This window comes from Amblyomma maculatum, chromosome 11, assembly GCF_055883805.1.
Source record: "Amblyomma maculatum isolate TAMU_Amacu chromosome 11, ASM5588380v1, whole genome shotgun sequence".
NCBI lineage: Eukaryota > Metazoa > Arthropoda > Arachnida > Ixodida > Ixodidae > Amblyomma > Amblyomma maculatum.
Genome location: NC_139354.1, coordinates 140,466,373 through 140,538,461, shown reverse-complemented (window position 1 = coordinate 140,538,461; position 72,089 = coordinate 140,466,373). Strand labels below are relative to the sequence as shown.

The window sequence follows — 72,089 nt, the reverse complement described above, 5'->3', positions numbered from 1 at the left end:
GGGGGAAACTGGCCCCAATATTAGGACCAATAGTGGTGTTTCATTGGGGCGCTACTCGTGCCAAGATTTAATCCAGTCGTCTAGACTGTCTTTCCAACAATGGCCACCAATGGCAGACTAGGTTATTTATTGGCATGCAGCCTCTCTCAATGGCTACCCAATATCTTCCACCCAAACATACCCATTGGCTCCTATATAAGGTACATCTAACCATTCTCACTGGCCATCCAATACTTACAACCAAGTTTACTCACTGGCTTTTAATAACTGTTAACCAGCTAGGCTCATCGGCTGCCCAACATCGCCCACCCAAGCTTGTCCACTGGCCTTGCATAATTGGCATCCAAGCAATCCCATTCTTGTTTAATGTTGTTTTTGTTACTATTTTTGGCTTGATGGGTATTATGGCTCAGAGGCAGCTACGACCATCGTGCGCAAAACACAGGGTTGAGTTTGTTTTTTGTGCAGGCATTTTACATGCAGCTAATAATATATATACAGAATCCTGAATGTATACATGCATTTACAAAAAGAAACAGAACTGTTCGTTTCATGGATATTTATTAGGTGCGCATGTTGTACATAGTGAAAAAAAAAACTATTGGCATAATTCTTTCAGACTTACAGGACTTCAACTCTGGTTGGGTCCATTGACAAGGTGTCGGCAGATCCCAGGTTGTAGGAAGACGCCGCATTAAAGGTAGCTTCAGCTGTCTGCCAAGCCAGCATCTATAGCATGCGCCTTTTGCTCTCAGTTATAAGGACAGCAGCTTTCAGCAGCCTTTGCCAATGTATGCTCGAGCAGCTTGCATGTCACCATCTTCCTTTCGTACAAACATCTGCAAGCGAAAACAAAAATAAGAGACAATATTATGCAGAATTGTTTTCTTAGTACAACTTGGACAAACTGTTCACGAGCAGTAAAATTCAGTGACAGTGTGCTGAAATCGGAATTAATGAAAAATGCATATCTTCTGTTTGATGCAATAGAGTTAAAGCAAAAGCTTTTATTACTCTTACATAAACAGCAGGTAAGCACATTCTGTTAATCTTATCAGGTGCCAATGACTGACAAGATTATTATTTCCGTTTAATACGCCGCACTGTATAAAAAATGGATATCTTACCGCTCGTCCAGCACAGCCTTGCATGCAGCGTCAACCGATGCAGCCCAAGAGGAAATTGGCACGCAAATGTCCGTCCTAGTAGTCCCGAGTCTTTCCTACTGCAGGGAAGTGTAGCACAATGGGGGCAAATAAAGAAACAAAGGCTCCCATAAACCTTCTCTGTTTCGAAGATGTATCTTAAAATAAAGGGTCAGTGGTACTGACGCTGAGCTGCAGACTGTTCGGAGAGACGCGGCGAGGCATGTCCTGGTTCTACTGTTTATTCTCCGAGTGCGAACGGAGCTGCAGCAGATAGCCCGCGAGGCGCGCACTTGCGCTGCTAGAGAGGAGGGAAGAGCGTAGAGAGAGAGAGCGCGCCAGCGGCAGTCGTACGAGCGCGGTAGCGCTGTTCGCTTGGTTTCATATGACACCGAAAGTTTGAATTCCGCCGGGGTTCAATGGACGCTGCTCAGGCATGTGAACGAAGAATGCGTACACTGAAACGACGAAGGCTGGCGACTCTGCGTCGCAAACAGCCGCCTGTCTAACACTGCTAGAAAAAAACGTATCGGCTTTGCCTAAAGCAACCAGGCTGCCCGATTTGCTTCTTTGCCCTGTAGTTAAGCGTTTTACAGGACATGCCAAATTAGTGATCACCTGTTCGAAAAAAAGCCCATAACTTTTATCTGTAACGACCATTTTATCACTATTGAAATAGATCAAGGGCTCCAAACACGGTTGAAAAGGAAACCCTGCAGCCTGGTTACTTTTGGCAAAAGCGGTACGTTTTTTCTAGACGGTTAGAGCGAACTAACGTAATTTCTAGATTTAAATTCCCTCGCTCTGGTTGCAATGTCTTTTGATAATATTCCTCAAAAGCATGGAGAATCTTCCCTGAAGACTGCATAGGAACAAGCATTTAAACGCGTGATGTTAAGTCGATTTTGCAAAAATATTCGAAGGCATGTCATGAAAGTTATGCATGCGCTTATACAGCATTCGGATAAAAATAATTTCCTCGAAGAGTAGCATCACCAGGCAACAATAATTTTATGACAAATATTTCGGGTGTGAGCACGCATTCATGTTTTTTTATTTCTGTAAAACAAAAAAAAATATTGACGCTTATTTTCAGTCTCCAATTGTGAAGTTGCTTTGCTTCAAGCTTCTTGAATATTGTGAGCGCAGCGCGTGAAGTTTCACCTCTTTCATCTGTATAGTTCCACCATCATCATGATCATCATCGCTGACTGCTGCTCGTAGCATCGCGCGCTGTGTGATAGCTGGTTCTGAAGAAGAACAGACGTTTGCGCAAGTGCTGTCCTACAAGTGGCGGAGCTGCGATTCATATTCCCCACTTCTCGCTTAAGACCCAGCTACCTTTCTCCATGGAGCTCCGTCCAGGTCTTCGCTTGCGTCAACGGCCCTGTGCTATGGATGAGGGCAACGGTGCTTGCTCACCCCCGGTGTCTCCTACTCCTACTGCGGCTGCCCCTGCCTGGACAGTCACCAGCCGCCAGCGCGATCCCCAAATCTTTGCTGGCCTTCGCGGTGAAGATGTCGACGACTGGCTCGACAACTACAACAGGATCAGTACATTTAACCGCTGGGATGACGCTCATAAACTTCATAAACTGCTCAACGTCGTCTTCTACTTGGCTGACGTCGCCAAAACCTGGTTCCTCAATCATTAGGATGACATCGCTGACTGGCCTAAATTCACTGACCAGCTTAAGAAAATGTTCGGTACTCCGGCTGGTCGCCCAGAGCAGGCAAAGAAAAAACTTGAAGCTCCAGCAGCCCGGCGAGTCCTATACGTCGTATATCGAGGACGTTCTGGCCCTTTGTCGCCGTGTCGACGCTGCTATGCCTGAATCTGAGCGTGTTCGCCACTTAATTAAAGGCTTCACCACTGCTGCTTTCAATGCCTTCGTGGTTAAAAATCTGTCGTCCGTGTCTGACATCACATCCACATGTCAACGTCTGGACCAGCTACAGTCGTGCCGCCTCATGCAAGACCCCAGTGATGGCAGCTCCCTCATAGATGGAAATTACGGTCTCTAATAGCGTGGCGTGACATGGTCCATAGGGTCACGAAGAGTCGGACACGACTGAACGACTGAACTGAATACGCACCATGATCCGAGAGGAGCTCTACGGCCTCACCAACCCCTCTGCTGTGTCGCCAACTCTTCCGCCAGCAACGGTGAATTTGCGCAGCATCATCAAAGATGAACTGACGATTTTCAACTGCACTGTGGCACATGCCCCACCTCCCATTGCCTCCCATTGCCTCCGAACCTCCCTCGCCGCCTCCCATCGCCTCCCAGCAACCCTTGCCAACCTATGCCGAGATTACTTCAGATCAACCCACCCCGCCTTACCCGACTTGTTCGGCACCCTTGTGCGGTCACGTCGCTGCCATGGCACCATATCCTACAGTGCACCGTCCTGTTGTAGCCTGGCGCCCCTCCCGCCCTGTGTGCTACTATTGTGGGATACGTGGCCACATTGCCCGTGTCTGTCGCCGCCGCCAGCAAGACGAGCAACGGGGTTGCGCTCCCTTTGAACGTGCCCGCGTGCGCCAGCCTGATTATTCTACACTGCCCTACTCACACTTTTACCGGCGTTCTTCCACTCCTCCGAATTCCGCCGATGTTTCAAGGCCCTCGTGTCCTTCCCGACGCCGATCCCTTCGCCTTTTCGCCACACGTCACTTTTTCGTCCTGCCTCGCAACCCTTCCAACCTATAACGGAAAACTTATAACGGAAAACTAACCGAAACAGTTTTTGGAGGGAAAGCTGTTTCGAGTTCGAAATCTAGAATCCTGGGCGACCATCGAATATGGTAGTAGTCATTGTTGAAAGATTGTACGTTGAGGCCCTCATCGACACCGGCGCCGCTTATTCCGTCATGCATTTCTCTCTGTGTTCTCGTCTGCGCAAAGTTCTAACGCCATACATCGGTCCGCCACTTCGTGGAGCTAATGAACACTTATAAAGTCCACCGGCCAATGCACAGCACGTGTCCTCAACGATAACCAGCGGCATCATATTGAATTTATTGCGCTCCCCACATGCGTTCATCTCATGATCTTGGGGTGGGATTTCTTATCGTCGGCGTTCGCTCTCATCTCTTGCCGTGAGCGCCTTATTCATCTTGCGCACACCGATATATTACCGACTTCTGATTGTTCACCACCACACGTGTTCGCAGCAGTTGATTTCGTTTTGCCCCCAGGACGCGAGCAGCTGATCATGGTGGCATTGGACTACCCTTTCGATGGCGGGGCCTTCGTTATGCCCGCTCCTCGGTGGACCTCCGACGGCCCAGCTCTTGCCTCGTGCCTCACCTCCTTCACCCGTGGTTGCGCGGTGGTTGCGGCCCTCAATACAACTCTCCAGCCGTTTTTACTGTCCAGAGGAGCCACAGTTGGGTTTATTTTTTACTGCGATCCTGCTCCCCTCAACACACTTTCCAGCGCACCACCGCCTGCTGCCAAGCCTCCATTTCCGACATCGTCTGCGCTCGCAGCCGCCATCAGCCTGACCTTACATTCGAGCAGTCCACAGCTCTGCTAGACGTCCTATTGCGGCACCGAGAGTCTTTTGATGTGTGCGCCTCAGCGTTGGCGAAGGCCTCCGTCACCTCTCACCGCATAGAGACGCACGGCTCTTCTATTGTTCGACGACAGCCGTATCGCGTTTCGGCAGCAGAACGCAAAGTCATTGAGGAGCAAGTTGCTGACATGCTTGCTCGAAATGTCATCCGGCCATCCACGAACCCTTGATCCTCACATGTGGTTCTCGTTCGAAAAAAAGATGGCTCAGTCCGCTTCTGCTTGGATTACCGGGCACTTAACAAGATCACGCGCAAGGATGTTTACCCGTTGCCTCGTATTGATGACGCATTAGACTGTCTCCAAGGCTCTGAGTATTTCTCCAGTCTCGACCTCCGCTCGGGATACTGGCAAATTCCTATGCCCGATGCAGACAAGGACAAGACTGCCTTTCCTACCCCCGACGGTCTCTACGAATTTAACGTGATGCATTTCGGACTCTGCAATGCGCCGGCCACCTTTGAGCGCATGATACCGTGCTTCGCGGCATGAAATGGAAAACATGCCTATGTTATCTCAACGACATCATTGTCTTCTCGTCAAACTTCGCTCAGCCCTTACAGCGTCTCACTGAAGTCCTCACGTCCCTTGCCCAGGCGGGGCTTCAGCTGAATACCAAGAAATGCCACTTTGCCAGTAAGACCATCACAGTACTCGGCCATGTCATCAGTAAGGTAGGAATCCAGCCTGATCCCGAAAACATTGCTGCTGCCGTTAATTTTCCTTGGCCCCAACGTCAGAAAGATCTTCGCAGCTTCCATGGCTTAACTCCTACTTCCGCCGTTTTATTCTGAACTTTGCAACAATTGCTGCCCCGTTACACAAGCTCGTGTCTTCCCAAGTGTTTTACACCTGGTCCATTGAATGTGAAGACGCCTTCAAAGCTCTCAAGCAGGCACTCACTTCCACTCCTGTGCTTCGCCATTTTGACGCTGACGTGCCCACCATACTTAACACAGACGCCAGTGGCCACGGTATTGGCGCTGTTCTCTTGCAACGCAATGCTGTGTCTGAAGAGCAAGTCGTCGCATACGGCAGTCGTACGCTTACTGCAGCTAAGCGTAACTATACTATTACCGAGCAGGAGTGCCTCGCCGTTGTTTGGTCGGTTCAAAAATTTCGACCTTATTTGTATGACCGCCACTTCACCATTGTCACAGACCATCACGCACTCTGTTGGCTGTCATCGCTGAAGAACTTATCGGGTTGACTGGATCGCTGGGTACTACGTATTCAAGAATACACCTTCACCATCACTTATAAATCTGGGCGAAAACACCTCGACGCTGACGCCCTCTCTCGCTGCACATTGATACCCACTGACGCGGCCCCACATACGGCCTCCTCTCCCTCTTGCCATCCGAGTCAGCCTTCTGCTGGCCACGTGAATGTTGCACCCATCGCTATAGCTCCACTCGAGAACAATGCTGATTTCTCGTCCCTGCAGCTGACTGACCCTTACTGCAGCACAATCATCGCTCGCCTCCATGGAGAATCAGTTTCCCAAACAGTCGCTTGCGCCGTCAGCTTCGTCGGTTCCGATTTCAACATGGAACACTTTACCGCGACGTTTATCCCCCTACGGGTTAACGCTGGGTACCCGTTGCCCCTCGCTCCCTTTGTTTTAAATTTATGGAGGCTTACCACGACGCCACTGCTGGACACATAGGCCACTTTAAAACTTACGACCGTATCAAGAGCCGCTACTTCTTGCCTGGGCTTTCTGCCAGCGTCGCCAAATACATTTCATCATGTCCGTCTTGCCAGCATCGCAAGCATTCAACATCCCCTCCTGCTGGCCTACTGCAACCTCTACCTTGCCCATATGTGCCTTTTGACACATTTGCCATTGACTTGTTTGGTCCTCTCCCTTTGACGTCAGACGGCAACCATTTTGTTGTCACTGCCATCGACCATCTAACGCGGTACGCTGAAACCGCACCTCTTCGCTTCGGTGCCGCCTCTGAAGTCGCCGATTTTTTACTGCGTGCGATAGTTTTGCGTCAAGGTGCTCCTCGTATTCTCATTAGCAACCGTGGAAAGACATTTCTTTCTCAAGTCCTTGAGGAAGCACTGCGCGCAGCCAACACCGTCCATAAGACTTCTTCTAGCTACCACCCTCAGACCAACGGACTCATCGAGGGGTTTCATCGCACTTTGTCCGACATGATATCCATGTATATCGCTCCTGATCATCGGAACTGGGACAACGTTTTACCTTTCGTCACCTACGCCTACAATTCCGCTGTTCAGTGCACTACTGGTTATAGCCCTTTCTTTTTAGTTTATGGCCGACAGCCATCGACAGTATTCGACACTACTTTCTTCTCTGCTCCCTCTACGTCTGAATCTCTGGGTGAAGAGTTTGCCACTCGTATGGCCCAGTGTCGCCAACTTGCCCGTTTGAACACTGAAGATGCTCAAGAAGAGAGCAAAGCCCTGTATGATCAACGCCATCGAACTCCCTCCTTTTACCCCGGTGATGAAGTTCTCCTGTGGACACCAATCCGCATTCCTGGCCTGTGTGAGAAGTTCCTCCATATTTACATTGGCCCTTATACAGTACTGCAACAAACATCTCCGGTGAACTATCCCGTTATTTCCTCGCACACCGTCGCAGATCGACGTCGTCGCTCCGTAGAGATCGTCCACGTCTCGCGCATGAAGCCTTATGCCCGTCGTCCCTCATCTCTGTAATCAGCGACCAGGGTGGCCGCTCTCTTGTCGGGGCGATTTGTGTGGGCGCAGCGCGTGAACTTTCACCTCTTTCATCTGTATAGATCCATCATCATCATCGCTGACGGCTGCTCGGAGCGTCGCGCGCTATGTGCCAGCTGGTTCTGAAAAAGAACAGACGTTTGTGCAAGTGCTGTCTCACAATTTCTTCTCTTTTAAGTATTTACCAGGACATGTTATGTCCGAACTTGTTAACAGCTGCCACAGCAAGTACACAACTAGTAGTAAAGAGTTGGGAAGCGTGTAATGCTATTGAATTTAAATACACTTCATTCCAGAACATCTCAGAAAGCTAGATTTTTTTCTCTGCTAGGCGAAGGTAGAGAACGTATGGAAAATAATGCTTTTAATTTTTATGTGGGGGGATCTACCTTTTGACTGTGAGCTATGCTGCATCACAGCATAATGGGCTTGTTCATCATTCGTCCCTTGCTGAAGCACAAAAAGCAGAGCACGCTGGCATATAGGAATCAAGTGCAAGTTTATGACTGATTTAAATTACAACACAAAATATGCTTCAGCTAGCCCGTCTTCAGTGCTTACAAGACCAACTACGGCGCCATACAGTAGGTGCTGGCGCCTCGTTGAGGAATCAGCTAGCGTACATGATGAAACCGTGCAGTATTTGCCTAACTAGAACAATCTCTTCGACCTCTGTTTTTAAGAATTTCATCTTTTCTTTCACCATGCAAATGAAATAGTGCGTATATAAAGCATTTATGTGTCTATTTCTAGATATGAACAAACGTTTTCAGGATGCGGAGGTAAAACCTCATCGCACCAAATTAAGCCGGGCTATCCGCCTAAGTATATATGATTTTAAAGGTGCTACATCTTACTGGCCTACTGCAGATTGCAGAGGTGCATATGCTTGTATACTGCGCTGTATCTTGTTCCTGTACATAGGCAGCGACCGTTGTCAGCTTAAAAAAATATGCGCCTGTTTTTTGCGATTTTATCGGGGAGGGCGATGAAGTATTCTTAACATTTTGATGTATGAGTGGCCTAACGCGTCACGCTGAAGACGTATAGAAGGAATGGTAGGGCCTGTAACTGCTACGCGTTCCACCTCTGTACTAAACTTCTTTACAGTTGAGAAAAGCGCAACAGTCGGGCAATTCTAAACGCTTTCTGGACGGCATAAACCACGCGTCCGACTCGACGACAACATCGCACGAAGCATGACCTGCTTGCATGCGTAGTGTCCCTCAATCATTCATTTCGGGGCTTTCTAAATGTTTGGTTAAAGGTAAACCAAACCAAAGCCGTACCAGGTTCGTCTGGTCAGCTACCCCTTTGTAAATATCTGTAAATATATCCGTGTATCTACGTTACAATATGTTATCAAAGTTTGCGCGCGCATTTGAGCTCAGAGGACAATCGGGTAAAGTCCCCCTGGATGAATTAAAGATAATGGGACTGCAAAGCGTCTGTATTTGGCGCCAAACCTATATCTTGGCCTGGTGCATGGACTCTGAGGTGGAGGGTAGGTTAGAAGGGAATTGCGGTAGTATAAGGTATTTTCGTTGTAGGTGAGTAGGCATTCCCGCGCGCTGGGAAAGAAAGGTCAACCGTCCACAGCCCGGTTGACGGGAGGTGGGATAAGTTAGAGGATACGGTAAGCGGGTGTGCGGATTCGGCGCATAGCAGTTGCGAGTCGTCTGAGTGTGAGCAATTGCCAAAGCAATGGCGAATTCTGCCGCCTCGCTAGATTGAACTACATGGTGAAGGGCAGCGCAGCAAAGGAGCTTGTAGACATTATCCGAGACTGCCACGACGAAGGTAGGGCGGTGAGAGTATTCTGCTGCATCTACATAAGCGGTCGGGGTCGAAGGCGGGTAGTAATTATAATGCGCCCTGGCTTAGGTCACTCCACAGTCAGGTGTTTGGTGGAATGTGTATTTTACGGTAATCGTGAGTAGTAGACACTGTCGCTGATGCAGTTTAGGGGAGAAGTTGTGGAGTAGGGCGTCCTATGAGTTTATTTTGAGGCGTTGAAGGAGCTGCCTGCGCGGTTCTGACTGGACAAGACGGTTATACTGACTAATGAGGTGCACTTCTATCAGTTCATCAACTGTGTTGTGGACCCCCAGTTGGAGACGTTTGCCTTAATGATGCAGGCAGGCTCTGAAATTCTGGTAACTTAATGTTCCAGCTCATTTAGACATACTCAACGCTAGCATGTAATCATCATCATCAGCGCGACTGCAGAAATTGCAGGGCGAAGACCTCCCGGATTTTCCTCTAATTAGCCCGGCGCTGTGTTAGCAGCATCCACGTGACCCCCGTGAACGGCTCAAGCTTATGCATCCACTCAATCATCTGCCGCTCCCTGCTGTGCTTTCCTTCGCATGCAGTTCAAATGGTTACTCATAGATATCATCTGTTATCTTTTCTTCACACGACATGTCTTGCCCATGACCACTCGTTCTTGATTTCCACTGGAATGTCAGTAATTCGAGTTATTTCTCTACCCCAGTCTGTGCTCTTCCTATCTCTTAACGGTACACTATTTTCCGTCCCTTAGCCGTCTGCGTTGTCCTCATTTTAAAGGGGTAGGGACACCAAATTTGTGTGCTGTACATTTGCCTTGTACATAGCGCGTAGCTATTCTGTAAGCATAGAGCACGGTATTAGAAGCCTTAAATTGCATGAAATAATTTCTTATCGTATCAGTAATATGCAGCAGTTCCGGTTTCGGTTCATAGTTGCCAGGTTTTTACTTGACGTCAAGAAATAAAAGACATAACATTGAAATGTCACGTGGGCCAAAAAGACATAACATTGACGTCAAGGAGCAGGCACGTCGTCTGCTCTTTTTGCAGTGTGACTCAAACATATGCTCTCAAGGCGCAGTCGCACCGTAGAAAGAGTTGGTCAACTGTATCTAGTTCACTGACTCAAATGCTTTTTCGTATTCACTACTTAAGTTGAGGACTACTCAGAGGGCTGTGAAACCAAAAATAGTAGGGGTAACATTAAGAAATAGGAAGCGTGCAGAGTGGGTCAGAGAAATAACTCGTGTTGCTGACATTCTAGTGGAAATCAAAAGGAAAAAATAGGCACGGGCAGGACATGTAGTGCGAAGAGAGGATAACCGATGGTCACTTAGAGTAACGAATTGGATTTCAAGGGAAGGAAAGCGTAGCAGGGGGCAGCAGAAAGTTAGGTGGGCGGATGAGGTTAAGAAGTTCGCAGGGGTCAAGTGGATGCAGCCAGCACGGAACCGGGTTAATTTGAGAGATATGAGAGAGGCCTTCGCCCTGCAGTGGGTATAGTCAGGCTGTTGCTGCTGCTGATGATGATGATCTAGTTCACTAAATTCAACTTCATGCGTAAACATGTTTGAGTCGTTTGGAGATGCTGTCACGTTGCGTTAACGCGAAATATTCGGAAACATGCCGTTGTCGTCTGCAAACAGCTGTCGCCAACTCGCTCTCCGCAAACTTGCAGCTCGTAGCAGTGGGGATGTCGGCCTCTCGCTTCGCTACAATATTGCCCAAATTCCTATACTATGCGAGCGGCTGGGAAAAATTAAAAAGAGGGAGAGGCTCTGACTATGAAGCAGCGCGCTTTAATTCACGCGGGTATATAGTTGGAATCGCAGTGATAGAGGCACTCCTTACGTGCGCCGTTTCGAGCGTCGCTTCATGTGTGCAAATCTGGTGATCGTTTAGAGAAAATTCACAAATTTTATCGAATGAAAACAGTGATCGAGTATACTTTTGGCAACAGGGAACTGAAATCGACTATTGCTTACATCGCAGGACGCGAGTAAAATCACCACGAAGCGCCAGTGTGACCCTGGCGCGCAGAGCAATGCTGCAAGCGACCCGGAACAGTCACCGGCGCTACTTGTGGAAGTAAAATGAGGTCGATTGAGGATATTCGCATAAACGTTTTATCGAGCTAATTATATTATGAAATATGCTTCCTATAGTAAGACGGTGACGGAAGACGAACCCTTACTACAGCGTGGAGTGTCACTGACCCGATCCGAGCGCCGTCCAACGAAACAGACTAGGCCTAGCGATGAGTAGGGCAGCCAGAGAGCAGCGCCGTTTTTTTTTTGTAACAATATTTATTGCATCAGGGCATCAGTAAGGTATGAGATGAATAATGAGCTAATGATGAAATGAATGGAAAAGGTTTGGCTGATTTTATGCAGTCCAAGAGTGAGCGATGATGTCGTCCCTGAGTCCAAGCGAGATACGAGGCAGAATTGTTGGCTGAAAGGCCAGCTATCGTCAAGTGCCGGGTACGTGTTGGTTTCAAAGCTGGGAAGACCCACAGCAAATGGTGAATGTCGGCTTGAACATTTTCGTATTTACATGTCCGACACCCTGGCGGGGATACAAGTATCGAAAGTATCGAATACAGGTTCGTCGCCTCGGCAGGAGGCGCCGTTGCCGAAGGCTCCGCACTTGCGCAGACATGCTACTGTTTCACGAGTATAGCAGGCAGTCCTAATAGCATTTGTTTTTCTAGTACAAAGATAAGGAGGGCTACATTGCCTCCCTGCTGCACCGCCGGCCACTCATGACTTGGCTACGGCGACCGACAACAAAGCCGTTCGCCTCCCTGCTGCACCGGCGGCTGCAGCCTTCGAACATTTTAGTGAATGAATATTGCCATTAAGCATAATTTGTCAACGCGTTAGAACAGTTGAAACGCTACGGGTGAAAAAGAACAGCCGAAACGAACTGACCAGCAGCATCGTGTCTTACGTTATAAAACTGTGCAGTGACGTCACAAATACTTGATCACAATTTTTTTCAGTGAACGTGCGTCACAGTTAATGCGCTAGCGATAGGCCCGGAATGCAAAAGCGAGAATTTTACAGAAACTTTAAAAAGGAATTAAAATAAATTTTACTCTTCCCGTGAGTGTAACACTTGACTGTGATGGTCATTAAAGACAGAGCAAGCGCGTGACAAGCTTTGCACAGCCTTGTAATATGGCGTCTCTATCTAATCAAGTAGAACTCGTTTCGATAGCTTCCATCTTTAAGCCCCATAGGTGAGTACAGGTAAGATGCAACTGCTATATACTTTCCTTTTCAGTGATACTGGTAAGCTTCTAGTTATAATGTGCCAGTACGGGCCAAAAGTGCTCCACCCAAAACTTATCTTCCTAGTTGTTTACCTTTCGTGTTTCGGATCTGCATTTACTACGTATCCTAAGTAAATATATTCGACTACTACTTCCAGTACTTCGCTACCTATGTTAAACTGCCGTTGCTTTCCCAGGCTGTTCGACATTACCTTAGTCTTCTGCATATTAAACTTTCGGCCTTCCTTTCTGCTTCTCCTGTGTCTAAATATCTTATAAACACTTGAAACAAATTGGCAAAGCCGGCGAACAGCACTCCCAAGTGCTTGGCAGGCCACTTCTTGCCTCCCTCAAGATGGCAGCCGCAGGCTTCACCAATGCCCATTCGCCGGTATAGAGGACGTCCATTCCGGCAGTTTTTTTGTAACCTCCTTGCTTACTGTGAGTGACATACCCTTGCCAAGGCAGTTTGCGCGGTGATAGTAAGAGCAAATTGCCACACTTTCTGTCCTACACATCTATGCATCTACTGCGTGACATTATTTTCATCAACAAAATGACATATGAATGGCGGAACGATACCTTTGCAGGCAATGTCGGGAGGAAGGCTCGAGACGACATAGTAGTATCGTGTCGTCTCCGAGCTCATGCCGGCAAGAAAAAATTGCGCCTCTATCTGGTGGAACCAAACTTGCGGGTTCTGGGGCCAGAAATGTGAGAGACGAACCTGCAGTGACGACACGTCCTGCGGACGTGAGTCCTGTTCCGGGCATGCTGCGAGATTGAACATTTCTCGCCCTGTGTCACCAAATGAATGCCTAACGCCTCAGGAGCGAAAGAACAAGACCGCTGTTGATTGGCACTAGAACAGGACTGCCTGCAGAGGCTGCACGAGCCACGACCAGGCGCCATATTTATTTCCTTCACCGGGTGGCGCACAATATCCGGATTCCCGGCGCCACAAAAGAGGCCGCTACACCTTCATAAATCTGCAAGGGATTGAAGCAATGTCTGTTGTTGAAATGCCCGTTTAATGATTGGTCATCAGTGTTATTTTTGCGATCATGTTCTGCAAAAAATAATTGTTAACTGAAGTACCGAAACAAAAAGCGAAAGAAGGGTTCATTAGAAGAAAATAAGACTGTCGTGTGATCCGTTATGCAAAAAAAGTATATTGCATGCGGAGTGCAGGCTTGGAAACATTCACCTTTCGATAAAAATTATTCTGACCTGCCTTATAACTAAGTTCATGAAAGTTTGAGTTGAGGCATGACATCCGAAGAGCCAAGGTGCGTTGAACGAGATCTGTCTGAGGTCATAGAAACATTGTAATAGAATCAGAGGGCATTTTGTTCTCGAAATGCCTCTTAAGTAAATGTAAGACGCGACGACCTAAGGAAGCATCACAAATGCTATATATAATATATTATTTTGTTCTTTCTATATCGACCCGAGGGCAGTGCTTTATTTCGACAAATGTCTTTAGCCTTGCTCCACCACCCCATGTCCCAACAAGGGAGCGGTAATCCTTCACGAAGGTAATTTCTTTCAATGATCACAGTTTGTATTTCCAGTTATAAAAAAAGACAGGAAAATGAAAAGTAAAATGAAAAACTTCGCCTATATATTATAGTGTGAAGAACTTTATTCATAAGCGTTCAAACTGTGTGTGGTCTCAGTAGCAGGAGATATGCGGACTTTTTGGGTTTTGACTTTCGGCTTCCATGTGGGTGAGCGAAACAACATTACTATTTTCTGCTGATGCATACTGAGGATTTTTTGTGCAACTCTTTATGTTGAGAGCACTGCATTATGTAGTGAAACCTAGCCATAATTTTTGTGTGAATCCTTTGCCGAGATGATAGAAAGAACCCTTCGGAGAGGGAGGGATTCAAGTCCATGTTTTTCTCCCGGGAAGCGAATGTGATAACTCCTACCTATCACCATAGCTGTTTACTTTTCGCTATTGAAAACTAAAATGGGAAAATGGAGCTGAACTATGTTGAAAACGGACTTTGTCCATGTCCAAAACATGCTTGGGTTATTCCCAAAATTCTGAAGAAAGATAAAGGCCCTGCCTTCTAGAAAACGGGTTCGTGAGCCATTGCCTCGCAAGACCACTGACAAATCGCCAATGTTTTAAAAACACCGGTCTATACCGGACAAATGAAAGCGCACTCACGAAAAAACCAACACCATGCGCAACTTCCCTGGAAACACCGGGTGTATTTTGCGATAAAGTAGTACCATAAATAACACAGGACGAGAGTCAGGGCGTTAACGTGGCAAGACAAAACATGGTGCGAATAGTGCGATGCGACGTGGGCAGAGTTTCGAGTGGTATAACGAGCATTGCATGTCGCGTGTCAGCAACTCATCTCCGGTGGCGTCGCTTCAGTTTATGTCCGGGCAAGGTTTCGCTCCACCACACGTGTAACGATAGAAGCAATATTAAAGGGAATTTGGGAGCGCGTGCCCTCCACGCATTGCAAAGCGCTGCCATCGACACGTGATAATAATCAGTTTAAATGTGCATGAACATTAAGCTTGGTCAGCTGCTCTTTCGGAGCACGCGCCTGGGTGCCAACCATTCTCACCATCTGTTGGTGGCTGCACTTAGCGAAATCCGGAGGCCACGGGCTCACATGTTCCCTCTGATATTGCTACTAGCTGTACATCTGGCTGGAATGTGGCGCTTGAAAGCCGCGCAAATGACCCTCGCTTGGCTCCCGCCAGGCGAATGCCTTGAGCCTTACTTCCGACGCCCTAATCTACCCTGTTCTGCGCCGATAACATTCCGCCCCCCTGATTGGCTACTTCATCATGCAGACTCGCGCTGCACGGGAAACCACCGATACAAATAGAAAAAAAAATACACGCTGTAATACAGAGATGGGTCGCGGGGCCCCGCACTCCCCCATCTCCAGATGAGAGACACCCCAACGTCAAAGAACGAAAAAAAAGAGGGGGAAGGGGGGGGGGGGCAAAAACGATGCTACAAGTGTTAGCGGGGTGCTCGCTTAAAGGCATCCTCCAGGCTGGTGAAATTCCACTCAGACGACAGTCAAGAGGGCTCACATCTCGGAGACCGAGTGCCTCTGTGTATTTTCTGCTCGCTCGTAGTACGTTTTGAGATCGGCGACGTTGACTTGTCCAATCTTTCGACCACCCGGTAGATGACGAAATATGTAAGCGATGTGCATCACGCACGTTATTACCAGTAAAAGGCCCGTCCAACGAGGACTGAGAGATACGGCAAACCCTTTTGCTTCGCCATTTGGTGGGTGATAGTGGCGAAGTGCCTTATCCCCAACTGAGAATGACGCCTGCCGTTGTTGCATTGGCTACTGTGCTAAAGGCGGGCAAGGTCCAAATTCTTTCTGACCTCCTTTAAGGTTTCGCCAAGACAACTGGAAAGGGCCTGGGTGAACCTGGAATAACCGGGAGCCTGTAATTCAGAGGCATGTACTCAATACGAAACAGGAGCTCTCGACCGAGAAGAACAGCCGCCGGCGTAAAGTCAGTTGACCGGTTTACCGCACGCTGCATCCCAGTCTTTGTGACGCACCGTGAAAGCCACGAACATGTTTTTCAGGTTTTGGTTAACCCGCTCTGTATTGTTGGTTGGAGGGTAGTAGGGCGAAGTCTTTCTGTGCTGCACTCCAAGAGCTTTTCAGGTGTCAGGAAATACCTTCATCTTGAAATACCCGTATATACTCTGTAAATGTACTTATAAAACTTATAAACACCCAGCACAGGGGCTTGAACCTCGTCAAGTGAAGTGTTTTTCACTTTTGTTCGAGCCCCTGCCGCTTTGACGGAAATAAACTGAATTGAATTGAATTGAGTGCCCAGAGGTCTAGACGGCCGGTTGCGTTTTGTAGGTTTGACAGCAATGACCGTGTCTGAGGCTCAGTTTGAATAGCAAACTCAGCCTCGTCCAAGTACCTATGGAACTTTTTTAGCGCATATACAATCGGCAAACACCCTGTGTTAAAGTGTAGATTCTTTCCAGCGATGGTGATAGTGCGGCTTGCAAATGCCAAATGACACAGCATCCCTTGGTTCTGCTGAAGCGAAATAGTGCCGATGCCATACTCACTGCCTCATTTTGCACTCTGAAGGGATGGTTTAAGTCCGACTGCCGCAGACGAGCAGTATCTGTGATAGTTCTTGAGAGCGTGGAAAACTGTCTCTGCTGCGTGTCAGTCCAAGATAAAATGGCACCGTTGCAAAGAAGCTGATGAAAGGGTCGTGCTAGTTCTGCGCAGTTGGGAATTAGTGGCGGTAGAAGCCTATGCATGACAAAAATGACAGCAAGTCCTAGACGTTTTCTCGTGGTCGCAGCCGCATATAGCCCGTAGTTTCTGCTCGTTTGGCCGGAGTGTGCGCTATTCAAAAATGAAATCAAGCTGGTTGCTCTCCTTTGAAACAAAATGTACTTTTCGCGTGTTAGTTGTGATGCCTGCGTCCTGCAATTCCATCTTAATATCAGGATCTTGGGGCCCGGCTAGCTTAGTTGGTAAAGTCTGAGGCTCTTGATCTCAGGATCGGGGTTTTGAGTCCCACGTTGGACGCCAGATGAAGGTCCCGCATTCTTCGAAACGCGTCCGCGATACATTGTGCTCGCCCACTCTTTGTGCAAAGTCTGCGGGCCGACCACCTTCGACGTCTCCAGGCTCAACGAATAAACCGGCCAAAGCCGTGTTTCTTCTTTTCTCGAGACGTGCAGCGCACTCTTCATCCGTTTCTTCTGCACGCGGTCTCCTGAGTGCTTCGTTGCGCCTGCCATTTGTGGCTACGGCATACGAGTGTGGAGCGAAAGCTTTGGTTGCGGGCGACCGAGCGTGGCATCGAACACAACCATCGTCCCGTTGAACGCATAAAAATTCACCGTCATTTTAGGTGGTGGTTGTAAAGGCGTTTACTGCATCTAAATATGGGGGATACTTGAGCTCCGAATTTAAGGGTATGACGCGATAGCCTCGGCTAAAAGGCCACACATAAAACCACGCTTTAACCAAGTCAAATCAACGCGTCTTAGTGGCCTATAAGGATAACGTGAATGCCAGGGTCCTGGCAGGCTGATTCTGACATAACCGTCCCATGTGAAACGTGAGATCCAAGTTGGCAGCTCCTGGCCTTTGCGGCTGCGGCATACGAGCGACAAGCCTAGCTGGCTGGCGTAGTGTTAGTTTAGCAACAATAATGCAGAACGATGGTCAGGGCTTTAAAGTGGCTAAGCAAAACACACTTCGTCGTGAATAGATCCATTCGATGTGGCCAGAAGGTTCCGAGCGCTATAACCAATATTGCTTGTCGCATGGCAGCAACCCAGGAAAAACGCCTAACCCATCTGTAGAGGCGCCGCCTCAGTCTTCGCCATGACAAGGTGGCGCTCCATAATCAGTGTATGTAGTACATCCGACCGGCCCGTAGCGCTCGCCGGTCGCGACCCCGCCATTCACAGGGCTCCCATTGAACCCCTGTCAGGCAAAAGACTCGCGCCTTGCTTCCGACACCCTTATCTACTCTCGCTCCGCGCCGATAACATGCCACCTCCGCAAATGGTAGCTAGTAGATGCCTCCGGCGCTGCTGCAGGAAGCATCAATACAGACAGAAAATGCGGGTACCGTTTGATATACTAAGATATGCCGCGGGGCCCCCAAGCCTGCCGAAAAAATTAGTCCGAAAAGTACTTAAATGCGGGTGAGGAATGGAGTTTGAAGACGGTCGTATGAAATTAAGCTCTTGTTGGTGAATCAGACTGTTTATCAATTTTATTCCCGTGGATGTTTAAAAAGAAGAGCTGTTCTGCTCTCGAAATTTAGCACATTTGGTTCGAACTTTATTATTTGTGTAGTGCTTCCAACAACCATATTATAATGCATCATACACAGAACACACCGCAGAATGTTTTCAGAAACATAAAAAAGAAGAATTGAACATATTGCCAGGGGGCGCTCGGAGCGAAAAAGACGTTGAAGTGAGTCGGCTCCGCACTCGCAGGAGGTATCTAAAACTCGGACCGTAGAATTCCACCTGAACCGGCTCTGCTAAGCTAGCCCCAGTCAGCAAAACCGTTAAAATCTGGTGGAGGTGAAGTCTGATGTCTTGTACCTCTACGCTAAGCAGGAGTGCTAGTCATATATTCGAGGAAACGCCTGTTCACCGCACCAGCCGCAGGCAGCGAGGCCCACCACCTGAGTTTTCCCCATCGGGCATGAATATCGGCGCTGTCTCTACCGTCGACTAGGCATCGAAGGGTTTTCCGCTCATTTTCCGCGACCTCGCTACGGCGAACGGCCTCGCGCCGTTAAAGATTTCGTGAATGATTAGCGCCGGGTTGTTCCGTCTCGTCAGCGGCAGTCCCGATCATCATCACCTAGGGCTCGCCCATCGCCATCTGCTGCGAGTTCCTCATGGACAACGCAGGGCCGATCGCCCAGACCCCGGCGGGAAAACTAAAACCAGCGACCTTCGGGGTTAGGCTCGCTGGACATCACTGTGCGGGAGACCCCCCATCGACGCGGACATGGAAAGACTACGCATCGACATTATAAATGTCCGCGGTTGCCGATCATAACGCCACCTCGACGCCACCAGGACGCACCTGCAACCATGACGAATTGCCGGCGGAACCGACGACGCAACCACGCACCCGCAACGACGACGAATCGCCGGTGGAATGGAAGCCGCAATGACGCGCCTGCAAAGACGACGAATTGCAAGTGAAGCAGATCGCGCACACCGACGCAGAGCACTCAAAACCTCAGAATTCTGACATTCGCGAGCAGCTTTCGTTGGACATACCCGTAACACTGGATGGTCGCCATGTTCGAGCTTTCTTGGATATTGGCGCTGATTATTCTATTTTGAGCAGCCAGTTCGCGCAGTTCTCAAGAAGGTTTTGACTCAGTGGGCTGGCACACACGTTCACACTGCAAGTGGTCATCTGATTACTCTTCTGGACATGTGCACGGCCAGACTTCAAATTCAAGAATCGACATTTGGGGTAAGCTGCCTTGTTATGAAAAGCTGTTCGTGTGACCTGATTCTGGGCATGGATCTTCTGCGTGAATATGGCGCAATTATTGACCTCCACGATTTTAATGTCTCGTTTTCTACTGAGAAAGCAGTGGCCCTCAGCAGTGTAAAGCGACCACTCAATGTGCTTCCAGTTTATGCGGACAGTGTCACGCTCCCACCCCGAACCGGCACCTTCGTTAATGCCAAATGCAATTCACTTCACGATGATGACGCAATAGCCGAAGCTAACTTCTCGTTACTGTTGACGCAAGGAGTCTGCGTGGCCCGCAGCTTGATCCATCTTCACCGTGGTCAGTCAAAGGTACTTGTTACCAAATTTTCGCACGAGTATCGAAACCTTTTTCATGACACTTCCGTAGCTTTCGCCGAACTTATCTCTGATGTCTCGGAGTGCTTGTCCACAGAAACCGTGCCACCATCCCTCGAGAATCTTGATGTCAGCTCAGAGCTATCGGCCAGCGAGCGTGAACAGCCGTTTTCATTGTTACTCGAATTCAGAGAGTGTTTTGCATCGTCGTCAAAAGTGAATCAAACACCCATCGCCAAGCACCCGATCGTGACGTTCGATGAGGTGCGCCCAATCCGCCAGCACCCCTACCGAGTCTCTTCGACCGAGCGCGAAGTTGTTAAGTCACAAGTTAAGGAAATGCTCGAAGATGATGCTATCCAGCCTTTCAATAGCCCGTGGTCCTCCCCGGTCGTTCTAGTTAAAAAGAAAGGCGGCACGTTCCGTTTTTGTGTCGATTACCGCAAACTGAACGCCGTAACCAAGATGGGTGTTTACCCCTTGCCGCGGATTGACGACTCTCTCGACCACCTTCGGCGTGCAAAGTATTTTTCGTTCATCGATCTGAAAAGTGGCTACTGGCAGATTGAGGTAGATGAGCGAGATCGTGAGAAGACGGCCTTTGTCACACCCGACGGCCTTTACGAATTTGAAGTTCTACCTTCCGACCTGTGTTCCGCATCGGCCACATTTCAGCGGATGATGGACACTGTCCTCGCCGGCCTAAAATGGCGGTCAGTACTTGAAGCCCTTCGATACGCTAACCAAACACGTAAGCCACAAAAATGCCACTTTAGCTGCCGAGAGCCTAAATATTTCGGCCATGTCGTCAGCGCCGCCGACGTGAAACCCGACCCTGCCAAGCTTGCTGCTGTTGCGGAATATCCGATTGCAGGTTACAAGAAAGCTGTTCGCCGATTTCTCTTCTTGGGCAGTTACTACCGGCGTTTTATCGCTAACTTCGCTGATTTCACTGAACCGCTGACTCGGCTCACCCGGGGAGACACCCCTTTTGTTTGAACGCACGAGCAAGAAGCTGCTTTTGCCGAGCTTATTCTCAGTCTCCAATCGCCCCCTGTTCTAGCCCATTTCGATGAACAGGGTGAGACAGAAATACACACCGACGTCAGTAACATTATTCTTGGGGCGGTTCTGGTGCAACGTCATGAGGGCGTTGCACGAGTCATCGCTTATGCCAGCCGTACTTTATCCCGCGCCAAGACGAACTATTCAACTACTGAAAAAGAATGCCTCGCAATTATTTTGCGAAATTTCATCCCCGCCTTTATAGTTGCCCATTTAAAGTCATCACTGACCACCATTCCTTGTGCTGGCTGGCCAACCTACGTGACCCATGCGGCCGCCTGGCGCGATAGAGCCTTCGCCTACAGGCGTTTGGTCTCACTACAGTCTATAAGTCCGGACATAAACATGAAGATACTGACATGTTCTCTCGTGTGCCTGTCGCGCTCGCTTCATCAGACACGGATGACGCGGGCAGTTTACGCGGAGCTGTTAATGCTTCAGATATGTCTCATCAGCAGCATGCCGATCCAGAGTTACGACTCCTGATTAATTATTTAGAAGGTCCGCCAACAACCATACCTAAATGCTTTTCTCGGAGCCTCTAAACTTTCTGGCTGAAAGGTGATGTGCTCTATAAGCACAATTCTAGATCCGAGTCGAGAACCTACTTCCTCGTGGTACCCACAGATCTGAGAGAGGAAATCCTTTCCGCGTGGCACGATGAACCAACTTCTGGCCACTTGGGTTATTCTCGCACACTTGCTAGAATACGACAGACATTCTAATTGCCCAACCTTGCCACTGTTGTTAAGCGCTATGTCAAGAGCTGTCGGCATTGTCAGCGCTGGATGGTGCCGCAATCAAAGCCTCCAGGCCGCCTCATGCCCAATAATACCCCCACGCGCACCGTTTGATCAAGTCAGCATGGGCCTTCTCGGACTTTTTCCTCGGTCTTCTTTCGGCAACCGTTGGACAATCATCGCCACAGAATATCCGACTCGCTATGCTGAGACCAAAGCGTTACCAATGTGGTAAAGCATCTGCAGTTGCCCATTTCTTTGTACACCAGGTAATACTGCGGCACGGTTCTTCTACCTGTATCATTAATGATAGAAGGACTGCCTTTACTGCCCATATGATGGCCGACGTCTTTCATTTCAGTGGTACGGCGCATCGAAAAGCTACTACTTACCATCCGCAGACCAACGGGCTGACGGAAAGGCTTAATTAGACCATCGCGGACACGCTGGCGATGTATGTCGACGCCCCGCACAAGACTTGGGATGCGATCCTACCATATGTGACATTTGCGAACAATACGGCAGTCAAAGAGAGTACATGTTTCACGCCGGTTCGCCTCGTTTACGGCAGGGATGTTCGGACGATGCTGGCCGCAATGCTTCCTTGCGAAACAGATAGCGAGCTTTCTTCTGAAGCTGCACAGTTTGCCCAAGATGCAGAGCAAGCACGCCAACTAGCACGCTTCCACATCACCCAACAACAGCACAAGGATCCACGTCGGTACAACCTCCGCCACTGGCTAGCTTCCTGCAACGCCGGGGACCAGGTGTTGGTGTGGACTCGTGTTCGACGCCGCGGCCTATCAGAGAAGCTACTTTGCCGCTTCTTCGGACCATATAAAATCGTGCGGCGCCCCAGCAACGTCAACTACAAGGTGCTCCCAGATGGACCAGAGCACAGAGGCCGTCGGCTACCTTGTCCAGAGACAGATCATGTCTTGCGAATGAAGCCATACTTTGCGCGGTGGCTGACAAACTGCATCTGCAAACTTTTTGTATGTTTGCTTTTGTCCGCTTGTGTGCACGTGTGACTGTGTGCGTTACGCTTAAGGAGGGAGGAATGCCAGGGGGCGCGAGGAGCGAAAAACACGTTGACGTGAATCGGCTCCGCACTCGCAGAACATACCTAAAACTCGGAACGTGGATTTCCACCTGTACCGGCTCTGTTAACCTTGCCCCAGTCGCCAACATCGTGACAATATGTACAGATTAACTGTTCCGACAGTTTTATTATGACAATAAAAAAATCACAGCATCAGCTAACATTTCAACTCTACGTCAAACAGTGCCTCCGCGTTCCACACGACACACATAATACTGGCAAATACCTCGAACTAGAACGAACTATGGGCTTCAAATGCTTCGCCACAACTTGCCTAGACTCCTAAACGGTCTCGGAAACCAAGGCATAAGTATTTTTAACTTAACCCCTACAGAATTTAAATCCTTCCTACATTCCGATCTTTTCACTAACCTTCTTGTGTAAGAAATGATTGTTCCATGCTTTTTCACTCTATTAATTTCATCCTTGTGTGGAGAAATGGTCCGCAATGTTTTAAAACCACTGCTGTTGAACAATCTCTTTTTTTCTTCTTGGTACAAATGTCTAAGTGTAGTGAGTTATTATTATGTATTATTTTACCGTTTGTCTATGGTTAAAATAGCTATCATCAAAAAAAAAATTTGTCCATGCTTCGAAGATCGTGCGTGCAGCGGTCCTGCGCTGTTGCTTGTAAGGGGGTCAAGGGCCCTTCAAGCTGCTTCCGTGCAGCTTTTTTCCTTGGCCTCCTCCATATAATTTATGAAAAATAAACAATTGAATTGAATTGAGCACGAAGTATCCACTGGCAGGCCTGCTTGACGCATGAAGGGGCTGATGCGTGAGGAAGCCAGAAAGGGAGTATGCGGTGCAGGAATTTAGTTTATAATTTCATGCCTATTCTTTTTGCTAGAAGTGCTACTGAGAGAGTGATGCGAAAGCAGGAACGACGTGCGGCGAGCCTGGGCCAGCGTAATGAATCAGTAAAATGAGAAAGCATTGAGAACTTTGCGTCTGAGACCTGCGGTGCGCTGTGTAACCACGTCACTTAGTGGGTCTATCCTATATGTAGTTTCAACCATTCCCCAAGAAGAAATATGTAAGGCGTCAAGGTGCAAGAAGGCCGGAGTTGAAAACTTGTTGGGAGCGCGCACTGGCACTCCCTGTCGCGTAGGCTTGTGCACAGGGGTGCCTCGTTAAGCCCGCGGCATACATGAGGCATTTTTTCCCCACGATTTTCATGCGTCGAAAAGTGCCTCGCCGATGCGACGCCTAGCTTGAGATACATAGAACGACGAAGCGGCGCCAGTGCCGCCGCGGATCCCTCGATGCGAAAGCAAATCTATCAGCTAGCAGAAATGACCGCTGAGTGAGGTACGTGAGAGAAGCGATGCTGTCTCTTGCGTAAAAATTGCGAGAAGGCGTGTTCCAACGCTACTTTGCTAAATGTGTGAAGTATACAAAGGTCGCACAAACCCACTCGAACGAACGACGATACCTCGGGATGTCTGCTCGCATACAAGCGGCACAGCAGCACGGTTCTTTTACACATTCGCTTGAGGGAGAAAACACATACATTACGATCCGAGACTAGGTTGCATACCGACAAAAAGCGACATTCCGTGCTTGATAAAGTATTTATTTTTACGACAGTCACATTTCTGCGGCCAAACAGCCGCACACCTCGTCGGCTATGGCGGCCATGTTGACAGGGGCCGCTCAAACCGAAACTGCCAGCATTCCACGCTTCTATTGACTCGCGTTCGAAGAAGCTTCAGGTTCGGGAGGACGCCGCGCTTCCCGCGCGTCAACTATCTGGCCAGGTCAGATGGGCGGCGGCGCGCGTTTTATTGCGAAAGCAGTACAACTCTGGGTTCCCAGACTTCAGCGTGGCGCGGCCGCTCCCACGTGACGCTGTGACATCAAGCCCAACTTGACACTAGGGTGAGAGCTGAGCAACCAATAGCATTTGCTTTATGTTCTCTACGTTCTTTATTATGTTCCGGGTGTAAGTCTCGGCGGTAGTAAATAGGAATGGCGTGCCCATATTTGCGGCCTCGATACGCACTCGTGACACGAACACAGCTGAAGAGGTTGCAATAGCACTCGCTTGTGTTGGCACGCAGGCAAAAGTAGTCATTAGTGACAGCAAAACGGCTGTCTGGAATTTCGGAAGCCAAAAGGATCCTCCTTGCTAACCCCATTAATCGAACAATCTCCATCATATGGATACCTGCACATGAATCTGTCCCTGGCAACGAAGCTGCATACTTGCTAGCCCGAGATCTCTACCACCGGGCAGCAATTGAACAGCCCGACTGCAGGGGAATACAAGATTGTACCATAACATACAATGAATTCACTGAATTCTACACATTAAATCGAAAGAGCTACCCATGCCGGGATCGGTCTCTCTCTAACAATGAGGCGCGCATATAGAGGCGGTTACAAGCCGGAAACTACACCTGCCTGGTCTGGATATTCCTGACACAGACCAGGGAGGAAGAAGATTCGAAATGCAAAATTTGCGTCCAAAAAGGCACATTAGATTACATTATTTGGGAATGCGCCGACTCCCCAGGCTTTGGCATCAACAATATTAGTAAAGAAGCCTGGGAGGTTTGGCTGCGGAGTGGAAACCCCGCCGTTCAGAAGCAGGCCATCTGCCTGGCAGCTGAGGTCGTGAACAACTCCTGTACCTTCACTATAGTCCTTAGTCTGCGGGACTCCTCCCGATCCCTCCTCCGGGGTTTACTCTCGTTACCACGGTGCATGAGAGGGTGAGGGAGGGGAGGGGTAGACAGGCGGAAGGGAACATGCTGTGAGCATTACTGAACGCAAAGTGCCGAGGTCGATTCTTAGGATAACGGAAGCAATAAAAAAAATTGGAAGACACTTAAGTTTCGCCTTTAAGAATGTAACGCGATAGCGTTATCGCGCCCCGTTCGCACCGTCTAGTCATTTGCTTGTCGCGCTTTTTAGTGGCACAGCGACGTAGTTCACGTAATACAACACTCTTTAACTTGTCCAAAGCATGACTGTTTGGTAATTACTTGTTCTGAAACGTGATTCTGGGACGTAGAAGCGCTGCCAGCTACCTTGCCGAAACGCGCGGGCCTCAAGTTTCAATCGTAGAAAAGTCGCAGACACTCGCCATATGAAAGGAGAAGAAACAACGGTAAGACGACGCAGAAACCCCTATCTATAGCCGATCCAGAAGTTGTTGCTTGGGAGTTAGCTAGAAAGCAGCGAAGATATCTGAAAGCTAGATGAGCTTCTTTTCGCTTGGAGATATAAAGGATTAACCTTAGCTAAGCCACAGCTATTTTTTTTTCGTTCTTTTGCTTTCGTCGTCTTATTTTTGTAATGACACGCGCTGTAGAAAAGAGGGAGGGGAAAGCTGTCTGAGACAAAATTTCGCGGGAAGAAGAATAATGTATGCGTCCTGTCTGGATAGAAGTTTTCTTTTCTGGCTTTCAGTTCTCGCGTAAATGAGAGCTAGAAAGTAATATAAAAGTAATTGAATTACTCAGCGGAAGTAAATGCAATGTATTATTACTTTTGGGAGCACTAATTAGTAATGTAACCTAACTAAATTGCCGAAAATGTTAGCAGAGTAATTATTATTGTAATTTAATTTATTTTCAAAAGTAATTTTGCCATGTATGGATATATGTATAGTCGCAATCTCGCTTTAAGTAGACCGAATTTATAGAGCAAAAGTAGATATTTAAGATTTCGACGAACCTGAATCAATCAAACGTGATAAAGCTGTTGGTGAATCACGCAAGTCGTTTGGTGCTAGTCTAAAATGACGACGTAGTCGTGAACAAAGAGATTTTTGGCATTCAAGTACACAGCAACGAGTGGGAATCCTGATGATAACGTTGTATATAGATAAAGGGCGAAAATCAAAGATCCCGAAGATACAGGCCGCGAAACGTTTTTTGGTCGCAATGGGCGAAAAACGGTAGAGCCTCGGTGAGGGCTGCTAGTATAAAACATTTAACAGGTATTGAGGTCATAGTCCAGTGTCTGCGAATCGCGTTGATGCTTTGAAAGCGAGCCTAAGACAGTCGGGACTTCGTTAGCTGAGAGCGGCATCTCTTTAAACGGCAGCGCAATTAACTCAATAAGCTTTGTACGCCCTAAGTATCATACATTCTATAATGCTTTGATTTCTTTAGTCCTAAAAAAATTGAGCTATTATAGGCAAATTAGCCAAAGCTCTAAAAAGAAGATGATAATGATTTTAAACTCTTAGCTTTGGCTCACAAGCGGAATAAAATAGCGCCGCCGCCACGAAAACTGTGCAGGAGAAAATGCGATAAAACGTTTTAAACGAATTCAGGCTCCACATCTTCAAAACTTTGTTTGTGTGCTTTGGCTTCTCAGTAACATTGCGTAAGACACAAGTCTTGTTGAAGTTCTCGGAGTACTAGCGGCTACGTGCAAGTACGAATGGCGCACTGTGTATTTGTTATGGCTTCATAAGTTCAACTTTATTGGTTTCTTCAAACACCAGCCCATATTAAAAAAAGCCGTTTGCTTCCCGGATAGCTGAACAGTGGACAACACTTGCTGAACCGACAATTATTCGCTAGCTATCCTGAAAAAAGGCTGGTATTGAATTTTATTAATGGTATTTTATATCCTAACGTGTGCAGAATCTGGTAGTCCAACAAATGTTTCAACATTCTCTGCATTGCAGTGTTTTTACCATATGCTTGATCGCCGAACAGGTGCTGGTGCAAAGCCTATGCTGCATTTTTGGTCGAATACTCATACCTCCTTCACTTGCAATTTGGTTCTTTACCGATGACAAGCAAGAAGAATATTACAAGAAATGATGTCCGTGAAATAGCGAACCTTTCTTCATATCTTTTGCGGTTTAGTGGTCAGCAATGAATTGTGAAATCCATTTTCTTTTCTTAAGCATGGCTCCGAGGCCAAAAATCAAACTTGTTCGTTCGTCACAGAACTAATTTTGTTCACGATGGTTTTACACAGGATTCATGCTATCACAAAGTGAGGTCGGTAAAAGTAAGTACAATACACTCAGTAAATCTGGCACACTTATGCCACATATTTTTGCCCTAAATTTTTTGAATTTGATACATATTTGAGGAATATAATTAGTCTTGCTCATGTATATAAATAATGATCTTCATTCCATGCCTCTAACTTTAGGACATGTTTACAATAGTTGAAAAAGATGTGAGCACCGCTCTACAGTTTATTAACTGGACTTCTGAGAGTTTTCAGTGCTTGTATCCAGTGCTTTGTAACTGCTTACAGATAGTTATTCTAGATCCACTGAGGGATACTCCGTTTTGCTCATTGCAGGTAAACTTCATGGCAACGCTGACATAACATAGTTACATGACAGAGCAGATGCGATAAACAAGAAACATTTAAAATTAGCTGGTCAAATATTTCAGCTTAATTTTAGGAGCCGTCATTATTGTTGAAGAAATTAAACTGCTTTAAAATATCGCATTATTGGCAGCCTTATTCTTTAATCCACCTGCACAGAGAGCGCCAATGCGTCACTGGGAAGGTTTAAAATCACCATTTTTTAACAATTAAAAATACGGCATACAATAACTGCGATCAACGCTGCGCAGGTAGCAGCCGATCAGTGCGCAAGTTGTTGTTGCTCTTACCTACAATGGGAATTATGACCAGGCGGTGATTACGCATTCATAGACTGCATACGGCAGGAATTATAATGCCAGCAATATAAGCAACCCTGTTTCATTGACAGATATGGTTGAGGGTGAGGCTGAGCTTTTGTCTTGCAAACATGCCACTGTCGTGTTCGATAGGAACAGGAGCTATAGCGATAGCCGAAATGGGCCCATTCTTGCGCGTTCATTACCGGACAGGAGGTGTCGTCGTAGGTCAAGTATTGATGATCTGCAAAAAAAGAAAAAGACGGTGCAAAGTTGGATGGGATTTCAGAGGGGAACAAGAGTGATTGGTTTTATCGGGTTTAACTTTTGCAAGCGTCTCAATATTTGACGGACAGTAGAGCAGGGCTCCGGGCATTTTTGGCCACTTGGTTGATATTTAACGTGCACTGAAATAATACAGTTGCATCTTACCGGCGCTAGCCTATGAGGTAGAAATGTGCAGGGTGACTAAAAAACGTTGTGCTGAAGTTTAGGTCAAGGCCAGTGATCCAACATAAAGGATTTGACCAAGAAATTAAGTCGTGTTGACATTGTAGTAGAAATAAAAAAGAAATGCGCACTGGCAGGCCATATAATGCTGAGGGAGGATAAGCCTGTCAGCTAAAGGAAGCAAATGGAATTCCTACAGAAGACAATCGTATTGCAGAGTCGGCAGAAAGCTAAGAAGTTTGCGAAGGCCAAGGGGATGCAACGAAAGGGCTTAAACCCTGGTCTCCGGTTGAGTAGCCGAGGTATCTAAACTTTGAGAGTAATTTAGGTAAACGCCTTTATTGCTTCATCGTTGGCCACAGAAGGTTGTCAGCAGAGGTGTCACTTTTTTGAGAGCGAGAGTTAAATTAAATGAATAAACCTTGTCTCCGCCTGAAATCTAACCTCCATCCCTTCAATCTCCAGCCAGCTTAGATCGCAGTACTTTACCAACTGCGCCACGCCCCAAATCGTGAAAAGCTCTTCATAATTCCCATTGCCTAAAGTGAGAACGATAGAGGGATTCCGCCAGAGCCAGCTACTGCGCCTTCCCTTTTCTGTAGCGAAATATAGATCGCCGGTGAAATTTGACGCGTTCAATGAAATGCTGGTTGTGTTCGACAAGGGGCGCGCTGTACGGTCAAGACAGGTCATGTCGTCACCAGGCGATCTGTGCTGTCGTGACGCTGCGACTAAGTCGACCCGGCCTTCACTTGGTAACGTGCAGAGACCCCGGGTTGATGAAGTATTGAATCTTTGAAGTTGGTAAAATATATACAAGCAAGTTTAATGGCATTTTGAGAAAACTTATTTACATGAAAAAAAGGGTATATCAGCAAAATGGTAAGCGTTCAGAGTTCATAGCGACAAGCGTCTGGATGAGCCGTTTACCTAGGGCTGAGAGTGTCATTTCGTGCTCTGCAACTTCCCTAAAACCCCCCATGTCCAGCCCCTCTCTGAAGATGCTGACCAATCAGTTCCAAAGCGCACCCCTCACATATCGGCAACCAATCGATTACATCACTGCACTGATGGTCTGAGGCACTGACTGGTCCAGTATTGTTTCGTCGGGCGTGGTCACTTGTTGGCGGGTAGACCTTGGGAACGGCGAAGAGGTAAATTTCGATTCTTCTGCAAAGATTCGCAATGTTGGTTCCGGCAAGTGGATTCCCTTTTCAGAAACCCAAGTGTACGTGCGCGCCATGAATACTGCTCCCAGCATTGTCCCTTCCCGGCAATTGCAACTCTTTCCTGCATTCACGAGAAATCCTCTAATGGCCGTAATCCTCATGCTCCTTTCTTCTCCTGTACGTCAGCGGACGTGTCACTAGGGTAATCTCCTTTGGACAATAGGCATTCCTCACTTCACAATAGCGCCTCTCGACGGGAAGGGTGAACAGTTGAACAAAAGCATTTCCGGCTATTTCTCAGAGGGCGACGTTTCTTTGTATTTTTCTTGACGTCCCTTGACAGGGCCAACTTGGCAGTTGCAGGGTCACGACAAAGCAAAGCATGCTCACACAAAAAGATTCATGGAAACAGGCTCACTTACAGCCCTTGCACCAACAGCACATATCAATTCCATGCCCAAAGGCGAACAATTGTGCGCGAAAGCGCGGACCATGCACTGTCACAACAATGCATACACGAAACTGACCCCGGCGGGCGTCCGATCCAGGCGTCCGTGCGGCGCCTTTCATTTGCCGCTTCCTCAAACACTGAAGCACACAGCAAACAGACACAGACCCAGATGTCTAGGAGAAGTTAGTGCAGCAGGCATCAGCGGCGTTTGAAATTCATTTACAGGATAGAAAAGCACCGTATCTGTCAAAATTCTCCGTGAACACATGTACCATGCTCTAAAGGAACAACACCTCCTAGAAAAATCTAGGAGTTATTGAAAGGAAGAGAGGAAGGTGGCCCTGAAAGAACGGAGGGAGATAGAGGTGTCGTAGTGGAGGGCTACGATCCACCATGCTATAATGGCTTTCGCCTCATCGCGCTTTAGTGGTCCAGGTGCCCTCTATAATGTTTTTATGCCTCACGTTTACTTTCAAACAAGCTAGCATGTCTTCAGGCCGGGATTTCACAAATTTGAGTACCTGTACTTGCATATGAAACAGTAATGCGCGGAAGATAGCAAATGGGTGGCAACGCCAAAGAAACAGCAGAGTATTGCCGCAATAATTTCTTTTTTCTTGGTTTAAGAAAGAGTTTTCCAAACCTTTGTGCAGACGTTTTCGGGGCATGCTACCCACGAAAACGGCGCGTGCAAGATGTAGTTTTGGCGTGATGTGGAAGTGCTGTCATAAAAAAGTTAATATATCATTCAGAATAAATTTTAGAAACAGTTTTTTTAGGAACAACCTTTGAGGAAAATTCGCACATTGCTACATATGAAATGAGCCTCTTAGGATATCAGCCTAAGCCATCGCGATGGACGAGGTTCGCTGAATGTCACGGATGAAAGAGCCAAGAAAAAGAGATCAGAGAATAAAGAGATAGGGTGACGATGAGAGATAAAAACGACATTGGAGAAGAAAATGATGTGACCTTTATGATAACGTAGAAAGCTGCATAGTACTTAGAAGTTTCGGAGGACACCTTATTTCTCCTGCGTTGGAATGACGGTAGAAGAGACAAATGGGATTAGAGATCCATTGGAAATTTAAGGGGGCAAACAGAGATATCGAAGTATGAAAGATATAAGAGAAACGGCAATTTTGTTGATCCAAATTATCTCAAGCACCGTAGTAACTGAATGTATTACAGCGTTTGTCCAATGTTGTAATAGCAGAACATTATATACATCAGCGTTCACCCGAGCGCAGTCGTATGGCTACATAAGATTGCTATCCAGATTTCTTAGGAATTTCGTAGCTAGTGATCATGTTAGTCCGGCGTTCGATCTAGCGACCGCCGCCTCTCCGAGTCAGTCGCTATGCTATCGGACCTAAACAGAACGGGTAGCAGAGAAGGTAACGCAAGCACGAATTGATCGAAAACTATAGCAGTGAGAATGAGATGTTAACGCCAATCAGAAGTTACGCTCATATTATTGCATGATTCGTTTGCAAATTGTGTTTAGTTTAGAATTCAAAGAGTGCAATAATAACTACTGTTTCGAGAGAGCCTAGGGCGAGATCTTCTACATACAACATACTAGCACAGTGCGACGTTTCACTCTTTGAATCGAGCGATGCTGTGTAGAGACTAAAAGACTCGATTGTTCCTATCGCCATGCATTTGGATTAGAAAAAAAACTGTGTTCTAATTCTATCGAGAGTACTGAGAATTCTCATTAATCCGTGCAGGGCTGCGAAAAACAAAAAGAGAGCCACCATTGCACACATGTGGCCTACAGATATTTTCAGATATGCTAATGCGGAAATTGTCTGCTACAGCACATGTACAGTCATCCGCGGGCAGTGGAAATTATTTACTTGTGATAGAAGAGTGTTTGACGCTAGCTACAGTGCTATTGATTACGGAGTAAAATGTAGGGGTGGCACTTAAGATCTATTTTTAAGGGTATGAGGAGAGGGCGTAAAGGCTCCTTCCTGCGGTTCCGTTTGATGTTTCTCGTTCGCGTGCATGTAGCCTCAATTAGCTTAATTATCAATCTGTTATTTTTGTGCCTACACTAGCACATCTTTATTAGCATGTAGTCCTCACCTGCCACCATATTCAACTACCTGTAGCAGGCGGGCACTCGAGATAGTAAAAAGCGCTGTCTTCATGAAGCTTTAAGGCTGTGCCTGCGTGCCTGACTCGGTATTCAAGAACGCTGGAAGGTTGACGCCTGCAATGCCGTCCCACCTCAAATGCGGAAATCGAATTGGATCCCTTAAAACGTTCAGGAGGGAGCTGTAGTTTCCTTATGTCGCGCGGTCTCGTTAAGTGACAAAATCCATCGATGAATCAGTGATCGTCCACGTCATCTGTCAACAACACCTGCAAGAGCCAGCCCTTGATTTTTCACGGAAAACTAAAAAAAAAAAACAAATTTTCTGCTGAACGTATAAATAGTTATATATATATATATATATATATATATATATATATATATATATATATATATATATATATATATATATATATATATATATATATATGTTATATATATATATATAACATTGCTTCTGTATAAGGCGGATTGTTTGTATTTGAACATGAATGAGGAGCAAAACACTTTACTTGCACTTGGTTCTGTGGCCGTGTCAGAAATAGGGCTGCACCCCCTAAGGCTTGATGTTCATGTACCGATTCACCGATAAGCTGCGCAATCTAGAAAGAAGGGAAGAACGAGGCAAATAAGGAAAGCTAATGCGAGTGTTGCTTGAGTATACAATGTGCTCCTTATCTTTCCTGCTGCTGTCGCTATAGCTGAAAAACAGCAGTAGCTTTAATGAATGCCGATATCCGACAAGAGAATGTATCAAATTGGTTTTGTCTCTTAGACGTACCCGGATGCGGAGACACCGAAACCCTCGAAGGTAAGGTAAAAAATTAATGATGTCTATTCCGATCATGGGTTCCGACTAGAAATCTGATAGTCCCAGGTACCTAGCTAAAACAATTGGCAATTCTGATTATCGCTTTGAAGTGGCCTTTGCCCTTCTCTTTATTCTTTGATTTTGTTACTAGTGAATTAAAATGCTTTATTCGACAAGTAAATTATGCGTACAAACTTGGAACCATACCCAAAACTAGTTTGGGCCCACAGCTATTCACGCTTGCCGAAACAGTAATGAGCTTGTAATCGCAAATTAGGAAACGCTGTTATTGACTAGTGCTTTGAAAAAAAAAATCGTTTTAATTTACATTCATATTTAGACCTCAAGAGAATATGACTGCAAAGTTTTGCACCATAGAACTGCGGAAATCGCTGGTAATTAAGGTTGTGCGTAACTGCAATTCATTCGCTTGTATTTCGGATATTTCTGCTAGGCACAATAAGGTATGCAATTTGAGTGGATAGTTGTTGGATACAGTGCGGTCAGCTGTAATCGACCTCTGCTGTTAAGGACATGCTTCAATGAAAGTAATTTCTTGATAAAAAGAACGGCTTGGCTTGTATCTGTTAGAGAATGTCATAATAGATAATACTGCTGTCACACGGGAATTTCGTAAGCCCTCGAAACGATTGCCTATCAACTCGAAGGCCTTCGAACGCTGCCACATGTTCGTTTTAAATGGCCATTGAGTTGATAGTCTATCGAGTCAGCGGAACAGCTCAGAACTCTATCGAGATCTCGAAGGCCTTATAACGTCGCCCAAGGTTGCTATCGTTGACCCGAGGAGCGCCACGTGCACCTCGGGTCAACTATAAAAAGATATGATCAAGTGTTATTATTTCATATCTCTAATTCACGCGGTAAAATATTAGTGTCCGTGGTAATAAAATATAGCATCGATGTTTTTAAGGCGTATTATTTTTGTGCACTCTACCACTGTAACCTGCGCTGCCGAAAAAAACAAGCCCAATGAAAAGCACATCCATATGAACGTCAACGCATAAGAAAAAAACGTGATTCTTTAATAAGAACAGAAAATCTGCAGATGATAAAAAAGGGTAATAGTTATATTTTATTTTGCATTTATAGAAATAATTAAGTTCTTTAAGCAATACCGAAAGCAGTGGTTTTAGCGCCACAAAAGTTGTGCCCAACACCAGAGCTTTTTCAACAGCCTTCTAGTTTTGCCGTATTGCAGCGCCACAACTACTTCGAGTTCAATCGCGATAGAAAATCTCGAAGACTATCGACTCAATTGCCGTTGACAATGACCGTGTGACAGGGATGTAACTCTAGTTGGTGAAGGTGTATGATATAATTCAAAAGATACTTTAAGGTGGCGCTTCATGAGTTAATGCATCAGGGAGATGACAATAAAAATTGCGCAGCATATAATTTTCAAAACGAATATAACACAGGGCGCAGTGCTTCCAAGTAAAGCATACAATGAGGATGCTAATTTAGAATATACATGATGAATGTGTGGTTTGCAGCTACGCCTTAGTCCAATAGAATACAAAACTACAATTTTGTTATCTGCAATTCTTCCATCACACTGTTGTTGAAATAAATTTTATATATATGCGTACCGATATACTTCTAGAGGAGCAAAACATCATATACTTTATTCAGAGCTGCTAAGTGTTATGCTATTTTTTTTACCCCCTACGATACGATTACTACTTTATTGCTCACGACGTACCGTATTTCGTCCAGTGTGCTTCCAAAAAATTCGAGTGCAGAATCTTACGCCTACATGAAAATTTTAGATGTCCGCGAAATTGCCGGTAATTCATTACCTAAAAAGGAAACAAAATTGTACCTGCAATAGACCCCTGCGATACCCTTTTTAAACTATGAGAAGGCAGCATGAAAATAGGTTCAAACAAATTTATTGCTGATAGATATTCCTTCACTAAACCCGTGCTGTTGCACATAGGACAGCAAACTTAACTACGCGATAGTATTGAAAGCCATTTTAAAATTGCAAAAAAATATAATTGAAAGCCATATTAAAATTGGAAAATATAACTAATACTTTATTCGGCAGCGCACCCAAGAACAAATGTGCTGCGCTAGTTCACGACCGCAGTCACCGTAGACATTTGAAATCGCGCTTCGAAGATGTTTCGAAATTGCTTGTTCATTAAAATTTCTAACATTTAATTCTCGTGGCCAAAACAAACGGAAGGCTGCCATTACGACGTGCCTAATAGCCATCAGGGGTACTGAAGCGGAGATTTAAAAACTGCTTATAAGGTATGCTGGAAACGTTTTTGTGTTCAGATACGTACATTATCCTTTTGGACAGCATGGTGCTTGCCTTGCTTTGTTCTGTATTCACATCACTAATGAAAAAGTTTCCAGCTCAGAGCTATAAAGAAATATATTATTGGAATTCTGTGAAGCAGAAAAACATTGATGTAATAAATTTACAATAACTTGGACTTTTGATATAAAACAAATGAAAGAATATGTGGAACCATTGTGGTCTAATCATGTTACATCTGCTGCAGCGCTCTTAATGATTTGTATACGTACCTTATTAGAATAAATCGGGCCATATAGGATTTGTTACTGGCCGAGATGTTCAGATTGTTGAAGCGCTAGCGCAGGCCAGGATTTAGTGATTGTGAACCGTGAATCCGAAACGTAGTCTCATCTTTACTGTTGCTGTCGGCCGCTAGGCGCGTCCGTGCTGCGCCCTCTGCTTCCTAGCACGCTTGCCTTCTCTCACAATAAAAGAAAACCATCAGATTTCGCCGCCTTTTCAGCTGCGGTCAGAGAGCGGCTCGCGGCACGCGCATGTAGGTCTCTACAAGATCACTGTCATAGTAATATTTTAATGTACCCTTTCTTTTAAAGCACAACCCCAACAAAAGCCCCCATATTGTAAGTATCATTCACGGATTAACCTTTCACTCTGCACTAAAACACATTCTGAGAGGAATTGTTTGCAACCACTCCTTAATTCTTCGGCGTCTGAGGGAAACTGCTATTTTATTAGAGCAGCAAAGACACCACAAATAAATTGCTAGCTAGACTGCTCTATTTATTTTTGTTTACAGAATACTGCGGGCCTTATGTCGTCCAAGCAGGAAGAGCAGATAGCAAAACAATTTCAATACGCCACAAATTTGTACAGGAAATAAATATGTTAAGTCATCGCATAAAAAAGCCTACATTATATTTGTTTTTACAATACAGTGCTCAGCGACCTTTAAACATTTTCTCTGATGGCAATACATACAGGCAATAAACTCCACTCGTTTATTGTGCGCCGAAAGTATTAATATTTCAAGAAATTTTATTCCTCGAAGTATGGTGCAAAAGCATCGATGTGTTGGTGATGAGTCTTTCTTGTCTTTTGCGGTGTAACACAGCATGACATAGAAATGCCAAACTTTCCCTGAAGACGTGATTAGTGCCCATTAAATTTTCAACTAGGCGAGCAATTTTGTGCCTTATTTCAAGCGTTTTGATATTGTTCGCTCTCATTAAGGTAGATAGGAAATGATTTGGCATATTTTCAATTCTGTTGTACCTAACAAGTACACCTGCCACTGGAGTTTATGATAGCTACAACAGTCGGAGACAGAGCACGCAAACTCAAATGAGCTGCATTTGGAGCCAATACTGCCATTAGCCGTTACTGTGTTTTATTAGGCCTTTTCGTACGGCTAATTTGTGTTCACTTAGACCTTACATATCCTAAATAAGCTATTTCTGCGTCGTTGGCGACTTGAAAAATTAAAATTTTAAGCAAAGATCTACTGGAAACTGCAACCGTAACAGAGAGGAGATATGCCAGAACTTCATGGTGTAGTAATACCGAGACGGGAGACCCGCCCCCGCAGCCTTGGCTGCATAGCTAGAAAAAATTACCCGTCAGTAGAGTAAAATATTTAGGCTTTATTAGGAGGCTATGCAAGTGTCATGTTCGCTTCTTGATTGAAGGCGAAAAATAAGAAACTCAGGCAGGCAATGAGCTGAGCTTAGCAGCATTCTTCATGAAATGGGCATATAGTTCAGAATCCTGGTGGTACGCACCTGTGAAGCCGCCCGTTTCTAGCTAGCGAAAAGGCATGCAAAGACATTGAAGGAAGATAATAAGCTCAGCTGTAAAATATGGAATGCTAGCCATATAAGCGTAGTAATTGGACGATTATATAAGATACACAGCGGACGTATATTTAATGGTTCATTTCACTTCAGAATGCTAAATAGCGTTCAGCTGGTAAAAACATTGAAAGATGGCACGAGTCCTAGACAAGATAGTTTAGCGCGCATTTTATTGCCGCCTGCGGTTTGAGGCCGCTTTAGGCTTTTTGTATATGCACATCATTAGAAGACAGGTCGTGAGAGCAACACTCAGCCATGAAAAATGGCGACCTTGGAGAGGACTCGAAAATTCTTTCTCCGCATTCCGCGTGACATTTAGATGCGATTCATTTACAGTGCCGTGCAAGATGCGCAGGCAAGGCAATGAATATAGCAAGAACTAAAGAATGAGTCAAATAACCTCTATAGAATAGCCTGTCTGGTCCCTCTTGTGTGTTCTGTAAGCCTTGGCCAACTAATCCTGAAACAATGTTGCGGAGAAATATCTAAATCGAGATAATACTTCCAAATAATTTATCTTATTGCGAAAGCAACACTACACCAAGTTTCGGCCCGCCGTGGCCGCTGTCACGAATGACCTTAACCTGCCGCGAAGAAGTCGAAGACGAAGAAGAAAAAGAAATCTCGGTCACCCGCAGCTAATGCTTTTGCTCCTTATTCGGTTGAGTAGCGTTGAACCCTTCTCATTTTTCGCCAACCTTCTAAAGTGTAAGTGCAAACGTGACAGCAGACAGAACACACTGCTGACCGAATGGGATGTTACTAATAAACTAGCTGAAAACCGCCTAACTAAATGAACGCTAAGGCTCAAGTACAAGTGTTGTACCCCAATGCAGTTATATCTCTTTCAGCACACCGTTCAGATAGTACGCGTACGGACGCACACAGCCATACATGCACACGCACACAGGGAGATTATTTAATATAGACGCACGTGCGCACAAACATGCAGGCACGCATGAGTGGACACACATCCGGCCGCGCCGGGGTAGTACAGTGGTAAGACGCCCGACTACTGTCCGGAATACCTGGGCTCGAACCCGACCTCGGCGGCTGCGTTTCGATGGAGGCGAAACGAAGAGGCGTCCGTGAGCTGTACAATGTCAGCGCACGTTAAAGATTCCCAGGCGGTCGAAATTACTCCGTAGCCCTCCACTACGGCTCCTCTTTCTCTCCTTCCACTTTAACTTCTACCTTCCTCCCTTCCCTTACGGCGCGGTTCAGGTGTCCACAAAATCAAGTGTGATATGGACACACATCCGCATTCATACGTACGCACCGAGGCACGTAGGTGCGCGCATGCACACATATAAGCGCACGCCCCCATACGCATACACGCGCACGCACGCATACGTGGGCAGAGGCCCTCACGGACGCACACACACGTAGGTCAGCTGGGCATTCGCAAACTCGTGTCACTATATTTCAAGGAGAATGAACTAATGTATCGTAAAGCTCTGGACACCATCTCGAAAAATTACAGCGAATTAACGCAGCATAACCGAATATCGAGCAAAAGATTTGACTGTCGGCGACCGAGCGCTACACTGAACACAACTAGTGTTCTGTCGAACGTGCCAAAATGCACCGGCGTTTCATGCAGAACGCACTTTCTTGTTGTTGTTGTGGCTGTAGGAAGAAAGAAAAGAAAAATTAGGAGGACGCTTAAGCTTCGCCTTCAAGAGTGGAACACGATAGCGTTATTACATCGCAGGGGACGCTTTCCCAGCAGAAGCGCTACGGCGCAGCCATCACGTCAGAGGCGTCCGGCATCAGACGCTGCACCTAGCAATCGCAGTGAGCGGAAAGAGGAGCCGCGTCGCCTAAACACCACTGTTCGAGTGACGCACGCTGGATGTCGTAAGGGGAGAGAGCGAGAAAACTTATCGCAAGGGTATTGGGGCATCCTCGCACCGGTACCCGCGCGGGTCGAAGAAGCGGGTGAGCGAAGATAGTGATCTAAAGAAAGGAAAGACGCTTGATTCTACAACCCGTGAGGGTGCACGGCGAAACGTCAGGGGCGAGTGGCGCGCCACGTGTCGGGGCAGCGCCGCACATTGCGAGGAGGGGTTCTTCTGTGTTTGCCGCAAGATGGCTCTGCATGTGCGCAGAGCGCAGAAGAAATGTAGCGGAAACGTACTTCGCTACTCGCGTAACTGCTACTTCTGTAAGTAACATGCTGATAATTACCAATATACACCGCAGTATAACGTTCTACGGCACGTTTCTAAGGCAACACCGCATGTTGCCTTAGAAACGTGCCGTAGAACGTTATACTGCGGTGTATATTGGTAATTATCAGCATGTTACTTACAGAAGTCGCAGTTACACGAGTAGCGAAGTACGTTTCCGCTACATTTCTTCTTTTTTGTACCTTTTGTACCGTTCCAAGCATCGAACTCGTGCCTGAGTAGTAGCGTCTCCGTCTAACACTCCGGAGACCCTGGTTCGATTCCCACCCAGCCCATCTTGGAAGTTTCTTTTTATTTATGAAGTGCATGCCGGGATTTATCGCTCACGGCCAACGCCGCCGACGACACCGGCTTTTCTGTGACACGAGCTCCTTAACGCTACCGCATTAAAATGCACGGGCCTGCTACTGGCTCTGTAGCTGAGCCAACTTCAGGATTGATTGATTGATTGATAGGAAGGGAAAGGCGCGGTAACTGTCTAACTTGTTTGCTGTGGACACCTCAACCGCGCTTTTGCAGACAGAAGGGAAAATAGAGAAGAAAGAAAAGGAAGAGAGAATAAAAGACGCATGCCGCCACAACAGCCGTCGTCCCCCACCGAAACGGTGGCGGGTACAATGACGGCCTATAATAGATAAAGAGTCTGTGGCTGGCTAGCCCTCGCCGCAAGCGGCGGTGACCTACCGGTCCCAGCCACATCAGGGGAGTACAGTTGTTGTTGTGGGTGTAGGAAGAAGGAAAAGAAAATGCACGGGCCTGCTACTGGCTCGGTAGCTGAGCCACCTCCGCTGCCTCGTGCAGATAGAAGAGAATATAGAGAAGAAAGAAAAGGAAGAGGGAAAGAAAGACGCGCGCCGCAACAACAGCCGTCGTCCACCACCAGCGGTGGCGTGTGCAATGACGGCCTAAAACAGATAAAAATTCGGTGCCAGGCTAGCTTCCTGCCGCAAGCGGCGGTGACCCACCTGTACCAGTCCCATCAGGGGAAGTCACAAGCGCGACCATTTATATACACATCGGTTTCCTCATCCTCCTCTCAACTGCGAGAGAAGAGGTGACAGCAGCGCCTCCACTCGGTAGCAACGCGGCTCCAGCTGCAGCGCGCCGTGCCTACCGGCCGCCGCCAGCCGACGACTTGTCTTGGTAGCCCATCTCTCCAACTGGTATGCTCAGCGCATGCGATGCCGGCAGACGCTTCGGCGCCTAACTCTGTCAGCTCTCCGATTGAATTGTGCGGTGTAAAACCGCTCTTTCACTTCCTCATCCACGGCTTTTGGGGCCGTCACAGATTGAGCCAAAGCCTGCTTTTTTTTACACCTGTGGCCCCGGGGCCGGACTTCCGCTTTCCCTTCCACTGTCGCCAATGCCGCTTGACAAAAGAATTCGCAAGGTACGATCCTCCTGGGAGAGTAGCGATGTCAACCCCACGAGGATCAACATCCTACGGCAATCTTGGGCAAGGCCTCCCACAACCAAAGGGCGGGGTGAGGGCTTGTTTCAGGGAGCGGCTGTTACCCAGCAATGGGGTTCATTCAGATTGCATGGCTTTTTTTTCTGCCGGGAAGGCGTCGGAGTGCCAAGCAGCACGTCGACGGGTCGAAGCCTGATGTTAGCAAGCCTTCTAGTAGCTCACTTCTAATCTTAATTTTATATATTGAGGAGCGCCATGGGGTGTCCCCATTTTTCCTGGAATTTCTTGCGAACCAAGTGGCATCTCTCTGTACAGCTGGAGCCAAAGTTCCTTTCTGAATACGGCCTTAACTTCATGGAGGCTCGGAGTGTTGTTCAAGTAGGCCGCTCTGCAGTGGGCCAACTTGATAGTTGACTTCGGCCAGTGTCAACAGAAACTGCTTGCATCCTTCCGTGTTGAGGTAGAGAACGGTGGGGTGTGGGACCGCGGGATGCCGAACATATCCCGCAGACGTTATTCGAGCGCCGCGAGGGTGAACCAGCTCAGAAAGATGTGCTCCGCTGTCTCTCAGGCTAAACAGAAGAGATGGGTCAATCTTCCTATGCCGCATAGACGAATGCTATCCATCTGATTCGCAAAACACCTTTTGCGAACCGCCACATCAGGGAAGCTTGGCATGCATCGAGAAGGTGAGCACTGGTCAACTGACCATTTGGGGCTCTCTGCCCGCAGCATGTAGCCTGATAGGCGGGCAGGGTGTGGAATGGCAATCATACTGATGCCTTTCATGGGCACAGTGCGTGAGTCAACGCCAGACGAGGTTCCAATCCTACTGATGCCTTTCATGGGCACAGTGGGTGAGTCAACGCCAGACGAGGTTCCCTTCAGGTACTCTAAGTTCGCTGCCGCGGTTCAGTAAAAGGGGAGAGGTGAGCTTTCATGCGTGGTGCAGTGGTGCAGGGTCTCCTCAGTGAAGGTTCGCAGCCTTGTGGACAGGTGGTATGAGGCCATCGTTTTTTTTTTTTTGCAGCATGTCGCTTTCAATGGCTCTGAAGATGCCCTCAAAGTGCAGAGCCCTCGCGAAGATACCCAGATCGGCGTGTCCAATGCCGCCTCTAATTTTAGGAAGGAAGATAATGATTCGTCTTACCTTCCTGTGCCTCTCTGCTGCATAAAGCGGTATATGTTTCTGGAGCACGTTTTCTTGTTGGTGGAAATGCCAAGGAGGCTGGCCACAAAGATCAGGATGAAAATAAGCATTGGAGTTATGATGCAGACGTGAGAAGTCAGGGCATTTCAATGCACCAAGGTTGTGGGTCTGTGCTTGGTTGCCCTTCAGCCTTGCTCTAATTTCCGGGCACTGGTCCAGCGGAACAGAAATATCTAAGGACGCATATCTCACTGATGCTGGAAATCGATTGGATAGCGGTAGGAGTGGCGGCCGCATCCAATGCCATAATAATACATTATTGCTGCTGAGACGAGCCTTACGCACTTGGCAGTACCCCTTAGTTAGATCGTGTAATCTCTCCGCTGATGCTGCGTTAAGCAGCACCAAATAAATGTCATCGCGTAGGCGAACATTGGAGTGCATGAAGGGTTCGCTGGCAATCATGTTTTGCGGATGCCGCCATCTTTGACAATATTTTGCAGGAGGCTTTAACATAGAGCAATGGCGAAAGGGGACAACCCTGTCGGACACCCCATTTCTCAGAATGCTCCCCTGTCCAGTGACTGCTGCTTGTGATGCCGCATAAAGCGCCTTGCACATACTGATGTGTACTGTACAGGTATGCACGCGGACTCAAACGCACTATCCAGGGAGTAAAAGAAGCCATTGAGACTATGCAACTCCATCCATGTCAAACGTCCTCTCGTAACCATGTCGTGAAGTTCTACCGAGTGCCATGGGACACAGCAAGCTTGGTGTGAGCCTACTATTGACGCCAAGGCAGGTATCAGGCGCTAAGAGAGAGGCTTGGAAATTGTTTTGGACTCCTTATTCAGGAGGATTATTGGGCCCCATGTTTAAAAATCACTGCTCCTTGAAGTGTCCTTTCACATGAGTGTGGTGAGGCCTTCATTTTTAGCACATAAAAAGACCAGCCAGAAAACAGTGACAAAGGAACAAAAGAAAACGACAGGACGGGTGTTGCCTGCGTTTTGTGTTCCTTTCTTCCCATTTTTTGGGCTGGCGTTTTTATCTGCTCAGTATGAACCAACTGATCCAAACAGCTGTTTTGATATCCATTAATACTCGGAGTCCGTTCCCCTCCCTATAGGGCGTTGTTTTCTGAGTTGGTGAAAGCGGCCTTACTTTGATGTAAAATGCAGGCGGGAATTCATCCGTACCCGGGGTCTTTTCTAGCCTCATGGATTTTAGGGTTGCTTTTAGCTCTTCAGACGAAATTCAGATGTGCAGTCGAGGTTAGGTGCGTCAGTTTGTGTTTGCTGGAGAAACGATGTGGGGATGCAGAGCTCTGCACCACAGCTTTCTCTATAAAAAATCTCGTGCTTAGCTCAAGGCCTTCTCAGGGTCCGTGACAATACGCCCGGCGATTAGGTCCTCGACAGGAGAGTGGTTTTCGCTTTTTGTGGAAAAGCGGCGGCGTTGCAGATGTCAGGAACATAGTCCCTCATTTTGCCATCGTTCATCACCAGCTGTGTTGTGCCGTCTGTCCAAGCGCAGATTTAGAAGAGGATAGAGTTGTTTACGGAGCAGGGCGAGCGCTGCGGGAATGCTCGGTCTCTGTGACAACGGGGCCAAAAGCGAGATGATGGCATCCAGATTCTTCTTGCTCCTCCAGCGCCATCCTCTTCCCTCGTTTTGGAGGAAAACATTGATTGAGCTTGTCGTATTCCAGCTTTCTGCAGTCATGTTAGCGGAGGCATAATGCTTTATAATTTTGACAACCTCCTGCTTGCTGGAATCAGCTAACACAACTTCAGATTTTAACACTTCTTTCTAGACATGCCCGTATTACAGAAGGCACCTGTTTAATTTCCAGCAAATGTTTGCGTGAGAAATATCAGACGCACACAAGGGCGTGATAACGAGTCTGCTATCACATGGGCAGTGCGGAGTACCCACACAGCCTGCAAGAAATCATTAAATTAGCGGTGACATAGACACGGTCAATACGGCTTTCGACACTACAGACAAACCAGGTCATGCTAGCACGGCCGGGTTGGAGTGCGCGCAAAGCTTCGGTTGAGCCCACTCCCCCACCCAATTTCGCAAGGCCTGGACACCTTTACACTCTCGTCTGAACTGCCGCGTTTTGCCCTGAAGAGAACGGCGATTATTCTAGAAATCACCTATTCCAGCTGGGGTGATGAACATTTCTGGACCCTGAAAACATTTTCGTGATGCCAAATGGAACGGGGCATACCTGCATATTGCGCATGTCATTATTAAGATAAATTGAGACGGAGCGACACCCGTCTTCCTTGGTATGGCGTAGGAATGAGAGGACGGTATCTCTTAGGGAGGTGAACGTAACAGCTCCTGAACCCTTTCCTTCCAAAACTGCAGAACAATCTTGTGCTGAAATGGATGTCAAAATGTTCAATTTATTCTTGCCTCTGAATACAAGTCTCTTGAAGAGCAAGGATATCGATCCTTTTGCTGTGGGCTATGTCTATGGCGTCAGCTTGTTTTGAGGCTCTAGTAAAGCTGCTGATGTTTTAGGATTGTGAGAACGCGGGAAAATGTCAGGGTGTGCATAAGAGGAAGGTGCAAAGGGTGGAGCGAGTCTATTAAGAGGAGGGAGGGATGCCATGGGCAGTGGGAGAAGCGGGAGTTGATTCCAATGCGGAGTCGCCGCCTTAGATGTGATCGGAGATAGTCAAGTAGCAATCACAATTTATTGGTTTGCAAAGATGACAGGGAGTCTCCTCTCCATTTCCGTTTCGGTGTTAAAGATGCCTTCGCTTGATCGTGGTGGGGTGCACAGCGACTAAGGTGAATTGTAAGGCGAATGACTAGGTAGCAGGATGGGCAGCATGTGGCATCAGCATGCGTCATCGGCTGTATGAGGCCCGGGCGCGGCGGTTGAACAACTGCACTTATCGAGGGCATGAGTGCGTTCTGTACCTCCTCACGGATCATGAATCACACTGGCCAAGCATGTCGCGCCAGGGGAAAATGTTCCTAGAAGTTTTTGAAGCTCCTTGCGGACCACAGTACGAATTAGGTCGCGAAGGGAGGCTATATCTGCCCATGGATTGTAGTCAGTGCTTTCAGCCGGGGGTAGTGCGCAGAGTGAATTCAGGGGCCGAGCGCAATGGCTACATCTCAGCAGTAGCAGCTTCTCCATAACCACAGCGTCAGCCCGAAACGCTGCGGCGGTAGTAGGCGAGTTTCACACGAGGTCAGAAAAAGCTGGTCTTTTACGCCGCGTGCCAGGTTCCGCACCTTCCTGTCTGCACTGATGGTCGGGTCGGCGCGATGGCAAAGTTGCATGACGTCTTCAATGTACATTGCGATGCCTTCGTTCGGAAGCTGAACTCGAGAGCTATGGGCACGCTACGCGCACTACCGGTGGTCACTGTCGGCGTACGTAACGAGGAGCTGGCCTCGGAAAGCCGGCCACGTAGACAATGTGGCCTCGCGGTTCTCGAACCACGTCCGGACAGTGTTGAAGGCTAAATTAGACGCTCCGCATTTTTGCAGCGCTGGCCCAGCCGTTGAACGTCGCTACCCTTTCGTAGTGAGCTAGCCAGTCTTCGGCATCTTCGAACTGCTCACTGTGAAATGGCTTAGGCGTACGTGGGGTCGGAAGCTTGAGAAAGGAGGAAGGGATTGAAGGGACAGTCATGGTATGGGCAGGCGGGTCGTTTCCATAGCAAGGGTGCTGCAATCCAGGGGCTCTTCGTCAAGAGGGAAGGCCTCAGGTGGCAAGCCTCGGAGCCGCCGGCTTGCACGATGAAGAGGAGTGGTCACGAGAGGCGGCTACGTCTGGTCACCTGCAGGAAAAGGGATCATCGATGGCACCTCCACCAGGGTCACGACTCAAGCCCCAAGAAGGCGTGAAGGTACACGTAGCCGAGAACCCGACAATCTGGTCGGCTTCCAGCACCAGCGCGCCTCTCGATCCAAGAACCGCTACACACACACACACACACACACACACACACACACACACACACACACACACACACACACACACACACACACACACACACACACACACACACACACACACACACACACACACACACACACACACACACACACACACACACACACACACACACACATATATATATATATATCTGGTCGGCTTCCAGCACCAGCGCGCCTCTCGTGTGTGTGTGTGTGTGTGTGTGTGTGTGTGTGTGTGTGTGTGTGTGTGTGTGTGTGTGTGTGTGTGTGTGTGTGTGTGTGTGTGTGTGTGTGTGTGTGTGTGTGTGTGTGTGTGTGTGTGTGTGTGTGTGTGTGTGTGTGTGTGTGTGTGTGTGTGTGTGTGTGTGTGTGTGTGTGTGTGTGTGTGTGTGTGTGTGTGTGTGTGTGTGTGTGTGTGTGTGTGTGTGTGTGTGTGTGTGTGTGTGTGTGTGTGTGTGTGTGTGTGTGTGTGTGTGTGTGTGTGTGTGTGTGTGTGTGTGTGTGTGTGTGTGTGTGTGTGTGTGTGTGTGTGTGTGTGTGTGTGTGTGTGTGTGTGTGTGTGTGTGTGTGTGTGTGTGTGTGTGTGTGTGTGTGTGTGTGTGTGTGTGTGTGTGTGTGTGTGTGTGTGTGTGTGTGTGTGTGTGTGTGTGTGTGTGTGTGTGTGTGTGTGTGTGTGTGTGTGTGTGTGTGTGTGTGTGTGTGTGTGTGTGTGTGTGTGTGTGTGTGTGTGTGTGTGTGTGTGTGTGTGTGTGTGTGTGTGTGTGTGTGTGTGTGTGTGTGTGTGTGTGTGTGTGTGTGTGTGTGTGTGTGTGTGTGTGTGTGTGTGTGTGTGTGTGTGTGTGTGTGTGTGTGTGTGTGTGTGTGTGTGTGTGTGTGTGTGTGTGTGTGTGTGTGTGTGTGTGTGTGTGTGTGTGTGTGTGTGTGTGTGTGTGTGTGTGTGTGTGTGTGTGTGTGTGTGTGTGTGTGTGTGTGTGTGTGTGTGTGTGTGTGTGTGTGTGTGTGTGTGTGTGTGTGTGTGTGTGTGTGTGTAGCGGTTCTTGGATCGAGAGGCGCGCTGGTGCTGGAAGCCGACCAGATTGTCGGGTTCTCGGCTATATATATATATATATATATATATATATATATATATATATATATATATCAGACAACTGAAGGGGAACTGAAAGGCTAGTTAATATAGAATTTATAGGAGTCAATAGCCTACGAGTCCAAAGCAAGTGTTGGGGATATTTTTGTGTTTTGTTTTTGGTATTGACAAGAATTAGTCCTATAATGACTTTTAGGGATACATAATATAAAATGTAAAGCGGAAGGAAAAACACCACGCCTATGGTGAGAGTCAAACCCACGACCTCCTAATATCGCGCCCAGTGCTCTTCCAAGTGAGCTCCATTGACGGCTGTCCAACCTTCCGCTTTCTTGGGTATTTATGTTGACTGTAACCGAAGACTGGGAGCGTTCACCAGCGCCACACTTAAATATATATATATATATATATATATATATATATATATATATATATATATATATATATATATATATATATATATATATATATATATATATATATATATACAGTTGTGCTCGCTATGTTGACTTGTTCTGCTACGGTATAATCAATACAAGATGAATTCATTTCTTGTAGTGGCTGAAAACGCAGCCGTTAAATGCATTCCTGCGAGAAAGTAAGCAATACTCGAATTGTATCAGGACAATGTAACATGTATACCTTAATGACAGTAAGTGGATGAATCACGCCAGTGCTTACAGTGCCTTTGAAACCATCAAGCTGTTCCGAATGCCAGAAGAAACAAGTGCCTTCATTGTGCTCTAGATAATTTCAATACAATAAAGGTTTCTTAAACACACGCAGTAGAGCGATTTACATTGGTATAAAGATCAACGCGCCACACCCAAAAGCAAGAACGTGTAATTTAATATATCCTTAGGAAAAACATACAAGGGTAACAGCAACAGTTCATTGTCAAAGACACACTACCAGAGCGAACCCAGCCTAGATTCAGCGTCGTAGTTTTCACCGCACCACACCAGCACGTTGTCGTCCTCGCGTACTGCATACTGTAAATTACCCCCCGCGAGAGAGAAGCATAGTCCCGATACATGCTAGAGAACTTGAATGACACTTTCATACGGGCGATATGCAAGACACCTGGGTGAGGGCTTGTGCAGAGATACTTGGGGTGCAGAAGGGTGATCTCGTAGGTCACACCGCGGAGTTGCTGCAGGACGCGGTAAGGGCCCAAGCATCGCGGCAGAAATTTCTCGAATAGGCCCACATGGCGAACCGAGAGCCATAGGAGTGCAAGGGAGCCAGGAGAACAGTGGACGTCACGGCAAATAAGGTCGTAACGACGCTTTTGAGAGCGCTGAGGTGCACCAAGCGAGTATCGAGCAATGCTGCATGCAGCATCAGCGTCGGCGATGACAGCCAAAGCGTAACTGCAGGAAGAATCATTGAGAGGCAGAAAGGTGTCGATGGGAAATAACGGGTTGCGGCCGAAAAGTATATACAAGGAAGAGTATCCAAAGGTATCATGCTGTGAGTCGTTGTAGGCGAATGTTATGAAAGACAAGGATACGTCCCAGTCGCTACGGTGGTCGGACACATATATTGACAGCATGTCGGGCAGCGTGCGATTAAGGCGCTCACTAAGGCTGTTTGTTTTTTATTGTAGCCCGTCCTGAACTCATGACGAGTAGCGCATGAGCGGAGAAGGTCTTGCACCACCTGAGAAAGCAAGCAGCGGCTGCGATCTGTGAGCAGTTGACGGGGAGCTCCATGAAAATACCTTTTCTTATTTCTCCCGTTCTACACAGATTAAGTATACGCTTGTACAAGAAGAAAGGGACATTAATATAACATTAAAATGAGCGTAATGCTTATATTGAAGCCTCATTACCTAAATGTTATGTAATGTTTGCTTTATTACAACCATTATATTATTGTTAAGAATGAAAGTTGATGCAAGTTAAACATATGCTTGGACCATAAACCTAGAACAATATAACAAGCATATTTCAGGCATCGAGCACAATACATTTTTACTTTTCGTTTAGAGTAAAAATGTCTTCTAAATAACATTTCTTTGCTGCTAAATACCGTTGATATGTTGTCTGTCATGAAGAGCACGCACAAGACCATTACTGTGTTAGAAATAGTTGTTACTCCTTCGCCCCTGTCACTCAAAAAGCATCACTCAATAAGAGAGATAAAAGCTTCAATCTATGCTTTTATTGAAAGGGAAGTGCAGAAGCGGCTTGTGTGCTGTATTACAAAACTCAAAGGCCGCTCTCATCTTCAGCCTTTGCAAAGAGTCCAATCTGCGTACCATCAAGAGTAGTTTGCCCACGTGCTCGCTAGTGATTGCGTAACCATTTTCAGCAATGTTACATTAATGTTACTTATGTGACAAGTGAGTTGTTTAAATGTTTATAGAAATACTATTGCAATGTTTATTTGAAAAACTACTAGAATTGGGCATTTTTTCCGGGCTGTGCAAAAATGCTTAATGCCTATCAACTCGTCCAGTGTACGACAGAAATAAGAATTTAACATTACTTGAATGTTTCGGCATTCCTTGGAAAGGGGCAGACAAGAACAACGTTCAATAATTGTAAACAGGAAAATATGTATAGTATTACATGCTGTAAAATAGATTGATTGAGGTTTTAAATCTATGGATGCTCAATGGCTCTTACAGAGTCCGGTATTAAATGTTCATGCTCTTTCCTGTTTTCTTCAGACGAATACGAGGACGAAAAAGGATGCACACAAAACGTTTTGGAGTCATGGTTTCAAGTGGTAAACTTAATTTATGCGTTGAACAGGGCTCCAATGATGCATGTCGGATATTTTAATGTCGAAGCTGGCTCAAATAATGATGGGGATGTGCTTGAGTTGTTAATTAAAGAAAAATTAAAAGGATGCCTGTAACGCTAGCCTAACGGACTACAAACGATTTATAAGAAGAAAGACATATGTTAACAGCAGAAATGAGAAACATGAGTCTGGAGACGTTGTAACTGTGATAGAATTACCCAACGGTTTAAATTTGTATTTAGAAAGGAATTGTATTTAATTATCAATTTATTTACTGCATTCCTGCCATACAGTTCCCGGCATTATATAAAGTAAAACCTAATACCCGTAATGAGGAATAGAGAAAACGGGCATCAGTGAAGAATAGGAACAGTATACTGCTTTGTAATAATCCCGTTCTACATCATAGCCAGGGAATAGGAACCGCGACTTCAAACTGGACAGAGATGAGAACAAGGCCACTCGTCCTGTTCACTTCTTGTCTCTGTCCTGTTCGAAGTTGCGGTTTTAACCCCCTCACAACAATCTTTGACCAACTGCGCTAAAACATGCCTTTTTTGATCGATCCATCTAGTGCTTTTTCCAACAGTCAGTAACATCAGTTGTAGTGTGTAAGCATGGCCTGTGACTTGTGCACGCTCCGAGCTATCGATCTTAAACTCACTGCCATGCTGAGAACTAGAGAATTATTGTAAATAAAATGCATCATTTTAATAAACACGTCTAGCAATGCCTCATTTAAAATTCTAGCATCTAGTATAATGAATTTCTGCTGAGTTAGTGTTTCTTTCAAAGATTATCTTCTGCATTTAGAGAGTGTCGGTTCACCTTATAAAGAAGGCTGATGATTCATTTTGGTCTGAACTAGACATTAAATAAGGGGATGAATATTTTATTTCTATGCTTTCTAGCAACAATACGCTCTTTGAAAGGAAAAAAGAAATAGTTGATATCAGACAGGATTGGTCAATAAAAAGATATTGTATTCTCCTTATGCTACATATCTACAGGGTACTGAAAGTCTGTGCGGCCCCTGTGACAGCGGTTTATTTCCGTGAGCCTAATATACAGATTGCTCTGCGCTGCGAATAGGAATTGCACTCAGCAATGAAAGAAGAAAAAGCATGCAAATGCTATATTTTTCTCTTAGGGTGAGCGCTCCACTGGACGCAGCCAAAAAAAGCGCGGCCGTGGACGGCAACCTAGAAGAGTACTGGTAGGCAGCTCTCTTCTCCATCCGGGATTGGGCGCTGGCATGCAATCACTTTTGTGGGCGTGGCTATTCGACTGGGATTTTAATAATATTCCCATGTTCATATATTTCCTGATTCCTGATTCGTCTCTTTCAGAGCAGCTTTCGCTTTGCTGATGAGTTGTGTTGCGACCCACATTTGCGTTTCATATTTAGAAAAACAGTATGCAACTGGTATGAACTCACACTCTTTATTAGAAAGTACTGCTACCACAAAACACAAAAATAACTAGGGGCATTTTGAGAGTGCTCTCGCTTGAGGCTATTTGTTTTGGACGAAAGAGTCTGGTTTATCAGCATTGACCGCAATTCCAGTATAGCGGTTTTGTGAAAGATAAATGCCGTTATTCTTTTTGTCTCTAGTGGCTATCCACCAAAACAACACATAATACCACCGTGTTACAAACACGAACGGTCTTTTGAAAGCAGCATCGCGAAGATCAAGGATCGTGAACTGGGTCAGGACATGCGCTAATTTGCGACAGAAGTTTATTCAAGCAAAGGTTTTTAAGAGGATACCATACCAACTCGCCTAAATCTCTATCCTACACACGTGACGCCTGGCCGAGGTGCTCAGTTTTTCCGAAAGTAGGTTTCTTCATAACGTATCCTGCAACTGAACAGGGTAGTAAGTTTGCTCACCAAAAGAGTGGGAGTGTAACACCTTTTCAATCCTCACACCTTTCGCCACCGTTGAACACAAATGCTGCTGTATCGAAAAGGTTTGAATTCTTGGCTTTTTGAAACATCTACTGCTAATGAAAGTGGGCATGAATGCTGGCTGTGAATCACAAAATATTACTGAAATTAAGCAAGAACAGTTATTTAAAATTTACACTCCGTCGCGTACTTTTGGGACAAATATCGGATTTTCACTAGTCGTGATGGGAACATAAAAAAGAGATATACATAACATATTTAGGTTAATATAAGTGCTTACGCTCGCTGACTGAACACTATATTGAATTAATTTCGTTAATTCTAGTTATGGCGTTTTAACGATATAGTGCATAGAATACCTTTGTTTGCTATTTAAATATTTTTGACGAAATCTTATGAAAAATTGATTATGATTTTCATTCCTTTCTATATTCTGTATATTTTATTCGAGGCTTTGTACTATGTGTTGAAACGACAGATTTGATTCCATAAACACTGAAATTTACCAATGACACATGGAAGAGGAGAAAGCGTCCTTAAAACATGAGTAACTGAAGCAGCATGATGTCTATTATTGCTCTTCCGGGACAAATTTTTTTCTGGCTAAGGCAGCGAAGGCTGCCTTGGAGCTCTCGTCACTGCATTACTACGCTATGTAGTTCTGGCATATCTCGTCTCGGTAACGGTTTCGGTTTCAGTTCGAGCTTTACTTGAAAATAAAGTTTTCAAGGATCCAGCGACGCAGAAATGCCTTTGTTTAGACTGCTTAAGGCCTAATTTAACGTAAATTAGGAGAAATTAATATCGCACTCTCCTTAATGTCGAAACAAGCGCATTGCGAAAGCGTGAAGAAACCGGCGGGTAGATGCAGCAGAAGCATCCGGCGCAGTCTTAAGAAGACTTCCGACATATGGTGCAGTGATCCGGTCAGTTCTAGGGAGCCCTAGTTTGCCCTGCTACAGTACTGATTTGAAAACGCGCTACACTAACATTTTACTGACCTGTGTTCTTGTACAACTGAGATCTAGTAATACCGTCATTATGTACCGCAAAAGTATATATTCTAGAGTGCGATCCACGAAAATTATGAAGGAAATATATTCTGCGCTGCAGTTAGCTGATGCGTTTCTGCTCTGTAGCTTGGCTGCATAGCCAGAAGAAAATTTTCCGGGAGTATAGAGACACCGTTTTCAAAAATGAAGCTAGAGATGATTTACGTTTGTAATCATCATCGGCCTTACTATGCCTATTGCAAGAAAGAAGCTTCTCAGATCCCTTACGTTACCTTGTCCAAGCAGGGACGACATTATCTGTGCAAACACAATCTCCTCCAGCCACGACTATGCCACCTTTTGCTACACGTATAGCTTCGAATTCAGAATCCAGGTAGAACGAGAGGAAGAAGATTGTTTACACGGTTGGAGGAGCAGTGAACAAGGGTAAATGGGGTACGGCTCAGTTCGCCGGTCGAGCAAACGTTTCGACAAGTGGACTTGTCTTCGTATCGACAAAGCGATCATCACTGGCAGGGGTTTAAATTTGCTTCTGCTTCTGAAGAAGAAACGCTGGGGAGGGGAAAGTGGGTGAGAAGAAAGTAGGTGTGAAGGAGTGGGGAGGGGAGGATGGGTGAGAAGAAAGTAGGTCATGGAGCGAACAAAACAAAAAAGTGAACAAATAAAACAAATAAATTTATTTAGCCATCAAACAAGCAAGTAGGTCGATTTTACCTAGTCAACAAGGTTTTCGCAGAAACATTGTTTACCACAGACATACGAGGAAGACCAATTATTTCTAGCAATAATAAGCCCGCAGAAAACCTCTCAATATTCCTAATTCGCCATCTAGCAGACTTCCTGACCCAGCTTCCTTCGTTTTTGCAGGACGCACCTCATTTTCTCCAAATTATTGAGCGTATAATAACACCACCAATCTTGCAGATGATTGTATACCTGTCACACTTGACGTCGCGGTACTCTACACTAATATTCTTATCGATGAAGGTATCGACGCCTTCTCCCAAGTATTAATCAACCACCTCCATCCGCATGCCTCTGAAGTTTATCTCTCGCTCCTTAGACTACTCCTAACTATAAATTATTTCGGGTTCTATTCATCCTATTATTTGCAGATATTTGGAACTAGCATGGGTGCTCTATTCGCGCCGTCTTACGCGAATATTGGGCGCGAGGACATAACGTGGCGCCACGCCTCGGAAGCGCCCACGTGACGAACTAAGTGAAATAACGCGCGTTGAACGGGGTCTGTAGGATGCTCTCCTAGGCAGTTCAGTGGCGCGTTTACATTACAATCATTTATTTATTTGATATGCACCTCAATCTGGGCCTGTATAAGCTTATTTTGAGATATTAGACCCACTCATTCGGCAAAAAAGCACTTCACCGAATAAGAGTTATTGAAGTTGACGAGCTTTGCATACTACGACCTGCACTGGCTGCAGCATTGCTGCTGTTATAAAAAAAACATACAAAATATCAACTGAAGCTACTACCCAACAAATCAGATTTAAACGGTCACTGAACAGGTAATATGATTCCTCTGCTAGAGCAGAGGACCGTCACGAGTCTGCCAGAGGTTAAGCGCGTTTGCATAGCGCCGGCGGAAGAGGCACCGTTCGCCTGCTCCTTTGATCCAGACAAATTTGACTGTGGGAATAACATGGATAAATTTTTTTTAACGTGTGAAGAAGTGCATTCCACTCAGCGAATTTTTGCGAAGTGAATACCGTGACTGGCACTCTTCGGTAGAGCGGATATTTGGTTTCCCCGGGCACAGTAGCTTTTCTTTCCAAGCACACCTCGACTCGATCAGCACAACATAACATGCATGCAATGCTCTATCTTTTGTTTGTTCACACACTCTGTCATTGGAAACTGCTACAGCACTGAAGGCGCTGCCTGAGACAACACACCATCCATAGCGCTGCCCGAGGCGGCAGAACGTTCTAGTTTACTGTAGTGAAACTTCCGAGTCAACCCGTTCATTTAAAATGAGTTGAGACGTTCTGGCTTTCCCATGATACTTCCTTCCTTTGGGAGCGTGTTGCTTTATGCAGAAGCCACCATCTCTGCCATCGTTCCAGCAATAAAGTTGTTCACTTCACAAGTGACAACCGCAAATTAAAATGTGCGCGCTATTTCGTCTGCCGCTCACTGAACTGTTCAGAGCCAGCTTAATGGACGAAATCTTGCTCGCTGAAATGTCCGCTGCGCACATCATGAGAATGATCACTCGCTTCTTTGCCCATTCAATTCTTGATTAAGGAAGATTCTGTGAGCTTATGTTTCGGGTAGCAATGGGATCTTGCGCCGGGTTTCCTCGCTCACCTCCGGGTACAGAGCAATAACGGACCGTAGCAACAGCTTAAATAAATTTCAGCAGCCTCAGCAATGATGCAGGATCCAAATGTGTAAGGCTGCCATTCTTTATCAATCAAACTACATAAATAAACGCGGGTAATAGCATTTAAAATGCACAAGTTCAATCGAGCGTCTGCTTCAGCAGCAGTAAGAGGAGTCACGTGATCCTACTTACGAGAGGTCGACACTACAGCCGTTCTCTCCAGTAGTGGTGCTCGCTCCTAATATTCATGGCAGTTCTAGAATCTGATATACTAAATTCATTGCCGGAAGAGCCACTTATACACCTGCGCTATATTGACGATATTTTCATTATATGGCAGCGTGGATCAGAATCACTCCAGTCGTTCATCTCGCATCTTAATAATCACCACACTGGCAATAAATTCACTTGTCAGTCGTCGCAATTAAAAGTCGACTTTCTCGACACCACGGTGTCAGTGGAAAATAGAAAACTTAAAACTTCTTTGTACAGAAAGCCATCGGATAAGAAACAATACCTAGATTTTGCGAGTCATTATCCAAGATATTGTAAGCAAGGAATATTTGTAGGACAGGCGACACGGCTTAGAAGAATATGTAGCGATGATGATAACAACCTCAACGAACTACATTCATTGAAAGCAAACTAATCCAGAGGAACTATCCCAGTAAATCCCTTTATACGGCCCTCGGAAAAGCAAGCACTTTAAACCGCAACGATGTGCTCACGAAACGACCAAAGGCCAACACTGAAGGCCAGCCTTCTTTTGTAACTAAATACTCCAATGCCCTTCCAAACATAAATAATATTCTGCGGAAATACCATTCCATGCTAACGTCTAATGAACGCCTGAAGAAAATATTTTTCGGAGGCACCAAGATTAACATACAACAAGCATCCAACACAACCACACCCTTTCTCTCGACCTAGATGTAAGACGTGCAGTCATATACAAAAAGATACCACGGTTAAAATTAATGAAAGTGATTTCACTTTTCACATAAAATCAGGCTTTAACTGCACATCTTCAAACGTTATCTACCTTCTAGAATACGCCTTCTGTCATAAACAGTACATCGTAGAGAGAGGGGAACGAATGTACATAAGGCTTAATGGACATCGGGCAGACGCAGGAAAAAAAAACCTCTCGAAAGCAATTTCCCAAAATTTCAATCAAAGAGACCATAACTTCGAATAAATTAAAGTGTATATTCTCCAGTCAGGCTTTAAATCTGCAAGGGACAGAAAATATAGAGAGGCATATCTAATTCATAAATGTAGAACATTGAAACCAGCAGGAATAGATATATCTACGGGAACGTTACAATCCCTTAGGTATATTCCCTCTGCATCATAACTATTCGGGAAAACAATCCCTCCTAGCGTTAACTGTACAGTTTATTCACAACGCATGTTGTGCATAAATAGTATAACCTGTACAATATTATAACCTGTACATGTTCCTCCAAACACATTTACTCCTTATCACTTGATGTTTGAGTTCGTTCTTGAACCTTTTTTTTTTCATGTCAATTGAGGGTTCACTGTGCGGTTATTATCCTGTGACTTTGTACTTCTCTCCCCCTCCCCCCCTACACCTTTGCAGAAAGTTTTAGGAATTATCTCCCTTAGATAAATGCCTTATCAGGGCCCATTGCAAAGCCTGTCCCTTTGTAATGTGTATCTGATCCAAACCCGCTTAAGTGGTGACGAATCATCTACCCGCTATTGTAGTTTTTCCTGGTAGTGCCGCTTTTACTTCTTTTGCAGGCTACAGTATTCCTGGCTCCAGGCTGAGAAATACATACTGAAGATTTTTTTTTATCACTCCATGACCTACTTTTTTTTCACCCATCCTCCCCTCCCCTGTTTCTTCACACCTGCTTTCTTCTCACCCACTTTCCCCTCCCCAGCGTTTCTTCTTTGGAGCAAAACCGTATTTGAACACCTGCCAGTGATGATCGCTTTGCCCAGACGAAGACAAGTCCACTTGTCGAAACGTTGGCTCGACCTGCGAACTGAGGCGTACCCCCTTTACCCTTGTTCACTGCTCCTTCGAATTCACAATGTATACGTAGCTAACCCCCTAATCTTTCCTTTAAATAACATGACCTGCCTATGTTAATTTCTTCTTGATTAGAACACAAATATCACAACAAGATTTTTTTTCCTATTTCACTGTACTCTTTTCCTGCCTCTTCACCATATTCCTATCATTTTCGTTTCTATATCTTTCTGCCTTGACCTCAATGTAGATCGCACTGTTTTTAATTGGCTCGGATTTTCTACCACTGTATTGAAGTGCAATATTCTGAAGACATATATATAACAGTGTCTTAGTGATATAGATAAAGTAACAATCAGGATATTTGAGTACGAATCCATGCGCCACTTGCACTTTTATTCTAGTCTTTTTACACAAGTGGGACGAATCTGCTCTGACCCTCTACAATAAGCAGACATGGTCACATGCGAATTGTACTCCCTCGTCGTCTCGGGTAAACTACTGTTGAATTCTGATACAGTTGAACATTTCTTTGGCTTTCTTCGCAGTAATTCCTAGACTACCTCTCTATTCCGCCTGTCTAGATCACCGACCACTTTTTGTACTTTGCCAATGTTGTAAGCTAATCACGGATTTGTATTTCCTTTCTTTTATACCCAGTTGTTTCCAGTCGAAGTGCCTGAACCTTTTTCGTTAACAGCATTTGCCTAGTAAGGGACAACAGCTATTGCAAAAGTATATACGAATAAATGTTTGAAATGCTTGCATTCCAAAAAAAAACTTTTTCTGTTAAATTTTTGGGACTGTCTATTTGCTTTGTAGGCAGCGACCTTCATATTATTAGCCCTAATAGGCCAACAACACTGTGCTGACATTTCTAAAAATCCAGAATTACAACATTTCAAACAATGTGCTTATGAAAGAAGCTTTTGTCTTGACGCTGCCTAAACTCTGCTATTTACGTTTTCAGCGAACGGTAGACTGCCAAAAAAATTGCACTGTTGGTATTACGGCTCTACCTGACGGGCATCTCTGTCTCGTGGTAAGCTTGAATTATGTGTTCTGTCTATGCTAACTACGCACGGGCCCAATACGAACAAGCAGTGAAATACCCTTTCAAGAAGCCAGTTTTGTTGTCAGAAAAAAAAAAATAGTTCTAGGAGTCACGGATTAGGTTTTGAATACAGCTAGAAGTAAAAATATCCCTGCGTTCATACTCTAGATGGTCATTAGGTTGTAAGATATGTATATATTTATTCAATATACCAATAAACGGTCTTCACTTCGAGGGTGTTACGGAGGGTTAGTTACAATAGGATTGCACAGCAATTTTATAAGGAACAAAAAGGAAAATCGAGTAAATGAAATGCTCATAAGTGACGACTGAAATATTAATAAAGAAAAATGGATAAACTAGAAGCATTGCAAGTAAACATAAGCGAAGTCGCCACATTCACACATGAAAATCACGAAGAAAAAGAGAACACTAAAAAAGGTACTCCTAATTACGAATGGCAAAGAGACGTGCCCGAATAATTCGGGTCAGATACATTGACAGCGCGTCGTGGTACGGTATTGCATCACCTTCTTGGGGCAGTAAGAGAGAACGTATAGATATTTGACTGGCAGGTTTTTTCGCCTTCATGTAGATAATCTCGACATGCTGAGGCAACTGGTGCTGATTGGAAGAATTCTTCATGAAGGTTGTTTTATTATGGTTTATGGCCTTTAATGCCCCAAAATGACTGAGGCTATCAAAAGACGCTATAAAGGAGGGCACCGGCTATTTCGACCTCCTGAGGTTTACTCAAGTGCACTGACTTAGCACAGCAACCGGGCGCCTTGCTTGTCGCCTGCATCAAAAAGCGGCTCCCGCGGCCGGGATTTGATCCCGCATCGTTGGGCACAGTAGTGGAGCGCCCTGACCACTGTACCACTGCCGTCGGGTCCTTCATGAAGGGAAATATGGTTCTAAGTACATAAAAGGGCGGCAGGCGAAATATTCTAGTGTGGTGTGCGAGGCATAAGTCACTTTTATTTTGTAATTAGATGCTAATGTAAAACGTGAATACTCTGCAAAAGAAGGCAAAAGAAAAGGTTTTGTGAAACCACATGTGACGATACAAGTTGTACAAACTGCTTGCCCGTGTTTGTTTTTCTGAGCTAGCCCTACAAAGCTTGATAAGTTGCATCTCCGCACTGTTTCTTATTAGGAATTTAATAATCTTGAGTAATGAGCATCATAAGGACGCATGAAGAAAAAAACAATTACTGCTTGCAGCTCGTAGCTTCGTCTTATCCAAACAAGGCATTATGATACTCTCAGACGTTCGAATTTACACCGGCTCTCCGGCGTTAGGCGGGAATTCGCTTCATTTGCTGGAGTCGAGGACAGCGAGAAATCGAGAATGCTTCGTAAAGACCGATAAAGAACCACTTAAATCAATAAAAGAGGGTGGAGAGCTAGTACTTTTGGGCACAAAACACTAGAGAGCCGAAGTATATTACCAACACATATTTCGTATATTACACAATATAGGCATGAACAATACATTTAGTCCTGTTTTTATAGTGCCTGTATGTTGATTTTTAGTTATTGACTATATATACCCAGTTGTTTGCTACTTGCTCTATCTGTATGCTGTGGTCTAAAAAGTCAACACCACTAGTGAAAGGGTCCTGAAAGTGCATCAGTGTTTAGCTTCCGCATCCCGTTTGGGTAATTCGCCGCGTAAATGTAGGTGTCTAAATAACAATAGCCATGTCAGTCTATAAATGCGGAAGATCCCATTCTCGTCTGCGGTCTCCGCCCATTTTACCATGGAAGCTTGCAGCATTTGTCTGATTTTAAAATATATGAAATACAGAATATATACGGAATCGTTAAAGGATCAAGCTGACTTTAGGGTCAACCACAATATATCTCACATTTTTGTGCGACGAGTTTTTATTACTCACCAACATCATATTGAAACTAGAACGTTCGGGTGATACCTACCGTTTCAGCGTCGTATTAATCTACAACGTACTTTAATAAGCAGCCGACTTCCGGCAGGGAAAAATGGCAGTAATGATATGTACCAAGTTGCAGTCTATCTCGAACAAAATCGAGCGTTTTCAACCGAAGAAGGTTCCGAAATGCTGGTCAGAGAGAGTCCTAGCGCTCTCATTAGTGTTAAAGCATCGAATGTTTCGAAATACAAGCACGTTTTTATAGCATCCTTTGTGGTTCAGTTATTGCTTTCAGCTTACAAGCTTGATTGGAGCAAGCAGATGCATAATCAGTAGCCGATCAGTGTGGACACACTGCTAGTGGACCACCCCATGCACAATTTCTGTACTTATTTTCTTATGCATGGTGTGGGCGTAAATAAGCACAACATGGTATTCCGTTTTTATTGAGTCATGCCTTCCCTATCTAAAATAAAGTACTGTTATTTAACTATAGGAGCTCACAAATGTTTACTTCCAGCATGTAGGTACATACATGCTACATATACCAATGTTTGTCATGCGGCGGTTACAGTGTTGAAAGGCGCTGAATTGCTGTGTTCACTTTTGTACACTCGTGCACGGTGTTGATCACCGGCCTTCTTCAGCCTTACACAGGCCACACGTGCAACGTCATGCGGTGTTGTTCGACTACTCTATTCATAGTCTGCTATTTCTGTTCTGAAAGGCAATACCGTAAGACAGTCGAGTAGATTGAGACATCGACTATAAACCACTATTAACACATATTTCAACATACATGCAACGTTGAAGCATCGTATTTGCGCTCAAAATGGTTAATTTCTGCATGAGCGGAGATTTTGAGCTTGTATACATACACGGAAATACAGCGTGCGTCGTCTGTTTCTCTTGCTGTCTAGCTACGTATTTTGGACTCTGAGTTTATAGATCTGTCACTAACTTGCCCAATTTATGAAAGCGCTCAGAGAGCAAATGCATCGATTTTTCAGAATTCCTCGATATTGAAAGCTTTAAATCTATATTGCTGTAGTTAAACAATGGAAAGGTTTTCACCTTACCGTACAAACTGACGACTAATTGGAGCATTAAAGTTTGAGCTTCTCCTCACAGCATCAAACAACTGCAAAGATCGGCGATGTCGTCATCGACGGCGATATTTATAACTAGAATTGTTTTCTCCCACAACCTGCGAAGCGTTATTGGATGCGGTCGAACAAAACCACGGCTTTTCATTAGCTATTGATTTTTACTTGTTTAAATCAATTATTTCTATGGGGGAAATGTACCTACACAGTCAAAGATGTCACACAAGGCCTCCACCTGGCGTTGGTTGCTGCTTAGAATCCTGAAAGCCGTGGTGATTTTACTCACCGACTGTACCGCTGTGTCAATCAGTGCCAAAACATTTCGCCTGACTAAAGTGCAAACTATGAACATTCTAAGCCTCAAATTTTGTCGAATTCTCAAAGCAGTGCTGTTTTTCTTTTATTAAATTGATTAATTTAGAAACAAATGTTTTCCTGGCAGCGCACATTGTATTTTTTTGCAGTTTTTATCTAGCATGCCTTTTTTCTAGTGACATAGAGAACAGCTGATATTTTCAAAAATATATCAGCAGGTGACAACTTTGTTTGCAATTTACTGTTTTTTTGCCGGTATGTACAAACTGTTTTTAAATAAGCCGGTAACTCCATTCCCTTCACACAATCCACGGGAAGAAAATAACAGCCCCTTTACCCTGCTATGGTTTCAAAATGTTCGAAAACCTTAAAATGCTGTACGTAAGGCTCGCGTTTTGTTTGCAATCAGAAATCATATCGGCCGTTTCCTTCATGTTCGGAAGATATCTCGGAAATGTTCAGGTGGGAAGTGATTTGCATCTTCGCTAAACTCTAGGTGCGTTGGTCTAGGATATATTTTAATTCAATGAAGCTACAATAAACATTGTGATATTTTGTCTGGAACGTATTATTAGGGCACAGAATAACCAGATAGCGCATGAGAAATGTTGGCGTTTAATTCGATAGCATCGAAAACATCCGTGTCGGCGTTATGAACGAAATATCAACGCTATTGCTGTGACCGATCGTAGCCGGTTGCTGAAATGGATGAGCAATAACTGGTTCTAAGGTTGTTTGGCTCCAGGCCTCTCTGTGACATAGCCAATTTTGCATTAGCTTCCAACTGGGGCTTCTGAATTCAGGTGGGAGAGCGGAGGAAACGGAACCTTGCAGGTCACTTGCATGCCGAGTCAAACATGCCACCCGTAGGCCACAGAGGTAACAGCGTACGGAAGAGTCATGTGAGACATTATATTTGGTCGCATGGTCTTTCACATAATTGGGTAGCTTATGACTGTGTGCTAATGAGCATGCACAAAGTAGACGAGAAATTAAAGAAAAGTTGATGAATCCAGTGTCAATGGGTACATACGCGAACGAGCCTCCCTAAGAGGAAACACGGACTGCAGCAATCAACGCTTTGGCGTCATACCATTAAAGGCGAAACATAATTGTATCTATAATTTGAATATATGCCTAGCACTTTCTGCCACTGTTGGAGGCTGGCATATAAAATCATTAGGACGTGTTGCCGGAGCAAAATAGCAGACGCTACAAGTCCCGAGGGATGATATGCCTATATAAGAAAAGGGTTTCATTTCTGATTTCGCTTAAAACACGCTATTGTCCAGGATTTCGAGTCATCTGAAAATCATTTAGCTTATAGCACTCATATCACATCTAATATATGCCCGTAGTTTATGTCTAAAACATATATTTGACTTAACATCAATTTGAGCCTCTATTATTAATTAGACCTTGAAATTATAATTTTAAGATATGCCGGCGAGCAGCATAACTTTTCATAGATTGTGGCAAGGAAATCTGTTTTCCTTCTGGCGGCACTGCAGGGCGATAACAAAATGGCGAAACTCGTCATCGTGCAGTCGCCTTCAAATGTGGCCCCATTCCAGATCTCTTGTGGATCGAATACTCCCTTTGACATTATTACAGTGTCGCGAAAATTAGAACGCATTGGTTAGATAATTGGACAACAGTACATCATATGTATTGCATATTCAAAGTATTGAGTTGGTCGAAATTCGATTTGTGGTTTGATTATTGCTTGTGGAGCGTAGCCATCCTCGTCACAGCTCTCGAACTCCTTCAATTAGACAACAGGGTTTTCAAAAGTAGATGCCAGAAGTTTACGCTAACATAATCATCGATTGCCGCAGCAATTTTCAATTCAGCCTGTGTTCAATGTTCCAGCCTCGGGGCCATACCTTCACAAGAGGAGGTGCTATAAAACATGGATGCTATCTGGGCGACTGCAAATCAGGACATTGCCAGCACCGATATGAGACAGTAAGCTGCCGACTACCGGCAGCGGATACAACTGCCAAGCCTTACTATGTCACGCCAGAGAAATAATTACCCCTTTTACATATGTATATCCAAATTAATTTTAATTTTATTCGAGAAAACCACATTTAATAAAATAAATATATAAAATAAAAACTGAAGTTTTTTTTTTTTTTAATTTTTACTGTAGACTCAGAAGATCTATTGTTGTCAGTCTTATGGCTTGTTGGTCACTGCTGGGTTAGATCTAAGGCGCTTTCAAACTAGGACCAAAAAGCGCACTGAAATTCAATGTTCGCAAGGATATAATTATGTTTCTGCTGCACCGTCATCATTGTTTGAGGGACCTGCCAAGGCAGCGGCTACTCCTAAGGCAAAGACCTACTTCGACACCAAATTAACTAATTTGGTGTATTACCAACTAGCCGGCACCTCAACGCTTGTTAAAATTAACAAAGTTCACGTCACGCGCTGTAAAGCGGTCTTTTAAGAGTGCTCACTTCCTGGCAATACTGGTTCACATGGCCATTACAGAGTATCACCAGGTAAACAGAATTTCCTTCGCAAAAGCTGCTCTGCTTCTTCTTTTTGCTTTTTAATTGCGGTACCTCTCGTGAGGCTCGTTGAGATATAATTATAATTGACTCCGCCCAAGCCGATGATCGGAAAGGTGCTCATCGTTACCTACTCGCCCTTGAGTGTGATAATGCCACATGAATCATTGAAATTAGCTAGCGCTTGAGCCTAAATATCTCAGCGTCCGACAAATAGACTGCACTGGAATATAAATGCCACTCCGATTTCTTCCCCTCTCCTCTTTCTCACCTCACGCTAGGATTGTGCCTCAATGTTATTAAAATGATATTTGTTCGTTTCTGCACTCTCGAGGCCGGATGGCTTTACAGAAAGGAGGGGTATACAAAATAAGGGCACATTTTTAAAGTGTCAGAATTGGCTATAGGGCCTGTGAACCAATTACTATTATTATTATTTTATAGCGCAAACAAAGACAAGGACAAGAAAGGTGACACACATACACACAAAGGCACTTTTTTTTCCTGGTCTTCATCTTTAGCCTTCAGTGCCACTTTGTGGTTCAATGCAATCGGTTCGCCTGGTTGAATTCCTGGTTGCATACCATATTTAGGACCATTTCGCAACAGATGCAGTTTATTCTCAGGCATACAAATTCTCCCCAGACCTACGACGTGCATTTTCTCTCGTGTCTTTTTCTTCGGAGGAACTGGTTCAGGATCCATTTCCACTTGCACTCTGAGTTGGCAGCTTGCCACCTGAGCGAAGCTAAATTCTTCATCCCGAGACATTTAGGGTAGTCTTCCAAACAAACCACTCGGAGCCAGTCTTGATAAAGGCAAAATTCTCTAAAACGCTCCCAGCGCAGTGACCTGCATAGTTTTGTAACCCCCCCCCCCCCCCCCCCCCCACCCTCCCGAAGGTTTTACTGGGCCAAAGAGCGCACTTGCATCATTCGGAGCAAGCCCCTTCCGAATGCAGAAGACGTAGCATCTTGCCCAGTATGCAGCGTCCACAATGTGACTCAGTAGAAGGTCGAAGATCGAGGAAGATGAAACATAGACTGGTGGGCCACTGTATAAGAAACAAACTTCATTAAAACTTCCTTTTGGGCGAGTCGGTCCTGTGTGTCTATGTCGCCTCTCTTGTCCCTATCTATTTTTTGCTCTGTAAAACCCGTAAATCAAGATGAACTACCAACTAGCCCAACACGAAGTTTTAAGGAAGAATTTGCTATTGTAGCGAGAGGCAGGGAGGTTTCAGCGGTTGCAGGTGCTAGGAATGAAGGTAGTGGTGGTAAATATTTAATAACTATTTTGTACATTGTGCATGGAGGTGTTTGTGTCCTTGGCTTATTGGCCCAGGCTCTCAAAAATCTAGGTGGAGTTCCTATTCCGGAGTCCTAGTTTCGTCCAGTCCAGCTCGCACTATGAGAACAAATTCCTTTGGAACTGCAGATCACGGCAGCTGCGTCTATAGGCGGAGTCCTGGGTAGACAAGAACAGCTTCTCGTACCTGCCTGCAACGCTAGCGGTCATCTCTCGCCACCTTCCATAGTCTGGCCTTTCCTGTAGCTTGCGGCGCCAACGAAAATACCCCTCGAACGCGACTGACTGTCGTTTTGTTCCGGATAGAGAAGCGATTACACTATCTGAAAGCCCTCGCCACCTCCCGAGGCAGATGCCGAGGGATGGAGTGGTCCGAATAATGCGGCGCACATGGAAGATCTCTGTAGATATTAGCGCGTGCGAACATTTTTTGCAGAGGTCGAACCCCTATTCCGCAGCCGTTTCGTTTCAACCCATTGGTACGGGCCTCCTCTTTTAAGGAAAACATCGCTGAAGTTTCATAGCTAGCATCAGGCACAGTCAGTATTACTTCCAAGAGAAATTAATAGTATTCGAGTGTACGTACCATATCATCGCTCCTTTTCTCCTTTGAATACGAACATTCTCTCGGTTACAAGGTAAAACCCTGCATTTGTGGAGTGCATGCGGTACGAAAGATTTATAGGCAAAAATGTAAAAGTTGTCGCAGCCGTTGTGAGTAATTGAGAAGCGGTAGAGGGCAATGAGTGGTGTCAATCAATAGAGGGTGGCGTAATATTGTGGCCGAAAAAATTAGGCCAATATTTAATTAGGTAATTATTTAGAGGCAGAAATGTAAAAGTAAAAGCGAAAATGGTCTCTAGCCAATGACTTGGCGCCACATTTGAATGTTTAAAATTCTAAAACAGTTAATTAAATCCGTTAAATAAGGTGACGTCAAGGATGCGACGTCATGCAACTAAAGACGAACCAAAAAGGGCATAGGAAATGATAGGCGCGCAATTTGAAAGTACCGAAGACTGAAATAGTTAATTAAGGCTGTCATATAGGGTGCCGACAAGGATGTGACGTAAACAACTTGAAGTAAAGTCGTAAAAATGGCATAGGAAGGAATTGGCGCGACATTTGAAAATACCGAAGACTGAAATTAGTAAACAAGAAGTGAATTATTGTGACGTAGAGGATGTGAGGTTACGTTATCCGAACTATAGCCGAAAAAGGCCATAGAGAGGGATTGGCGAGCAAATTTAGATACCAAAGACTAAAATGGATAAACATGAAGTTTGGTTTGGTTTGGTTTGTGTGGTTTAACCTCCCAAAGCGACTCAGGCTATAAGAGACGCCGAAATGGAGGACTCCGGAAATTTCCACACCCTGGGTAGGAAGTGAATTAAGAAACTAGAAGCAACCAGAAGCCACCAACAACAGCATCTGTGCTTTCGCATTACTCCAATGTAGATTATGCAGTGCTCTTCAATTTTCCCCCGCTGCTGCTGAAGCCACAGTTTTCATCTGGTGGCTGACGTTTTGCCTGTGCCTTAATAATGGCCATTATGTCAGCAAATTTGGACAACCCTGCACTGGCCACAGGATTGGAGGAGGTCAGTTTACATCCCCATTCCAAAGAAAGGCAGTGCCAAAGATTGTTCCAACTACCGCACGATCGCGCTTATTTCGCATGCTAGCAAGGTGATGTTGAAAATCCTCCAAGGTATGCTGCAGCAGTATGTGGATCGGGAGCTTCCGGACGTGCAAGCTGGGTTTCGCAAGGGCAGAGGAACTAGAGACCAAATTGCAAACCTTCGCTGGATCATGGAAAAAGCAAGAGAGTTGCAGAAACCCATCTACTTTTGCTTTATTGATTATGCGAAAGCGTTTGACTGCGTAGATCACAGAAAGTTGTGGCAAGCTCTTCAAGAGATGGGAGTTCCAATTCACCTCATCTGTCTCCTCAGAAACCTGTATGAAGGGAAAGAGACCGCAGTCAGAACTGGGCATGGTCTTACTGATTGGTTTCCGATTGAGAACCTATATTCCGATTGAGAACCTATTTAACCTATATGCTTAGTGCACCATGAGGAAGGCCGGTCTGGACGAGTCTTCAGCTGGAGTGAAGATTGCTGGAAAACGTATCAACAACCTTAGATGTGCGGACCGCTTTACTGGCAGAAAGTGAAGTGTAACTCAAGATACTTCTGACGCGCGTACAAGACGAGAGTGAGAAGTGTGGGCTTAAACTGAACATTAAAAAGACAAAGATCATGGCGTCTCGCCCTATCAAGTCCGGGAGCATCAAGGGACAAGAAGTGGAAGCTGTGACAGAGTTTCTCCTCTTGGGCTCCAAGATTACCCCGGAAGGAGACTGCAGCCATGAAATTAGGAGATGCCTGCTTCTGGGAAAGAGAGTCATGGCTAGCCTTGACAGCCTAGTAAAAAGCCGAGACCTAGAAAAGCCTAGAAAAAGCTGACAACCAAGATCCGTGTAACTCGTGCTATGGTCTTTCCAGTTGTGATGTATGGATGCGAGAGTTGGGCTGTGAAGAAAGCTAACCGCCGAAGAATTGACGCGTTAGAATTGTGGTGCTGGCGGAGACTCTTGAGAGTTCCTTGGACTGCCAGAAGATCAAATCAGTCGATATTGTCGACCATAAACCCTGATGCTCATTGGAGGGTCAAATTCTAAAGTTAAACCTCAGCTACTTTGGTCATCTGATGAGAAGAGAGGAGTCGCTGGAGAAAGATTTGGTGTTGGGAAAGTTTGAGGGTCACCGGAGAAGGGGTAGGCAGCGAACGCGATAGTTAGATGGCATCCTTGAGGCGCTGCAGATTAAGTTATGCGATGTTAGGAAGATAGTGAGAGACCGGAAAGCGTGGCGTGATATGGTCCATAAGGTCACGAAGAATCGGACACGACTGAACGACTGAACTGAACTGAAGAATGGCCAACACCTGGAGAGCAAGCCTTACTCTGTGCTTACCACACAAAACAAATAGAGGCAGCAGTGCGCTGTGCAAAGAAGTAATTATCGGTAAATGTTGTCTTTGATACCATCCTCACTGACTGCCCGCTTTGTGTGAAAGAACCGAAGGGCAACGACAGCTAGCGGTATTTCATTGTCGAAAGGTTAAACATTCCAGCAAGGCGACTATTTCTAGCACAAGTTGACGCTCGTACGCTAAACTTCGGTGTGCTTGAGTCCGCTTCCCCATACGGTATCATATTAACAGCATGTTGGCGCATATTAACGAAACAATTAAAGCGGCGACCTGCTAAAAGGGTGTGAAGCTACTTTGTTACTAGCGAAAATAGACAAGGATGTTATTCTATTTTTTCCGCCGCCAAACAGGGTAATGACGTAACGTAGCGCTGCTCCTTATTTTGTCGCTGCTTGAGCGATCGCCTACAAATTGAACGAAACTGTACGCATAGAGCGTAGGGGTGTATCGGGCGAACATAGCTCTGCTTGGTGTGGTGACAAAGGTGTGCTGTTCAGTGTGACACGCCGCGCTTGCCTTCAGACCGTTCTAAGAAGCACCAGCGAGCAACTTCAAGAAAGAGACGCCCAGCGAGGCGACCGAGTGGCAACAAGACTCAGAAATGTGGCTACGAGGCTGAGGACAAACGATGAAAACTTAAAAGGAAGAAGAAATGTCAGAAGATGCAGAGCGAGCACGTCGGAGATGTCAGCAAGATGAGGCAAACGCATTAACTAAGACTCCACACAAAACAACAGAACCTGCATTCAGTAAGTCATTCATTGAAAACCCGTTTTGCAGTGCGTGTAGCGCGTGCTATCGATTGTGATTCGCCATCGGCTTGAATTCGGACAGCTGTAGGTCCGGTATAATGCCTATTCAAAGCCGGACGTATTCCAAGACTGTTCTATCTACCATGAACATTGTGTTATGGCAGATAGAAGAGGCAAAGAACAAAAACAATAAAAGCTAAGAAAGGATGTCAAGTGAAACATGAGCAGCGTTTCATTCAATGCGTAGATGGCGTAGTCTATGATATTCCTTTCACATGCGGTAAGAAATATATAAGGCAAACAAGGAAGTGCATAAATACGCGCCTGCACCAGCATAAACCGTCTTTGAAAGGAGCTCCCTCATCCAAATTAGCCTTACATTACAGAGAATGTAATCCTAATGATCCTGCTCTGTTGAAGCTGTCAGATTAAAAAGCGTGCAATCCGCTCCTTGATAAGGCTAAGATTATTTTCAGACATCAAGATAAATTGACCAGAGATCTGAGTGAAGCTTATTGCATTCATGAAAATAGCGACACGTGCGTAAGCACACCGTCAATAATCATCTATGATTGTGAAGTTCATATTTCCATCCATAGCAGTATGTTTTGTGGTTTTGGTGTGAAGGGGTAGCGCATGCGCTTCTGGTGCTCATATGAGAGTGTATTACCCATATATGTTTCAATAAATTTTTAGTTGTCAGTAGCGCTTGTGCTTTCGTATCTTCCAGTCCCCTGTCTCCTGTCGTAGCGCTGGTAAAAGTGATGAAGATGAACCAACTAGCTCACATTTCCGTGTTACTGTAATTCCCCTCGCCCCATGGGTGAAAATAAATAAATAGATTAAATAATGCTCTAAACTCCTGCTTACATAAGGCGTACAAACTGATCGGGCTTTTTAACAGTTTATTGCAACTATTTTGGCTTTCTTCGCGGCAAAACTGAAACATCTTTTTGGAACACTTGCCTCAGCTATGGTTCACAACTAACTATGTTCCTCACCAGAGTGTTGTGCCTGAAGCCACCTAAATTGCTCCAAATCCACTACACGTAGTAGAAGAAGCGCCATGTCTGGCTGGCCCTGATTTGGGTGGTATGCGAAGTAGTGCATAGGGATCCTAGACAAGGGGTTCCAATCCGACAACGCAAAAAGAAAATGTTTTCATTTTTTCTGTTTGCCGTTTAAGGGCATTTTTCTAGGTGCCTCAGTGCAATTACTGCCTAAAAATTCAGTCAAGTGCTCGTGACAATTTTACTAATGGTTTGCCGAGAAATGCTGCTTTAGGTGCCAATCAAGACCAAACTTTGGAGCATGGTGAATTAAACAGGTGTTTTCCATAATCCTATGGCATTTTTGAAACAGCTGGTGTATATTCCTTGCTGTGCCCTACACTAGTGTACCCCCCTTCTGCACTTTTCTGAACTCTTCGTTTGGACACGGCATAATGTCATGAATAAATACAAGCACACTTCGGTCCTACTTGTGAAGTGTCTGCGTCTGCAATAAACATGGAATGATGTGATGTTGACATACACCTACAAAGACTGTTATTTTAGTGTTAAGCTATACAATTTACAAAACATCACCGCCTTACAGAATGAACTATTGTCTTTACTAACATTACTGGAGGTCTGTAAGTAAGGATACCTGGACAGACATCGGTTTTCATTCACCTGCCCATTACATCAAGTATTGTTCAGACGTGATTGTTTGACTCAGAGAAAGTTGCTTTTGTCAGCCAGTTGTGGGCATGAAAGGCATCACAATGCTTATTCTTTTCCTAATGCACAGCTCGGGATGTCAACGAACTGTAGGCCACTACTAGGTAAGAATATTTCTTCCACTACTGCTTTTGTGAAGAAGACATTTAAATAGGTAATCATGGCGTGATATAAAATGTATGGATGTAAATAATTTACTTTATTACATAATGCAGTTATAACTCTCTTTTGAGAAATGAACTGTGGCCTGCTACACTCCAACAGGTTACATTTCGAATCACCAGAGCTGAAAAGCAATTTAAAAAATGAGTGTCTTGGAAATGTGGCTGTGACACGTGCTTACTGGGAGGAAGATGCAAGGTACACGTCTGCAGAAAATCAGAAGATATGCGCTAGTTTAAATGCCATGGACAATTGGTCGCTGGTCCATATGGGATATGATCTCGGAGAGCATATATTTTGAGAGCTGCTGAACATATTCAGGTACAGACCTCATTTGCTACAATTTTTCATGCAAACATATGCCCCAACATTATACAGCTCGTTAGATCAAAATATCTGGTTATGTTTCACTCTGTTCGTGTTTTGTCGAAGTACGGGAACTTAATTTTTTTTTTGCTAGAACTTGCCTTCAGATTTCGTCATCGAAAATAGGCTGGACTTGCCACTCAGCGCTTTTTCATTTCCACTGTTTAAGGACTGAAATAGAGCTCCACGCTGTTTTGCATTGTATATTTATCCCTGTTGGCATAAACCTTGTATGCAAACAATAGTTAAGCGAAGTAAACCATGTTTAGGCATCTGATTGTTTACTTCAGATGTTAAAGTGCATACAGTTAGGAATAAATTGTCTCTTAGATGTTATATGCTGTCCTTGTTACTGTTCTCGCTCGTTTTGAAGGTTTTGCGCATCCAATAAAAGATATATAAACTGGTTTTCTAATGCAGGTCAGGCGGCTAAATATTGGTACAAAGATGAATGTTGCATTTGTACGGCGCGTATCTACAATATTGAGCCGGCCCTTAAGTTGTCAGTTAAAAGGTTCGGAGCAGGCGACATTGTAAATCGTCT

At 45.5% G+C, this 72,089-nt stretch overlaps 1 protein-coding gene across 2 annotated transcripts; it reads left to right on the top strand.

Moving 5' to 3' along the window:
* The first annotated feature begins 14,098 nt into the window (after nucleotides 1–14,098).
* Nucleotides 14,099–63,844, top strand: LOC146175082 (uncharacterized). Of its 2 annotated transcripts, XM_084584509.1 has the most exons (8): nucleotides 14,099–14,244; nucleotides 27,727–27,759; nucleotides 33,341–33,376; nucleotides 36,263–36,289; nucleotides 49,994–50,052; nucleotides 51,221–51,286; nucleotides 58,318–58,389; nucleotides 63,593–63,671. In XM_084584509.1, the coding sequence occupies exons 1-7, from the start codon at nucleotides 14,239–14,241 to the stop codon at nucleotides 58,325–58,327; spliced, it is 237 nt and encodes a 78-aa protein (XP_084440635.1). In that variant the 5' UTR covers nucleotides 14,099–14,238; the 3' UTR covers nucleotides 58,328–58,389; nucleotides 63,593–63,671. The 2 variants fall into 2 exon arrangements, with proteins under 2 accessions (XP_084440635.1, XP_084440634.1); XM_084584508.1 differs by lacking the exons at nucleotides 49,994–50,052; nucleotides 51,221–51,286 and having other exon boundaries at nucleotides 63,593–63,844.
* Nucleotides 63,845–72,089: the final 8,245 nt, after the last annotated feature.

Coding starts and splice junctions, on each gene's coding strand:
- LOC146175082 (XM_084584508.1), top strand. Junction 27,760..33,340: donor ACAAAGTGAGGTCGGTAAAA/GTAAGTACAATA, acceptor TTTGTCTCTTAG/ACGTACCCGGATGCGGAGAC. Junction 33,377..36,262: donor AGACACCGAAACCCTCGAAG/GTAAGGTAAAAA, acceptor TTTCTTTTAAAG/CACAACCCCAACAAAAGCCC.